We start from the raw sequence: 72,089 nt of genomic DNA on the forward strand, positions 1-72,089 counted from the left end.
CAAAAGCGTTCGATAGATAGAAGAGGTCAAGAGTAGAATATGAAGAGCGAAAGGAAAGAAAGAACATGACTATGCTAGATGGGCTAAAGAAACGTATTGACATGGTGTTAGTAGAAGCAGTATCTCACAGGTCACTGTAATAGGTTGGTTACAGATAAAATACAGCATTTATACGTTTCATTTAGTTGCCCTCCTTGTACATGCAGTAATGAATATTTAAGAAACAAGTCAAAATGTCAGAGTAACGGATACAGCTATTATTTTACCCACATAGAATTGTCTGGCTTGTTGCATCTTGTTTGTCAAATACAAAGTGACATTGGTAATTTTTGTGTCACAAATTAGTCATACTTTGCCAGAAGCTGGTGGCTGGGCAAGACAATGTTACAATGTTCAAACATTAGTAAACTGAAACGTACAATTTTTGAGGCATATACCAGGTGTGGTACGCATATAACCCTTTGCAATAGTGGGCAAAAGGCCACTGGTGGGGCCTTGGGTGGGGCCTGGCGAGGAGCCAGTGGTGAGGCCAGAGGAAGGGCCAGAAGAAGGGCCAGTGGTAGGGCCAGTAGTGGGGCCAGAGGAAGAGCCAGTGGGAGTGGCAGGGGAAGAACCACAGATGGGATCTAGGATGGGGCTAGGATGGCGGGTAGAAGTGGGGTCAAGGGTGGCATCAGGGGTGGTGTTCCGAATAAGGCGTGGACTTGGCTCATCGAGGAAGCCTGGTGAAAGGCTGGGTGAGAGGTTTTGAACCAGCACGCTGCTGGATGCAGCCGTTTGCCCTGTTGTACTCACCGAAGTGCTGGCGGGTAGTTGTGGAACTGATGCCAGCACCTCAGAGTCATCACAGGTAGCTGAAGCTTGTGTCTCCCCCAGGTCATAGACGTTTGTGGACCCTGCGAAAGAGCAAATGTTGTAGCGCATAGTTTATTTAGCTTATCAGAGACATCAAGGTATTCTGGTGATATCAGCAATTTCAGGAAACGTACGATTCCTCTTGGTTTTACTAGTGCTTGGTAGAGAATTAAACAACTCAGGGGTATTGAAGGACTGTGAAGGTCCTATGAAATATTTTGGAAGAAGCAGTCAGTGTATCTACCATTTTGATTTTTTCAAGTTGTCTGACTTTTCCCAGGGTTTCCAAGATAATTAAAAGCAAATTTCTTGACGGCCACGTTTGTTTGGAAAACTCTGTGCACAGAAAACAAACACTCGAGCGAAAAAAAGTGAAATCAGGTGCTCATGTAGAATGAGTTAACATACTGCACGCCCTCAGAATATTCTGAATGTGTGCGGTAAGAGATAGGAAAACGTACATCTGGCCAAATAAAACATCTGAGCTAGGCAGTGAGCAAGTTTGCTGTTTGATGTTCGGAAGAACCAGGACGCAAACCTTTTCTGTTCCGTTATAAGGTCAGTAATACTGAGCAATTATTGTTTTTTTGTTCTGCCTGCTACATTCCAATACTTGACTAAACTTAATGATGTCACAGTGGAAGTCATCACACTTAACAGTTTGAATAGGTTGATCACGTCCACTTTAGACACCTCGTAAATTTGCAGAGCGTATGTTGTCTTGATATTCATTGAATTGCTAAACTAAGAAAACATTTATTTGAACTACTGGTTTTTAAGTAAGGAGCAAGATACTTACACACGTTGCCTTCATCATGCAAAGACAGTACGTCCTCATCGACAGACATCCACTCCTTTCCAGTGACTTCGAATTCTGAGGCAGCCAGGTCTCGGATTGCTGCAGCTACTTATTTTTTCTGTAGCAGGGCGCTCCGATTTTGCTTGCCCCTGCTTCTGCTGCTGTTTTTCTGCTGCTGCAACTTTCCTTCCGGCACTGCTTTTTAAGCAGTACCCACTGTTCTGTGCTAAGTGGTGTACCTCTACCAGGAGCCTCTTTTTTTTCAATATATTCTTCTTCTGTTCGAGATCTAAGGTAACATGAGATGAATTAGCAATAATAATAATATTTCATAACAATTACAAACAGCACTCGTTAATGATAAGGACAGAAGAAACGCTGACTGCCGGCAATATTATTGAACATTTTGAAAGTTTAACACACCACATTTGTCTCAACTGTTTGACATCTCTGGGCAACCAGTTTAAAGTTGCCAATTGCTTAAATGCATGCGCACTACATGTTTAATCTAAAGCCGCTGTATGATGCCAATAGTAATTAGCCTCCTCGATTATGCATAATGTTGGGACGGTAGAGTGAAGCATATGAGCAACTCTCAAATACTTAGACATGCCGATATACTTTGTTCTGATCGACTTTTCGCGTAAAGTTGCTAGGAACAGGTCATTCCTTACTGAATGCGCTCAAGAGCAGACAAAATTTGGACCAGTAGCCTAAGAATCACGTTTCGCCATCGACTCGGCTTCTATTATTTTTCACTTGTTGCGCTGCCTATAGTAGGAAACGTTTTAGATTTACCAGGGCTATTCCTAGGCACTAGCTTTATTCCTGACCAGATTCTGCTTTTGCATATTGCATATCTTGGAGATCCACACGAGCACAGCTCAGCGCAGTTTGGCCTTCAGCAGCGCAACTGCTGCGGCAGCAGAAAAGATCGGAAATGACGTAGCAAGTACACATGAGTTATTAGAGAGAAGAAGCGATCAGAATACTTACGTTCTTAGATTTTCTCTGTCGCGCACGGCGAACTGCGCGAGCAACAGATCGAGGCGGTCCCGGAGGCTCCGCGCAAAAGCATTTGTCAGCAACACCACCGATAAGTTGCGAACGATAGCGGTCCATCTCGAACCATCTTCAAAAGGGTCCACGGCCAGCACCTCCCGTCAAAAAAAAAATTTTTACCTCGGACGTAAAGTAAAACCTTCCGCTGCGCTGCTTCGCCAGAGGCGGAATCTGTGAAGGCAGCTGACCCCTCCTGTGCGAGATTTGGCGCCTTTGTGCTTACAAGTCAAAGTGGTGGCTCTGGCGAGCCTCGGCTTGGCTCGCGGTGAAGGTGGGTGACTTCACGGGTAATATAATGTGCCAGGGCAGCTTATCTCCGCTAGGAGGCCAGTGGTGGCAGCATTGTTTATGGCCGCACGAACGCATCGCACCATCGCCCTAGCGATCTGGAGACGCATCTCTCTGGGGTTTCGCGCATGCGCAATACCGCCGCCCCAACGTCCTGTGTACGCAAGCCGCTTGAGTACCCAGCACTAAAACTTTTTAGTACCAGGTAAAATGTGTCGGCGCTTGTAGCTGAAGATTGTAACAAGAACCTCGCATTGGCCAGCCTGGAGGCCTACTATGCTTCGTGCTACGCAAACACCTTAGGAAAAGAGTAGGGATTGATCGCCCTCCGCCACCAATTCACCTTGTGCTGATTTGTTACACGTCACTTGAGCCATAACACTTGAAGGCGTTGGTATTGTCACAGCATCGCTAATTACACGCAGACATACTTGATCGTGGCTGCGATCATGCTCTGGTGTAGCGCTTTTTGTTGTAAACGGGACGAGACGTTGTCGAATGTCGTTCATAGCATCTTGCTGCCTCACAAAGTCCATGCTAATGATCAGGTCTCGAGAACACTGACGAAGAACACTCAAGCTGACAATAAAGGTAGAACCCCGAATCTGTATTCGTGCTGTGCAAACGCCGAGTGGCGTGACTACGTGCCCGCCAGCAGTACGAATTGGCTCAAGGTTCCAAGGCATCGTCAGTTTCTTCAGGAGAGCAGCCTGTTTTTCACCTATTATAAAAAAAATGCGCACTCGTGCCAACTAAACCACTGACTTTGCGACCGTCGAGCAGCACTGTAATGTCTAATGAAATCTTTTTGGAACCAGCTGCTGTCGTCGCCGTCGGGGAATCGTCAGTTTACGGAAGCGTCTTTAGGAGGTCTGGAGCTTCTCCAGTATAATCGGCCTCGCACCCGAAGGTCAGGGCGGTTAGTTTTCCCGACTTGGACTACATTACCGACCCTGCGCCACGCTTTAGTAGGTACGGTGATTAGGACAAAATCACCGTGGTGACAGGGAGTGTGACTTGTGCAAGCATGACGAAGTTCCACGCTGCTAAGCATCAACATCTTGAATTTCAGAGGGCCGCTGTTCGGACCTGGGTGGCGGTGAGTTTGTCGGAAATCCGTGTAGTCTAAGTTGTTGGTAAGAACGCTGTTGGTACAGATGCCCAGCTTCACCACAGTGGAAGCAAGGAGTACGTCGATCTGGCGTGCGCCAGCCGTGTGATTTCCGCGAGATCAGATGAGGTGCGCTGTAATATGGTGCCGCTTGGACCATCTGCAGCACGGGTGGAGCCACGATCAGATGCGGAATTTCAGGTGTAACAGGTTTCCGCAAAGCTTGAGCATATGGCACGCGGGGAAATTTACTGGGTGGCGGATAATTCCCAATTAAAGGTGGTTTTCTCAAGGCATGCTAGACTTCCTCTCGGACAACGGTGGACAACGAGGATATAGTGGGCTGCGAGGGCACTGACATCTTCTGAAGTTTTTTAAGGATGACTGAACGTATGCGCTCTCGAAGGAAATACATATGGCCACCGAAAGCACCCAAGTACTCCTGACTTGAAGCGTTGACGTGCCGTTTGTATGAAGGGGCCTGGTGCCTAAGAGTGCTTTTGATGATGACGGCTTCTGTGAAAAATTCTGACACAATGAACTAGGCGCACAAGCCCACTGAAAAGCTTCTCTTTCATGCCGCGCATGATGTACCGGACCTTCTTTTCTTTTGGCATGCCGGAATCAGCTCTCTGGAAAAGACGCGTCATGTCCTCGACATACATTGCAACCCCTTCGTCGGGCATTCGTATGCGCGACTGCAGATTGCGTTCAGCTCTCTCCTGATGATCAGGGCTGGCATATGCCCCAAGAAGCCTGCGTTTGAAGTCTTCATATGATGTAAGAATACCTGCCCGGTTCTCATACAATACACATGCGCCATTCAAAAGACTGAAATAGACGTCATCTCACTGGTTGTTCACGGCAGCGAACTCGTAATGAACAAGCCAATCTTCGGCATCCTCAAGTGCTGTGCTATGAAAGGAATTTGGCGTTAGCGGTGAGAGTAAGGTGCAAGGAGGCGGCGTTGTGCCGTTCGTACCGATTGGTTTTGTGTCGGTAGGGTGGTCGGAGTTGCCATGTTGTTTGCGAGCAGTCCAAACTTAGGTGATTGCCCTCAGATTCTTCTGCTAGCGCGGTACACAGTAGTATTTAGCGGTACGACGCTTGAGCTCTTGCTATGCCGAGGGGTACGGTTCATAGTTTACCCAGCACGTTCACCAGTTTGTCACGCACCAAGAGCCGTAGAGACAAGACAGAAACAGCGTGGTAGGAAGACACGAGCGTGTATCTTAAACCAAGAACTGACAAACACCTCTTTGTTTTTTTGTCCTTTTTGGCCGGCTAGGGCTTGCCAGCTCACAACTCTAGGTGGCGGTGTGATGTACCGGTTTCTTTCCTGCGATGACTGTGGCTCTAACGACTCTCGCCACATGCCCAGGCAATTCTGCTGGCACAGGTCAGGCTACCTCTCGACCAACTCACGGAGATTGCTGATTGCGTCGTCGAAACCGCCTTACCGAAACTGTCGCCCGCCACCCAGGCTGTCGCCGCACCACTGAACACCACGGAGCTTGCGTGCCGTATCGAAGACATCAATCGATGGCTCAACTCTATTCAACAACACTTGGTTGAACGTCTTTCGATGCGACAGCGCTGTCATTCACGAATATGCGACCACAACACCACCTCATTGCCGCAACTGGACATCAACGGTCCGTGATGCCACCACCGAGGCTTCCGTGACAAAGCCCGTCAATGTCGATCACCTGGTTCCTTGGGACAAGCGGAAAACGACAAGCCCAGCTTGACGAAGACGGCCGCAAGCAGCCAAACCGGAGGCCGTCGCATCTTCATCACCGACCACATCACGAAGCAGCGTTACCTTGTCAACAGCGGTTCCGACTTTTGCTGCTACCCACCATCCCACCATCAAGGCGCAGAGCCGCTGACATCTTTCAACCTCAGCGCGGCAAACCGGTCCTCAATCAAGACGTACAACTCGTTGCGCTGCACTTCCACCTCAAGAACCTGCGCCGCGACCTTCACTGGAACTTCGTCATCGCCGACGTCGACGAGCATAGCATCGTCTCAGGTTTTCTGGCTGAATACAACGCCTTTCCGGACTGCCGCAATGACCAGCTCAGCGACGTGACAACAGGACACTCCACACCAAGCCAGTGCACGACCACCCAACAGCCAAGCGTCAAGGTCTTCAGTGTCGATGATCACTCGCCGTACCATGCCAAGCTCGCCGAGTTTCCCGGATTGACGCACCCCAGTGGGCTACCACGCGAAGTGCAGCGCACCACCGTGCACTACATCCGAACTTCTCCAGGCTACCCGGTTTTCTGCTGTGCCCGTCACCTTGTCCCAGACCACCTGCGCTTAGACAAGAGAGAGTTTGAAGCCATGCTCCGAGTAGGCGTTGTACGTCTCTCTGACGATCCATGGGCCTCACCACTTCACCTTGTCCCGAAGAAGACTGCTGGAAGGCGACCATGTGGGGACTATCGCGTCCTCAACGAACACACCATCCCGAACAGGTACCCAGTCCACCACATACAGTACTTCGCCAATCGCAATCATGGCTGCCACTTCTTCTCCGTGCTAGAATTGGCTAAGGCTTACACGCAGATACGCATCAATCCAGATAACATCACGAAAACTGCAATAACCACCCCGTCTGGTTTGTTCGAGTTTTACTTCATGAGTTTTGCCCTAAGAATGCTGGGCAAACCTTTCAGCGCGTCATAGACGAAGTCGTCTATGGTCTCGACTTCTGCTTCGTCTATCTTGACGACATATTGCTGTTTTCACATGACATGGGCACCTTCGTCTGTCGCTCCTACGCCTCAAGAGTGACTCAATGTTAGTCTGATTTTTCAGAAGACTCCAGCACGTCAGAACAGGGTAAAAGGGAACTGAGCAATCTTAACAACTCAGCCCCACCCTCAATCTCTGAACACGGCCCCCAACCCTAGGTCGCGAGCTAGAGCAACTCAGCCGTTGTTACTAACACAGTGGAACTGCAGAGGTCTCAAGATCCACAAGAAGTGGGCTTGTAGCGGCGAGAGAAGAGAGACGTGAGATGACGTCGAAGGTGGCCGATGGGCATCTCGCCACTTTATTCTAGGCCTGAAGCGGAGCCACGTCGGCTACCAGCGTCCGCCACGCCAGGCGTGTCAGCTCGTTCTAATTCTCGCGCAGCTCGAGCTAGCGCCAGCTGCGCGAGAGACGCGGCGCGGTGATGGAAAAAATGATGATGGTGATGATGGCACTACAGGGCTAGAGAAGAGAGACGTGAGATGACGTCGAAGGCGGCCGATGGGGCCGTGCCGATCTTGCCACTTTATTCTAGGCCCGAAGCGGAGCCACGTCGGCTACCAGCGTCCGCCACGCCAGGCGTGTCAGCTCGTTCTAATTCTCGCGCAGCTCGAGCTAGCGCCAGCTGCGCGAGAGACGCGGCGCGGTGATGGAAAAAATGATGATGGTGATGATGGCACTACAGGCTCATTCGCGCCTCGATCTTGAGACCTTTGAGTTCCTCGTTGCCGTGGTTGCTCTTCGAGAACCCGGCACAGACGTGAAACTCAAATATTACCCTACATTTCAACACAACCCGAAGACATGTATACTTGTTCACCAGCAATATACCGCCCAGGAAGTCACACTTCCCAGAACACCGCCTTTTCTATACACGATGATGTCGGTGCTGCCGATAAGGCGATCTGACCCACCTGTTCATATTTTAAACATTTACAGTCCCCCAAAGCTTAAGAACGTCACGTTCAGCGAAACGTTATCACAATCTATGCAGGTGGCAGGAAGGGACCCCCTCCTGATCGTCAGTGACTTCAATGCCCCAAGCAGGTTATGAGGTTACCCGCGAGAGGACACGCGTGGAGGAAGCTTGCGGAACTTGTTTCTACACTTGGACTCACCCTCCACACTGATCCCGCCAGGCCAACACGTGTAGGCAACTCTGTTCAACGAGATACTTGCCCGGACCTCACAATTACACGCAACATACGCCATGCCGACTGGCTGAACACACAGGACACTCTCGGTAGTGATAATTGTGTATTAAACACAACCGTCTACATGTGTCCCTTAAAACACCCACTTACACAAGCTTGTATCCCAGACTGGACAACTTTCCGCACCTCTCTACTTATCGTAGACCCTCTCTAATCGGGATACGACACCTGGTCTAAATCACTGACGTCTACACTGAAACAACACTAACGGGTGATACAGCTCACGGAAACTCAAGCGGATGTGGACAACCACCTCCTCCATCTTTGGCAGGCCCGCCGCAGCCTCACCAAATGATGAAAAAAAAACAGAAACATAACAGACGCCTCAAGAAACGCAACCTAGAACTCACGGAGCAAGCTGCGGAATATACTGCTCAGCTAGCCGACACAAACTGGGTGGACATGTGCAACACGGCTGCACGCCAGATGTCTGGTCGCAACACGTGGCACCTGCTTCGCGCTCTCATCGATCCAACACAAACACGCATGGAAACTCACCGTCATTTACATAAGGTCATGCACAACTTTACAGGAACGACGACACAGCTGGTACACACGCTCAGGGACCGATACCTGAGCACCACCAAGGACCCCCAGACGGCCGCATTCTCTTACGCAGGCAAAAAGAACACGCAGTTAGACAGCCCGTTCTAGATTCACGGCCTCCAGATCCACGTTCAAGATCCAGGCGGCCTTATGCAAGATGAAGCGTGGCACTGCACCCGGGCGTGACCAGGTTATGGTCAAACTGTTGGTCAATCTTCCCGACGCAGCCTACACCACGCTCCTCCAATGCATCAATAGCATTTGGGACGGAGAAACTCCTTTCCCTCTTGAATGGAAATCAGGTCTCGTGGCCTTCATCCCGGAGGCAGGTAAACCTATTGACGTAGAGAACCTTCGCCCCATCTCCCTCACGTCTTGTGTCGGCAAGCTGATAGAAACGATGGCACGCGACAGACTCCCCGAGTTTCTAGAAACACGGCAAACTTTTGTTGACACCATGTTTGGTTTTCGCCCTCAGATGTCAGCCCAGGATATACTTCTACAGCTCCACCATGACATATTAGATCCTGTCTAATGCCCCCACAATGACAAGGTAGTCCTGGCCTTGAACCTTAAAGGTGCATTCGACAACGTGAAGCATGAGGTAATCCTTTACCACCTCAGTCAGACCAATAGTGGTTATAAAACATTCAATTATGTTAGACAGTTTCTTGCAGACCGTCAAGCCTACAACGCATACATTATGAGGAACATGGGCCTTACGTCATCAGCTCGAGGGGAACTCCTCAAGGCGCGGTCCTCTCTCTCCTCCTATTTAATACAGCCATGCTTCTTCTTCCGCCCAAATTGGCTTCTCTACCAGGGATACATCACGCTCTTTGCGCGGATGATATCACGATCTGGGCCACACAAGGTAACCTGGGTCACATGGAGTCGTGCCTGCCAGCAGCAGTGACTGCAGTGAATGACTACGCAACCTACTGCGGACTCCAGTGTGCCACGGCTAAGTCAGAATTTGTGCACGTACGTCCCTCCCCTCAGGACACAACTCAGCCCCATATCAGTCTTCCCTCGGCACCGATCCGTGAGGCCAAGGAGATCCGCGTCCTTGGCTTCTTCATACACAACCAACGCAAGGCCTAAACCACAATAGCCAAACTTCGCATGGTGGGAGACCAAATGAGCCGTATGGTGCGCCGGGTCTCCAACAAGTGGGACAGATTGCGAAGCAGGGATGCAATGCGGCTTGCCCATGCTTTCGTAACGAGTAGAATACTCTACTCGACTCCCTACTTGCACCTATGCAAACACGAAGATAATCAACTCGAGGTCATCCACCGTAAAGTTATGAAGCGGGCCCTCGACCTTATCACCAGGTCAAACCAGAGACTTCTGGCCCTATCGTGGTGAATACCTACCGGGAACTTCGAAAAGCCCACCTCGTCAACCAATACACGCACATTGCACTGACCCATTCCGGTCGCCGCCTTTTGGACTGAATACACATCAAACACGATTACTACATTGAGGAAAGGGTGATAGTGCCAGAACGTTAGAAACGCGCCCTCCGGGTCCGACCTCTCCCCTGCAACATGTCCAACGAAAACCACAGTGGTCACCGCCAGGCGCGCGCGGAAGCGTTGCAGCAACACTTTCATCAAGAGGAACACGTGTGCTACGTGGACGTTGCCGGCCCGCACCATGGGGCTGGTATACGGCCGCAGTCATACACAACACAAACACCGTAAACGGGCTCACTTTCAAAGCCTACAGCGCAACACATGCGGAGAAAATTGCCATCGCTCTGGCTCTCACCTATCCTTCTTCTAAACATATCATCACCGACTCACGAGGGGCCTGTCGGAACTATCAGCTAGGGTGGGCTTCACCGCTTGCTCAGCGCATACTGGAACGTAGCTGCCGATACGTTAATCCAACTCCGCGAAATCTGGTTTGGGCACCCAGTCACCAAGCACTGAGGGGTAACGAACAGGTCGATCAGGCCACCCGCACACTCTCTTCCCGGGCTATCTCCCTATCTTTGGAAGCCTACTCCCAATCAGACAACTCGACCCTTTCATTCAAAGATATTACCAATTACTACAAGGAGAAGCACGGCGCTATCCAGATACTTGTAAGGGACTGAATCACGCTGACGAGCGCCTCCTTTTAAAACTGTTTACGAATACCATACTGTGCCCGGCTGTGCTAAAACATTTCAATTCATCCTTTGATGGCACGTGCCAGTTCTGTGGTGATGTGGCTGACACCTTCCACATCGCCTGAGCGTGCCAGTCTAATCCATCTATCCCCCCAAACTCCAACTTCACGAGAGAGGACTTGGAGGCGGCCCTGCTCGGCTGTCAAGACCTGAAGGCCCAAAAGGCCCTGGTTCAACGGGTGCGGGCGGCGTTGCTTGCCAATGGAGCTCCGGAATAGAGGTTCCACCTAGAGCTGTGAGGGTAGGAGGCGAATAATGCCTCAACCAAATCACCTCTCTGTAACCATTTAATGGTTATTAAATATTTCACCACATGCCCTGCCGCGGTGGTCTAGTGGCTAAGATACTCGGCTACTGACCCGCAGGTCGCGGGTTCAAATCCCGGCTGCGGCGGCTGCATTTCAGATGGAGGCGGAAATGTTGTAGACCCGTGTGCTCAGATTTGGGTGCACGTTAAAGAACCCCAGGTGGTCGAAATTTCCCTCCACTACGGCGTCTCTCATATTCATATGGTATTTTTGGGACGTTAAACCCCACATATCAATCAAATGTTTCACCACAACCACCTCCACCTATGCCTCGACGACTACGGCCTGCTCATCAACGTCCAGAAGAGGACGCTCGGCACTTCGACCGTATATTTTCTCGGCCACGAAGTTTCGTCAGAGGAAACTCTACTCCTGCCTGTACGTGTCTCTGACTTACGAAATCACCTCAACCCCCACCCCTAAAGACATTTGCCGTTTTCGCGGCATGCTGAACTTTTATAGACGCGTTTTACAGCACGACGCCGACAACCAGGCGCCCCTTAATGATGTCCTGGCTGGTTTACGTGAAAACCAACTTGTCACGTGGACACCGACTTCGGTACAAGTTTTTGAAGAATGCAAGAGTGCTTTCTGCACCGCCATGCTTCTCTCCCATCCCGTCCCATATGCTCCCTTGGGACTCTTCAGAGACGCTTCTGGTTTCGCCGTTGATGCAGCCCGGATGCAACGCGTGGAGAACACCTGGCACCCCCTGGCATTATTCTCTAGGAAACACTCACCTCGGAAGATGAGCCCTTCAATGGCCAGTTTCACCGACAAAACCACTACCGATGCCCCTACAAGTTCGCCAGCTTACTACAGAGAACTCCTGGCGACACAAGAAGTAACGCAGCACTTTCGACAATTTCTCGAAGCGCAGTACTGCGCCATATATACCGACCACAAACCTCTAACGTACGCCTTCTCTCAACGTCCCCATAAACTCCAGCCTGTTCAGCAGAACCAACTCTCGTTCATTGCAAAATTCACCACCGACATCTCTACTTCGTGCTTCCATCCATTTTTTTGCGCATTAACTTATGGATCATTGCAAATTTGCCCGACTAGCCACTCTTCTGACTGAACAGTTTTAACCATTGGACACGCTGTGCAAAAACTTGTGTAAACCTCTCGTATTTGCTAATTGACTTGTCTAGGAGCAAGAAAATAATGTCTGTGACTGTACGTCCCAAAACCGTGCTATCGTTATGAGAGATGCCGTGGTAAAGGACTCTGGAAGCTTTGACCATCTGGTGTCTGACGTGCACTAACATCGCACAATACACCGGCATCTCCAATGAGTACTAAGATATATAAAGATACATTGAGGTTTGTAACCTCCTGCATAATAATATTTGTTTTCACTGAAATTCATTTTGCAGTATACACTTGCATATAAAGCCACATTCGACGAGTCGTGCGATGTGCCACTTGCCTTGACTTTTATGAAAAGTATAACATATCTTTTCAGATTGTCCGCATAACCAAAAATGAATTTCAAGTAGACTTCTATTCGAAGATTTCGTTGGACTGATGCATTAACAGAGAATGAAAGGATTCAGAATAAATTGACCTTTATTTCAAAAGTTTACTATAACACATAAACTACCATATTACACTAATTTTGTTGCAATATCGATTACATTGAAAAAAAACCTATATGTGAAGCGCCAAGAGAGTTCTTCATGGATGGCATCTGAAAGGTTGAAAATAGCTGAAGACATGAATACCAAATTAGTAATGGTGATCCATTAGGAAGCCTGCACACTGCTACGCTTGATATTTCAGACTCTTGTGCCATTATTATCGGCTAAAAGTGTAAATAATTTAGCTGAATGTTGAGCAACTAAAGGTGGTCAAAACGTTTACAATCTCCCCCTCCCAGCTGAGGCATCTTTCATAATATTAATTTGGTTGCGCGAAATCAAACCCCAACAGCTATAATTGCTATAACTCAAATGAGGTTATTCGTAACGCAAACGTGGTGTCCTAATTAACACTTTGGCGCAGAGTGCGCATTCCTATGCTTTTGGAGCCCCACTTGTCCAATTGCTGAAGCTGTATCAAAAGTTCAGCATTTTTTTCTTAAATAGAAACCTCAGCCTGCAAAAAAAAAAAGTCGGCTGAAGCCCCCAAACTTTTCCTCAGCAGCCTTCTTTAACCTCTCCAATGAGGAGCTTCGATCGAGTAGACAAGATTCTTTCACTCGAAAACGTTGCTCACACTTATGAAGCGATTCTACAAGTTATTCAGACGGAAATATTCGTGGATCTCGTCCTTCCTTTATGTAGCATTTTAAGGTGACAAGCTCAGGAATGGCCTCGTTGCTGTCCGAAGTGCTCCCCTAGCATGTACAGCAAATCTCGTACTTGTGAATAACAGCATATGCGATGTATCCAGAAAAATAAAAAATGGCTATCTTCTTCTTCCTCAGACAGCTCTGTAATGCTTTTATAGCTGGTATCCACCTGTTCACCTCATTGCTTTTCGTGTTTGTCTTTATCGTTTATAAATGGTAGAAGATCCTGTGCGTCAAAAACTGAATAGGAGCCATGGCGGCTTGGTCGTGAGAATTGCGCAAGCTCGGTTACCCTAAAGTTGCCTTGAATTTTCTTGCACGTGAAATTGGTGTTTTTAAAGAAATCGTGCTTAATGAATTCTCCAGGGCATCTTGGCTCAGCCTGCTCATCATCTAAAACCTATAATGGTTTTCTGCAATATAGAGCTGGCGCAACTCCAAAGAGCAAAGTGTGGAGAGACGCGCTGAAAAGGCTTCCAGGAACTTCTATTTATTCTAAGACAATCACCATGTCTGTCAGCATACCTATAAAGTTAACGAGAAAGCCCGTCACTTCATCTCTTTTCTGAGAGAAGAGTTCACTCAGAGCAGTCTTCATGGTCCGTGACGTCATGATGGTGAACCAACGAAAATACTTAATAAAGAAAAAGTGCTGTAGTGAGAGATTATTCTTGGAGATGTTTTTTCGAACAAGGTACCGAAGGCCAGCAGTTGTGGCATGGTGAAAAAGGGCGAGCGCTCTAACAACGTGGATCTTTTCGAAGTGAGGATGGCCCAAGTCCCGCAGCTTCAAGCGTGGTATGAGCTTCAGCTGATGCTTTGCGACAAATTTACAGGCCTTCCTTGTGTGCTCTAGTGACACCTGAAACATATAGCACATAACTATGCACTTTGACTTAAACAATTATTAAGTTGTCGCTGCATAGAATGTGTGTTGCTGGTTAAAGGACCCCTGGAAGTTAAATATTTTTTTTACCTACATGCTTTATTTGAAGGCTTTCTGTCTAATAACCGCATAACTGCATCCTAAATGGCATGTAGTATATAGTGACAAAGCGTTCATAAGTGGATTTTCTGCGGGATCAACGTTTGGAAAAGTGAACATGCTGAAAACTTGTTTCGACAAGCAGACATGCGCACTTGTGGAAACGTCAGCGCAGTACAGCCCCTTCTTACAATTTTTTTCTCAAAATCTTCCGCCATCCCTTGAATTTATACTTTATTGAATTTCTAATGTATCGCGTCATTCATTCTGGTGGCGCACAGGAAACCAGACATGTCAATTTTCATTATGGTGGATGCCTCTGGCATAGCTATGGCACTGTTTTGCAGCAGCTAGTTGACAATGCATAGCAGCGTAAATCTTTATTTTCACGGATGCTCGTATTACAAGAAACTCGCACTGAACACACTCGTAAACGTAGTTTTAAACAAATGGGAGGCTATCGGTTGGCAATATTTACTAGCCATGGCAACTTCATGGACGCTTATTGTCAAATGACGACAAAACTGAATTTTGTAATGGTATCTAGAACGCGTGATTGTGTTCGTTATTTGTGACATAGCGCACGGCTCACTTTCTCCGTGGACTGTCTTGAAGGCTTTGCATTCAACATGCTTATGTGGGTTTCTCCATGAAGACGCGCAACGAACGCGCAAGGGCACATTTGAACAGCAGTGCCAGAAGCACGCTTGTGACAATTTAGACTTAGGTTTCTGACAGCTATACAGAAGACTGTTGCACAGCTCAAATGAGAGGCATTTATTTCTTTCGCGAAATATTGAACAAACTTTATCATGGTTAAGAATGGCGCAAAACACGTGACCCAAAATGGCGAAAGCACAAAGACGAGCACAGGACTCTAAACTAATATTTATTAGTCACTCATATATATATAAAGACACGTGGTAAAAAACAGAAAGGGCGCCCATTCTTGCGTTTTCTTTCGTTTGTGTCTCGTATTCTCTCGCCGTTCTTAACCATGAGCCCACACGAACTGTCAGTGCCACTAAACTTTCTTATGGCGGAATCTTCGTTTGCGTGAATATGCCGTTTACAGCGCAGTGACAATAGCTATTGCCACTTGGCCGTTGTGGCTGCAATATTGTATGCGCAGTGGCTTGTGAATAAAAAAAAACATTTTTCAACGTGGTCTCATGATGATTATGATGATGATATATGGTGTTTTTTGGCGCAAGGACCATTTTATGGCCCAAGAGCGCAAGTTCATGGGACAAGGAATGTGGACAATGATTGTGATTCGCGGCTGTATTAGGGCCATAAAATTCCTCGCAGTAAGGCGGGTAAAAACATACAAGTAATAAAATCATGACCATGCCGTGAAAGGTGTGTGTGGTGTGAATAGGTGACAAAAGTTGGTGATAATGAAAAACGATGGCGGACATGTGTGGCATTAGCACAAGTACCTCACTCGTTCATACCCTTGCATGCAAGGGCCGTGAGGCAAGTGCTTTCCTGTGTAGCCACCGCAGCAAAACCTCCCTGGAGAGGTCGCGCTACGGGATGCCGGGGTATATGATATGAAAATTATGAATTTCTTTTAAAAACACCAACAATGATTTATGACTAAAAAACGGTTCCCTACCAACGAACATTGCAGGGTGTAAAGGTATATGTTGTCGGTAGGGTAATGGAAAATGCTGTTTTCTTATAGTTTTTAATTGTTTACATTGGATTAAAACGTGAAGGACTGTTGATGCTTCACCACATTTTTCACACAATGGTGGATCACCACCGGACAAAAGATGTGTGTGTGTCGTGTATGTGTGTCCTATCCTGAGTCTCGTTAGTATTACCTCTGTATGACGCGATTTTGATACTGGCAGCCAATGACCAAGGTGTGGCTTAATAATGTGTAGTTTGTTTTGTGTGTGTGTATCCCACTTGCTCTGCCAGTAGTCCCTGAGGTTTCGTTTGAGAGACGGCTTAAGATCAAGGGCCGGGATTAATATGGGTGTAGGGCCAGTGCTTTTGTGGACAGATGCAGCGAGCTGATCCGCCCTCACATTGCCTTGGATCTCACGGAGCCCTGGCACCCAGCACACTACAACATGTTGTTTCAGTGGGTAGAGTGTGCACAAAATGGAGTAAAGTGAGACAAGAACCAGGTTTTTTTGTTTTTTAAGACTGTGCAGAGCCGTTACCACACTGAGAAGTCTGTATAAATTACTGCTTTTTGTATTTGTAATTGTTTGATGTGTTTAGCTGCCGCCAGTATCACGTAAGCTTCTGCTGTGAAGATACTTGTGCCTGGATGTAGAGGGCCAGCATCCGAAAAGGATGGGCCGACAGCAGCGTAGGACACAGAGGAGTTGGACTTGGAAGCATCTTTAAAGAACTCAGGATGTGTGTATTTGTGTTGAAGTTCCAGGAAGTATGTTCGAATATGGGCAATAGGCGCATGCTTTGTATCTTCTAGAAAGGACACATCGCAGTCTATAGTCTGCCATTGCCACGGTAGCGGATATGCTACAGGAGCCATTAAACTGTGTTCTAGTGAGACTCCAGTTTCCTCAGCTAGACTTTTCAGGCGAATTGAGAAGGGCTGCCTCATCGAAGGCCTGTTTTGAAATAGAAATGAGCTCGACAAATCAATAATAGTAGAGTATGAGGGGTGTACGCAGTATGAAAGTCGGATGTACGCACTAAGGGACAAAGAAGGCAAAATAACTACCAATATGGATAGGATAGTTAAAATAGCGGAGGAGTTTTACAGAGATCTGTACAGTAGCCGAGACAACCACGACCTTAATACTATAAGAACTAGCAGTAACCCAGATTACACCCTACCAGTAATGATAGAAGAAGTCAGAAAAGCTTTGGAGAGCATGCAAAGGGGCAAAGCTGCTGGTGAGGATCAGGTAACATCAGATCTGCTGAAAGATGGAGGACAGATTGTGTTAGAAAAACTAGCCACCCTGTTTACGAGGTGTCTCCTGACGGGAAGAGTACCAGAGTCTTGGAAGAACGCTAACATCACCTTAATACATGAGAAAGGAGATGACAAGGACTTGAAGAATTACAGGCCGATCAGCTTGCTCTCTGTAGTATACAAGCTATTTACAAAGGTAATTGCTAACAGAGTAAAGAAAACATTAGAATTCAATCAACCAAAGGAACAAGCAGGATTTCGAACAGGCTACTCAACAATTGACCACATTCATACTATCAATCAGGTAATAGAGAAATGCTCAGAGTATAACAAACCACTATACATAGCCTTCATAGATTACGAGAAGGCGTTTGATTCAGTAGAAATATCAGCCGTCATGCAAACATTGCGGAATCAGGGCGTAGATGAAGTATATATAAACATTCTGGAAGAAATCTTCAGGGGATCAACTGCTACCTTAGTGTTTCATAAAGAAAGCAACAGAATACCAATCAAGAAGGGTGTAAGGCAGGGGGACACAATTTCCCCAATGCTATTTACCGCGTGCTTACAGGAGGTTTTCAGAAGCCTAGAATGGGAACAGTTAGGGATAAGAGTCAATGGAGAATACCTTAGTAACCTGCGCTTCGCCGATGACATTGCATTGCTGAGTAACTCGGGGGACGAATTGCAACTCATGATTACGGAGTTAGACAAGGAGAGCAGAAAGGTGGGTCTTAAAATTAATCTGCTGAAAACGAAAGTAATGTACAACAACCTCGGCACGGAGCAGCGCTTCGAGATAGGTAATAGTGCACTTGAAGTTGTAAAAGACTATGTCTACTTAGGGCAGGTAATAACCGCAGAGCCGAACCACGAGATTGAAGTAACTAGAAGAATAAGAATGGGGTGGAGCACATTCGGCAAGCACTCTCAAATTATGACAGGTAGATTGCCACTATCCCTCAAGAGGAAGGTATATAACAGTTGTATCTTGCCGGTACTTAGCTACGGAGCAGAAACCTGCAGACTTACAAAGAGGGTTCAGCTTAAATTGAGGACGACGCAGCGAGCGATGGAAAGAAAAATGGTAGGTGTAACCTTAAGAGACAAGAAGAGAGCAGAGTGGATTAGGGAACAAACGGGGGTTAAGGATATCATAGCTGAAATCAAGAAGAAGAAATGGACATGGGCAGGGCATGTAGCGCGTAGACAGGATAACCGCTGGTCATTAAGGGTAACTGACTGGATTCCCAGAGAAGGGAGCGGGTTAGGGGGAGACAGAAGAATAGGTGGGCAGATGAGGTTAAGATGTTTGCGGGTATAAATTGGCAGCAGCAAGCACAGGACCGGGTTAACTGGCGGAACATGGGAGAGGCCTTTGTCCTCCAGTGGACGTAGTCAGGCTGATGATGATGATGATGAAGATGATGAGGGGTGCTTCTTATCTGCTTTCACCTTAAGGAAATAAACAAAGGACATATAAGTTCTCTGCAGATGAAGCGACCACTCATTTGACTCAACATAAAGGCTTTCTACGGGGCTGGTGCGAAAAGCACCCGTAGAAAAGCGGATGCCCAAATGGTGCACGGGGTCCAGCATCTTCAAAGCACTTTGAGTAGCAGACTGATCAACAACGGCCCCATAATCTAAGCGGGTGCGAATGAGGCTTCGATACAGATTTATGAGGCATTGCCTATCACTACCCCAAGTAGTACGTGACAACACTTTTATAACATTCATGGCTTTTAAACATTTTGTTTTTTAAATTCTTGATGTGCGGTACGAAGGTCAGCTTGTTGTCCAAGATTAAGCCTAAGAATTTATGTTCGGCTTTGACGGACAGACGTTGCCCGTTCAGTCGAATGTCAGGTTCCGAGTGCATGCCTCTCTTTCGAGAGAACAAAACACACGTGCTTTTTTGTGGGTTAAGTCGAAATCCGTTTTCATCTGCCCATTTGGAGACCTTGTTTAAGCCGAGCTGAACCTGCCGCTCACACATTGCCAAGTTGCATGACTTGAAGCCAAGCTGAACGTCGTCGACATATGTACAATAGAACATATTGCGGGGGATGGACAATTGCAGAGAATTCATTTTGATAATAAAAAGTGTGCAACTAAGCACGCCACCTTGTGGCACGCCTGTTTCCTGGACAAATGTTTGGGAGAGAACACTGCCCACACGGACACGGAATGTCCGGTTTGACAGGTAACTTTCGATTATATGAAACATTCTTCCACGCACACCAAGGTGGGACAGGTCTCTTAGAATTCCGAAACGCCATGATGTAGCATAAGCCTTTTCGATATCGAGGAACACAGAGAGAAAATATTGTTTATGGACAAAGGCGTCTCTGATCTGTGCCTCGATACGAACACGGTGGTCTTAGGTGGATCTACTTTCTCGAAACCCGTACTTAAATGGGTCGAGCAAATTGTTTGTTTCAAGGGTATGTACAAGTCGGCAGTTTATCATTTTTTCGAAGACTCTTCACAAGCAGCTTGTAAGTGCAATAGGCCTATAACTTCAAGCTAAAAAAGGGTCCTTGCCCTCTTTCAAAATGGGAATAATAATAGCCTCTTTCCAGGAGGTAGGTATAGTGCCAGAAAACCAGATAGCATTGTACGAACAAAGTAAGGTTTTTCGTTTTTCGGCTGGTAGGTTTTTTAACATTTCATACACCACACGGTCAAAACCTGGGGCAGATGTACTGCAGGAGTTTAGAGATGTTCGGAGCTGAGCTAGACTGAAAGCTTGGTTATATGCCTCGTTTCTAGTGCATTTGTGCTCGAGTTTCTGCTTTTCTATTCTTGTTCTGTATTTTTGGAAAGTGTCAGTATAGTGGAACGAGCTGGATACCCGTTCAAAGTGTGCACCCAGGAAGTTTGCCTGATCTTCCAAGGTATCACCCTGAGTGTTTACGAGTGGGAGTGAGTGTACATTTCTTCCTGCTACCCTACGAACCATGTTCCAGACTTTGGCCTCTTGTGTATATGAATTTATCCCTGATAAAATCTTGTGCCAACTTTCTCTTCTGGCCTGCCGACGCGTTCTCCTGCCTCGAGATTTTATTTTCTTGAAGCTCTCAAGGTTTTCCGCCGTCGGCGAGTTCCGCAGCAACCTCCATTCCCTGTTCTGTTCCTTTCGCGCATTCTGACACTCAGTGTTCCACCACGGGACATGTCGTTTTCCGGGCAGTCCAGACGTTTGTGGAATGCACTTGGCTGCTGCGTCAGTAAGCAAGGCCGTGAAGTACTGCACAGCTTCATCTTTGCCTAATCCGCATATTTCAGTCAAATTTAAGTGAGTAAGCTTTTGAATATATTCCCAGTTGGCTTTGTTTACCAGCCATTTGGTAACATGTGGAGGACGTTCATATGTTATTGGTGTACTCAAAACTAAAGGAAAATGGTCCCTTCCGTATGGATTTTTTATGACTTTTCACTGAAGCAATGGTACAAGGGAAGGAGATGCGATACTGAGGTCTATAGAAGAGTAAGTTTTGTGGGCAAGGTTATAGTATGTTGCCTGTTTACTATTCAACAGACAAGCACCCGATGAAATGAGGAATTGTTCAATGAGACGACCTCATGTATCACAGTGAGAGTAACCCCACAGACCATTATGTGCGTTCAGGTCCCCAAGGACTTGATAAGGTTCAGGTAGTTCGTCTGTTAAAGACTGGAATTGAAGTTTTTCGAGACGGTGGTGCGGAGGTATGTACAAAGAGCAGACAGTGACAAGTTTGTTTAGAATAACTGCTCGGACAGCCACCACCTCGAGGGAAGTTTGAAGGGGTAATTGTGTGCATGCTATACCTTGACTAACTATAACCGCTACACAACCGGATGGTGGCATGGCATCATCTCTATCCTTTCGGAAGATTACGTACTTACGTAAAAAGTTTGTGTTTGTTCGTTTTAAGTGTGTCTCTTGTACACACAGCACTCTTGGATTGTGTTCATGGAGGAGTTCTTGTAAGTCATCAAGGTTTCGAAGAAGGCTCGGATGTTCCACTGTAATATTTCTGTCTGCATATTAAAAGAAGAGATGCTGCTGTGTGTACAGAGAGTATCCTGTGTTAGAGTGAGCTTGTTATTTTAGGTGGCAGGACGGTCGTCCGGCCCCGTTATTGGTTTTTTATTTTTCTTGGCGCGCTCCAAGGAGGCGCGCCGCTCTTTCGGTACCAAGAGTACCGTTGTATCCATTGCCTCCTCAGAGGCACTGGATGCCCGCACATGCGAGCTGGTGGTTCGGATTTTAGGCCTCGCCTGGTGAGGTAAGGCCTTGAGACCGGAGGACCCTGGAGTCTCCGGCCTCAATTTGCTTGAAGGCGGAGTAGACTGAACTACTGCCGCCTTGGGGGCAGGCCACAGCCGATGGCTCGCTCTGCGCTGGCCGAAGGGGTGGCAAGGGCTGGTGCGGCGTTGCCCCCTGACGCGCCGCATCAGAATATGTTGCGCCGTAAAATGGCGACACTCTTCGTCTTGCTTCTTTGTATGTGATGTTTTCTTTGACTTTAAGAGTGATTATTTCTTTTTCTTTCTTCCAGTTAGGACATAAACGCGAATACGTGGCGTGTTCCCCGTCACAATTCACGCAGTGAGGCGTAGTAACACAGTTATCACATGGGTGGCCGTGGCTACCACATCTTGCACAAGTTTCTTGACCCCGGCAGTTCTGCGAGCCATGACCAAATCGTTGACATTTATAACACCGTCTTGGATTGGGAATGTAGGGACGGACAGAGAGTTTGATGTAGACTGTGTCTATAGATGAATGCAGTGTGCTAGATGCAAAAGTGAGTGTTATATGTTTGGTAGGTATTGCTTTGTTGTCGCGTCTGATGACGATTCGTTTCACATCCGTGACATTTTGCTCTTTCCACCCTTCAAGCAGTTCCTGTTCAGACATTTCAAGAAGGTCTGCTTCTGAAACAACTCCGCGTGAGGTGTTCATTGATCTATGAGGTGAAACAGATACTGGGATATTACCAAATGCTTTGAGACTGCCAAGTTTTTTATAGTGGTGTTTTTCTGGCAGCTCAAGGAGACGATCTCCGCTAGCCATCTTTGTAACCTTGTATCTGGGCCAAAGAGCTCAGTCAGAGATTTAGCAACAAGCAATGGAGATATGACTCTGGCTTGTTTTGTTGGCTTTTCGCTGTGCACTACATGGAATTTCGGAAAGCATTGTCTGGGTTGGTTGAAAATTAATATTTCATCGGTGCGTCCCCTCTTAAGCGGAAGACGATCTAGGAGATGGGGAAATGCAGGTGTTCCCATAGTAGTGTACTTTTTTTCGGCAGCAATGGCGACCACCCACCAAGGAGTCCAACCAGGGGACGCTGAAGCACTTAATAGCATAAGGCTGCAGACGCCAGCCGTACATTGCCACTATAACCAAATATACTCAAGGTTGAGTAATTACACAAGGTTAACCCTTGCCACCAGGAAAATTGGAAGTAAACAGAAGAGAGAAGTAGACAGGACAGATTAAAAAAGAGAGACATAAAGACGAGGTTGTAGGGGAGAGAGATAGGAAAAGGTGATTGCCGATTTCCCCTGGGTGGGTCAGCCCAGGGGTGCCGTCTACGTGAAACTGGGGCCAAAGGGGTGTGTTGCCTCTGCCGGGGGGCCTTAAAGGTCCAATCACCTAGCGTCGGCTCAACCCCCAGGATCCCCTTTTCCCCGGACACGGCAAAGCCGCGCACGGCTCGGCGTGGGAGGGAGTAGAAACTCCCCCGTTAGCTCGGGTCCGTGGTGTCACTACACCCCAAACGCCTACTTGCGCAGGCACCCCTGCGGGGTCAACGTGGTCTCGCCCCTTCTATAACAAACAAAATAAAACACTGTTGACAGCATCTGTAAGACAGTGAACAGCTTCTGTTCACAAACCAAACCAATGTAGTGAAACTAGAAGCTCACTTTGTTGCTTGGAAGGTTCTCCTTTTTAACAGTGGTGTCTTGTAGAATAATCTCCTGGCCTCGAATAAGATGACATCTGAGATTCCTCAAGAGATGACGGGCATCAGCAAGCAAGTACAGCTGTCTTTTCTGGCTGCAAGGGTGGGAGTACGAGATTTTTGGTTTATCATACTTTGAAGGTTGTATACCACACAGTCGCCAGAAGGCCATGTTGCCAGGTCCCATGTCCGTCACAACTGCGCTGACTGTTATGCCTACAGCTTAAAAATGCTTAATTACAGCATAAAGGCAATTTTTTTTATTGCATAAAAATTAAGCTACAAATGAAGAAATTGAGAAACGTACAACTGATAACTGTGTAAAAAAGCTTGCAGCATAAGTGTGGCCTCTACGCACAACTTCCTAGAAAAAAAGGTGCTAGGGCAACATTCTAAATTGCATTCTTTATTATGGGAAGGTCCTACACATATAACTTCTAGGAAAAACAGCAACCAGCCTCAAAGCAGAATCGACATTTAAAAAATGTGTGGGACCAGGAAATATAAATGTTCTAAAGTGGCACCTAGGTGATTATTCATGAAAAAAAACTTAACAACTAACACGTCAGCTGATAAGCAACGGCCTTTTTCCACCTGCTCGTCAACCCAGCCAGCATAAAAACATGTGCGTGGTGTGCAAAATGGTCGGTTTTGGATGGTTTTGAAGGGCGCACGGTTGGCTTCCCTAAAAAAACAAAAAAGACAATCAATCAAGTTAAAGGCCACTGAAATGTATGAAAATAACCGCCTAAAGCATAGTCAGTCAATTGATAAACCCCGTTACTCTATCTATAATGCTCCGTGTGGATGCGTAGTAATCAACCCTAGGTAAAATCTGGATTTAGTCTATTAAAAGGCACGCGTGTGTCTCCTCTAGGACCATGGTAGCCACCCTTTCTTTCAGGGCTGCAAGAACTTCATGCAGGATACCTGCATATAAATGGTTGGTTAGTCTTACTTTAATTTATTTTTCATGAACTCTACAAAATCATGTGCTCGATGTTTGGTGGTGGACGCTTCTCAGGGGACGTCTTACATTCTTCAGAATCGATCGTGTAGCGGTATTTTGGTATTTACCTGGTTTGAACCTAATGTGCTCAATGTGTCTCTCTAGGGTTCTTGTTGCTGGTAAAGGAGCCATGTTTTCCCTAAAGAACTCGTGTACTTTGCTGCCATACGCAACTTTTACGTAGAGCGCCTATTGAAGCGATGTTGGTGACCAAGACTTGCCTCGCATGATTCTCTTTTCTAGTACATTGATTTGGTCACTAGAAAACACACGGCCAAATGACTCGTGAAGTCTCTCTGTCTCACTTTCTGCTTTCCGTCTCCGCTTCTATTCCAGGTCAAAGCTACACTCCCAATCAAGGACTCTGTCGGACTTGGCAGGTTTCGAAGTTGCTCACAGGATGCTTGTAACGCAGAATTAGTCTGAACAGTTCTACCACCGGACAAAACTTTCATTCTCCATGTTTTGAAGTATGTGGAAAGAGACGAGTATACACATTGGTCTGCGTAGATCTGGCAGTATTTATGAAGTTGAGTGGATAGCACCTAAGCATAGTGACACACAATAAATATATTATCACTTAGATCTCACTTTCACTTATTAAGATTTTCGTCAAGCAGACTCAAGCATACGAAAACATTACACACCCACACTTCAACTCAGACTCCCAGCTTGGCCTGAGACTGAGCTCGTAAGCTCTTGCATGAGTTAGCCACCCCATAGTCACTACTGAATTAGAGCAACAAAATCATAAGTCATACGAAGTTGCATGTCAGAACACATATTTATTATCCTGCATATAAGCAGCCTTACTTCCCTGTGTTCAGTTAAGGTAACAGCTAAAGTCAAGCTAACAGCAAGCAATACGAACATACCGTCTACACGTCCGAGAATACTATTTGGTGAGATAAAAAGTTAAATTACAATATTATCAAGCTTTCTTTGTTTAAACATTTTTTGCTTTAAGCATGCTTAGAGTAAACGAGGTAATCACCTCATGAAGAAGGCAGAGCTCCAGTCTGTGATATTATTACGCTGTGACAACGTTGCAAATGTTAGCTCGAACGTTCTAGAACGTTTCTTAGAGCAAATGAATAGAACAATTGTTCTGCTTAACTAAAACTAGCTTCAGTTTGTGCATTAAAAGGCTGTAGTAATCAGAGGATCTTGCGAGGCAGGTTGCGGGTGCCGAGAAAAATCTACGAACTGCTGTGCTCTGGTTACTCCTGCAAGGCCAAACACAAAATAAAATTATCAAGAATATCTTTGTCAACGCTGTCTCTGAAAAAAACTCTCGATCTAGAAAATTGCTGCTTCGACAGCGCCAAATAGATAGATTGAGCATATGCAATCGGGCTAACAACGACCTGGCAGACAGGCAAAGTCTCGGTCCTAAGAGACGGAGAGTGAGGCCAACGCGACCGCTGGCTTCAAAAGTGTTTTAATGGCTGCTACCGAATTCTAGCGTGGACTAGTAGCACATCCGTTATGCAAGCGTTTCGGTAGTCAGAATGCAATGCTCATGCTATGGCCGTTATTGTATAAATATAGAAGCAGATATGCCTATGCAAGCAAGAAACCGAAAAATATTTGTAAAGCCATTTTTAAAAGTGTACCCTAGTTACTCGCCAGTCGACAGTAGAATCAATGAATGTTCTAGGGTATCGCAGCAGGGATTTCAGGTGTAGCTGAAACTTCTGGCATCAAATCTGCAACACTAAAATTGCATAAAACAGGCTATACATTGCATTTTATACACTATCAGCCTAACATTGTAGACATCTATCATGTCATTTGAAGATGAATGCTAACCTTTAGCACCAGTAGGTAATGCTGGTGTATTTTTTAGCTGCTGCATCTCCATGTCTGCGAGACGAAGAAATGTAAAGACAATATGACGGTCCAAGGCAGGTATTCATGCATATTATAAATCATGATAAATTGTGAAATTTCTTACATGCTTACGTAGCTTCAACAGAAAAAACACCGCTTCTTCATTGTTGTCAAGGACCAATGACGATCCGCCATTGTCCGATACTATCGCACACAGGTCAGCAAAAGAAATTAGAATGTCAGCAAAATGCGCTGAGAGTTGCTTCAGTTTACCCACGCCACAGAAAATGCTGAGAACTGCAGCTGGCTTTATTCGGTTTTTTTCTGGTATATTATCTTCAATCTAGTCCCGAGTGAAGTGGTCCTCCAGACAGGCAGAATAATAATGAACACTTAGGGCAAGAGACAATGCATCAAATACAGAAGTTCTGTTGGGTAATGCAGTAATAAAAAAGAAGTACTGTGCGCCTATGCATGCACTGTAAGTTAGCATTGTTGAGAACTTGATAGCTAGCTTGTCACTGTTATCCCTGCCATTCAAAATAGTTCTTATAAAGGGAACAAAATGGTTTTGATATGGACACGCGAAAAGCAGATTCACCAAAGTGAAGCCACAGTGATGTGCCAAGTCAGTTTCTGATAACTGTTATACACATGCTAAGATAACAGCTCATTAAGCGAATTTATATAGCCACCAATTTTCGTTAATGCTGCGCTGCTATAGTACACTACCGCCAAGCCAAACTACATGTATTTATTGAAATTTCTGATACGAAACACAGTTACGTCCACTAAAAGAAAACAAAAACAAAGCAGACGATGCGATTGAAATACACCAAAGCAAAAAGCTGACAAGCAAAGGAAGGACAATCATGCTCATTGCGAAGGCGGAAAAGTTCGACGCAACGGCTACACAATCGTATGCCGCTGCTAACTGTTAACATGGCCCTGGAACAACTTTCCAGGGTCATGTTGTAGTCTGCGACCATGCACAAAGAAAATTGAACGCAGTCGGTAAATAGTCAAAATACAACGCCTCTACCTTGGCACGCAAACAGAGTGAATGCTGATGTACACTGTTAAATTAATACAATAACGACTTTCTTAAAGAGCGAATGAATCTAACCTCACATAAACTAACTGTTTTCGGAGGCTGTTTTTCGCGGCCCATACGCAGAAACCAGTGGAGTTGGCGGCGTACTTGCGCAGCACATTTTACTTGTGGCACCACGGAAAGCGCCTTGCCATTTCCGCTGCGGTTGTGAGAGTTCGGCGCACAACACCCTGTCATCGCAAAATAACTCCCGATGTGTCAAATGTCGTGGGCCTTACGTAGTACAATTCAACATAAAATGCCCTGCCTACCACATTTATCGTGGCCAACAGGCAAAATCACTACAGTAGTGATTGGTGAAGAAGCGTGGTGAGAATCCCAGAATTACAACGCCCCCTGATATTAACCGGGCTTGAGCTGCCCGGAATGTGCTGAGCATCGGCGTTGTCAGCATCGTCTGCGTAGTGTTGGCTTCTCCACAGTGCATTTAAGCCACTTATGACCACGCGATGGTGCGCGACCAATAGCAATAAGGAAATCGCCAAAAGCCGGGTGAGCGGCTCCCGGAAAACACTGGTGCGACTCTGCTACATGAAGTAACTCTAACACAACCAGCTGCTTGCGTGCTCTACACAGACGTAGCCGTAGCTGCACCTCTACGGTCTAACCCCTGTACACTGCTGCGAAACAAACTTTACAAACTGTTACATGTGGTGTACTATGCACCTATTTGTTTACAGTCGTTTCCAGCTGAAGACTTCTACGGCTTATTGTGGACCTAAATAATCTCTCACAGTTCAGTTTTCACACGTGTGAAAGCATATTCGACCTTCTGCCTTTGTGTTTTTGCAGAAAAATGCATACTGTTGGGTGACGATTTCATGACCCCTTTATAATTGATGTATGTCCCAAAACTATATCTCTGATGAAGCGTGGTTTGAATTTGTCACAGAAACCATTAGTGCGAATAGGAGCAGCACCTGATAACCAGATTGGAAAGACACAACGCTATGGGATGCTTCATAGATGGTCTTTCGCTCGAGCTGTCTCACTCCAGTATTGATGCGAGCCTGTTGGGGAGACTTGGCTAGTCGGGAAATGTATTTGGTGCCAAAAGACCGGCATAAATTCACATGACTATTCAAGAAGGAGTTGGTCGCGTTGGTCGTAAACGGCTATCATGACCAACGTTTAGTAGCCTTCATGATGGCAGCAAGGGTTCAATGAAATCTTTCCGTGAGACCGTTAGTCTGAAGGTGATTTCTTGAAACTGTATTGTGAGTTGTTCCAGAAACACGCAGTACTTCATTTAATATTGGGGACAGGAACACTTTGCCACAATCGATAAGCAGTACACGAGGAGCCCTAAGGACGTGAGATTGTGGCGTGAAAAATAGTCAGCAGCTTCCGCGGCAGAGCCAGTAATGACAGAAGATGTCCCAGCGTAGCATATCAGGTGGTCCACGGCGGTCATTATCAATCGTTTGCCAGCAGATGTGTTGGGGCGAGGCCCGTAAGCTCAATTCCAACAACTTTGAATGGAGTTGAAGAGCACGGAAGTGGCTGTAGAGGTCCGGCAGGTGCAGATGTCGTGCCTTTACGACGCTGGCATGGGGAGCAAGAACCGACGTACCATGCTATTTTAAAAAAAGAGGCCAGGCCAGTAATAACGACATCGAAAGCGATCAAGAGTTTTTTGGGAAGCAAGATGGCTTGCAGTCAAGCCATCGTTAGAGGCTTCAAGTGCCCGAATCCGGATAGAGCGTCACAGCACAGGAACCCAGCGCTGGCCGCCAGGGTGGTAAATGTGGCGATAGAGAACTTCATTGTCGATCTTAAAGTGCAGGAGTTAACGAACTCACACGTTAGGAGGATGAAAAGCTCGCGAAAGGTACTGCTTAATGAGCCTGCAGTATGGATCGAAGTGATGGCGGGAGCTAAATGTTGACTCGTCGTGCGGAAAGAGATGCCCTATTGAGGCGAGCGTATCAACTGCGGTAGATGTGGCGGGCGAGTTCCCACCAACGCTGAGATCCGTGGTAAGAAGCGAGCAACGAGAAAGAGTGTTAGCGTCTTGATGTTTTCTACCCGACTCGGGTATTATGTCGAAGTCTTACTCCTGCAAGCGTACAGTCTACAGACCCAAGTGTCCGGAGAAGTTCGCCAGAATAGAAAACCAGCATAAGGCGTGGTGGTCCCGGACGATTGTGAAGTGATGGCCGTAGAGATAGGGATGGAACTTCTGCACCGACCAAACGACAGCGCACCACTCTTGCTCAGTTCTTATAGTTCTTTTCGGCAGTGGTCAGCACGTGACTGGCATATGCAAGAACTCTCTTTGGGGAACGGTTGTCGCGTTGTAGAAGAACGGCTCCTATAAAACGGCCACTGGCGTCGGTAAGGAGAATACTCGGTGTGGCTTCGTCAAAATGGCAGACGCCAAGGCACCCTTTGACAGGTCGAATGCCGTTTGATATATTTGTGACCACAAAAAGAGGAAGTAGGAAGCAAGTAGCTGACGTAATGGAGCTGCGATGGAGACGACGTTCTGGATCAACAGGCAAAAACAGGAGGCAAGGCCAAGAAAACTACGCAACTCCTTCGGTCTTTCGGGCCGCGGACAGCGAAAAACCGCAGCAATTTTGTCCGGATGGGGCCTAATTCAATTTTTGCTAACGACGTGTCTCAACAACTTGATAGATTTGTTCGCAAAACATCGTTTTAGTGTTCATTTTAAGACCAGCTCTGGCAAGGCATGTAGAACATGATCCAATTGTTCTAGGTGCTCAAGAAACATTGGCGAAAAGATAACAATAGGCTCCAGGTAGCAAAAGCAATTTTTCCATTTCTGGCAGCGCAGAACGGTGTCTGTCGTTCGCTCAAAAGTCGCTGGTGTGCTGCAGAGCCAGAAAGGCATCACGTTAAATTCGTAGAGCCCGTCGGGCCTTGCGAACACTGTTTTTTTTTATCGTATTCATGCATTGAAATTTGCCATTATCCAGAATCTAAGTCGAGGCTTGAAAAAAAATTCCGCATCTTGTAGGAAATCAAGAGCGTCAAAAATGAATGGCATGAGGTACACGTCCCTGCATGTGATTTCTTTGAGGGCTCGGTAGTCCACGCAAAAACGCAGAGCCAACCAAAGCATAGAACCCGTCTAGCATGTCGATAACGTTTACTTTTATAATTTTTCTTTCAGTTAAAGACACGCGGTAGGGTCGGCGGTGCTCGATAGATGTCCGAACTATTTGAACTCGATGTTCCATAGTCGAACTGCGGCCCAGCGTAGATGAGCAAATGACGGAAGAATTTGGGTGGTTCTGTAACAATGCAAGCAGCTGCTGCTTCTGTGAAGTTGCACTCTAAGGCAAAAGGTTGTTAAAAGAGTGCGTGGTTCGTCTTTTTTGGGGAATAATGGGGCTGCCACAACCATTAACTTTTAAGGACTATCGGCACCGGGTCTAACAGTCAGTCCCCTCGAGGGACTAACATTTAGTCATCACATTTACATCTTAGTAACCGTTAGTTTCACAGTTCACCCCAAAGGACTAACATTTAGTCTTCACATTTGCAGCTTATAGAGCAACTGTTAATCCCCACAGTTACACCTTACCGGGCAACCGTTAGTCCTTACAGTTGCACCTTGCTGGACGAACGGTTGATGCAATCAAATACTCCAATCGAATAAACTTTTCTCCCCAGTTCAAACATTGTTTTTTGTTTATTTTCCGCCAGGCCTAATACTTTTTCGCCTGTTTTTCTGCGCAGTGAGCAACAAATTCCGCAAAAACACGCGAGAAAGTAGTTAGCCACCTATGTGTAACTGCTTTCACAATCACAGCAACAACGGAAGACAAAAGTTAGACATCGAAATCTTTTCTTTTTCTACATACACAAGAAGTTTCCCCATTCTTTTAGATGAATTCAAGGTGAAGTGTACAAGTCCAGTCTCGTTTTCAAATCTTGTTCCCTTCTTGGGGAGCTCCTCCGACGGAGGCGATAGATGACAGGCATTGCAGACGCCAGCGCACAGTCTTCAGCCCGGTGTGTGCCCACGGCTGCACAATAAGTATGTAAAATGGTGAGTTACACGTGACGGGGGATGAATACAAATGCATATGAGAAATACGTGCAAGGTGAAATGAAAACATGTGAGATATGACATGCTAATAATTTCACAGTGATGTCACACATCGTCAAAGACTCATTTCGATCCTCGTAGCGAAACAGCTTAGGCGCAGCGGCCGCAGTCACAACTCCGCTAACCACCATGCCGCTAACAAGTCGGCGAGTCCTAAGCGAGCGACTTCGTTCATCTCGAGCAAGTGAACGCGAGACCCAACACGGCGCTACAGGCGGAGTGTTTGCCGCCAGCGAACTTCGAACGGGAGAGCGAGCGTATACGCTTGCCCGCCGCCGAGAACAGCACCGAGCTAGTTTACAGCTAGCGTCGAAAACTCGACTGTACTGCGGCCCTTTTCCACAAACTCGAGCGAGTACAGCGCGCAAACGTGAGTCCGCCGCCGTGGCCAGCGGACGGTGCCGAGCTTCTTGCGACCGACTGGCCGGAAAGCCAACTGTAATGGCGACCAATTTTCAGTGAGTTCCAACGCTAGCGAAAGTCCCACCAGCCCGTGCACGTGCACTTACGGCGCGCAACATACAACCAAGCTCTTTGCGAGAACCCGTAACGTGTTTTCAACGACTCCCAACACAGCGACGAGGTCTCAGCTTAATATCGTCAGCCCGAAGCTCATCGCGGAGGCGAAGACAGGCGAGCACTCGTTGAGTGAGCGTACGGGAGGCCGACGGCAATAGCGGCCAATTTCTAGGTGGTCGAAAAACACAGGCGAACTGCAGACGCTGAAGCTGACCTTCGCAATGCATTTCGTGCGTGCGATATACAACACGACCGAGCCCGTTGCCGGCAAGCGCGATCCGTATCTCACACGCGACAATTAGAGTAAAATAAAGAATCATAACCTACTTGCCTTTGAATGCAGCGCTGTTTTCTGCCCTGAGTAGGACTGAAGTATATATCCGATAGGCCTGTTCTTCTCGGCCCCCATATTGGCATTCCCAACAATTGCTGTCGTGTGCTGGTCGTGACTGAAAGCAGAGATATACAGTGCGGCGTAGTGACGTGTCTAGAGTTGTTCCAGACTTCATGGGTGCAGTGAAACACAAAAGCAGCAGCCCATGCTCATCCAAGCGTACACATAAGCACCACGTCATTATTCTTAGATCGTCGAATCCAGGCGGCCGTGGTCGAGCACTCCGAGCGCGACGCAGCGTGGACTGTCGCAGGAAAAATACGGGGAAAGACTGAGCCAGCAGAGGAGGAGAGGCAGGCGTGGTCACCTTGGCAACGCTTTTCGCGCTGCCTGCAATGCCCGTTCGGTTCATCCCTTGGTTCCGCGCTCCACGCTTCCCTCTGTGGTTGCTCCTCAACGGTATATCCGTTAGTCGCGCGCGCCTACTGGGCTCCGTCGCTTCATTTTCGGATAATTTTGCCTTAGAGCGTGTGGCTGCTGATGGTGGTTGTAAAGACGGAGGAAGAAGCTTGATCACTGAGGGAAGGGTCTTTAGACGCGATGGTCTGAAGTAACATGAAGAAACAACAGCCTTGTAGTCGGCAACACGGGCCACTGTAGTGCTCTGTGGCAGTTGGATCTTCTCCGGGGTAGAATTTAGGGCCATTACGAGTGCATATTCATTGTGAAAACGAACGACACCGGACGGTAGAACTTTGCCTTTACGAACGAAAAGTGGTGATGGGAGACCAATACATCGCCATAGTAGATGTCGTTGGACGTAATGCTGACAGTTCGCTCTTGTAGTGACAGCAGTTCGATGTCTTTCACAGCGACCAGACAAAGTGGCTTCTGATTGTCGTCTTTAAGCATGTTGTTTATGTCAGTAAGGCGAACGAAGCGTTGTCCACAACAAATAGCCGATGAAGCACATGATAGGAAATCCCACCCTAAAATAATTTGTGAAGGCAGCGGGACAGGACCACAAACTGGACATGATGGTGGGTGCCGTCGATGAAAACACGAGCAGTACTAAAAGCGGAAGGGCCAATGATGATGGACTACGGAGCAACTAACGTGGGAACGTCATCGTAAGGGGTCGTTAGTTTTTTTAGATGTTCACACAAATCAGGACGCATAACAGAAAATAGCTCACCCGTGTCCACCAAAGCATCAACACGCACTCCTTTCACTTCCACAGAAACCATGTTACACGGGTCTGATAGAGGAATTTCACCTCTAATTTACAATGCACTTTTTCTTCCACAAACTGCATCATTTATATTTCAGAATTACTCTAGGGAAGAATGATACTGAAGTGGTGAAGAGGAACGGCGGAAGAGCGAAGGCGAGTGGCGTCTCGTGTTGTGGCAGGTCCGCGGTGCAGTCGATGTGGGTGGAGGTGGAGGCCGGTGCAGAGTTGATGAATAACGCTGACCTTGTTAGGAGACCTTAGTGAGCGATTCTTGTTCACGCATGTCTTAACTTCGACGCTCGTCATGCTGACGCTTTCAGCATATTCGAGATGCATGGCCACAATAGCCACACTATTAGCAGACAGGGTGGAACAAGCTCGAGGGTGGGAAGCATAAAACTTTCAAAGCACCTGAAAATAGCGCGGTCAGGTGAGCTTAAGAAGTGTCAGCTGGCATCGAACGGTAGTTAGCTGGGGGGGGGGGGAGCGGCAACAACCGCCACGTAGAATGGCAGCGGCAATTTTGCGTTTACTTCGCTTTGAGGCGCGGCAGCAACTTGACCGTAGGTTGATATAGGGCGAGAAGCATGCGGCTCTACAAGTGCAGGGACGGTCGAGAATGTAAAATCATCTCTGATGATACAACGCAAGGCCACTTCCGAAGACTGTGTAATACGTGGTGAAGGAGGTGTTAAGCCCATGAACCGCAATGCTTCGCGTATAATGTCCCGGATGTGGTGACGCAGATGGCCAGGAGACGTGGAGTGGTGGTCGTTCGTATCAGGTTAGATACGAATGGAACCCATCGCATCAAGGCACTGGCATGTCGACACGACGCCAGTTAAGGTAGCTGGAGTTTGCGCAGCGAGGGCACTAAAGGCAACAGCCACTATGCCTTTCAAAATGTGGCGTACTTTGTCTGATTCCGGCATGGATGAAATACGACGGGGGCAAAGTGCAAGAGCATTATTGATGTAGTCGGCGAGTATCGAGAGTCCTCTTCGCGACTACGTACTGAATGGCTGGTGTTCCACACAGGTGTCCTAGCTGCTGCTGGAAGGTCACCCAGTCGGGTAAGTCAATGACGTGGTTTAACTACCATGTCTTCACAACTCCGGTGACATAAAAAGTGATAATATATATATATATATATATATATATATATATATATATATATATATATATATATATATATATATATATATATATATATATATATATTGTTATGGCGTTTATTAGCAGGCACACTGCGAGTATACACAATGGCAACAGTAACGGCCAAGCACGGACTCTCAGCGCGAGTGGCGTCCTTTTTGGTTAGACCCACTAGAGAACATTTAAGAGTTTGACCCACTTCAGTATTTGGCGGCTTCTCTACAATTACCTCGGGGTCGAAGATTGAGCCGCCTGGTGACCTAACAGCTTGTCACTACGAGCGGGTCATAGTAAGCCTTCAGGCGCTCCACGTTGACTATGTCGCGCCCGCGACGGCGCATGTCCGAAGATTGTTCAATTGGCTCGACAAGATAGTTGACTGGAGATTTGCGCTCGACCACACGGTAGGGACCTTCATATTTCGGGAGTAGTTTGGAAGAAAGGCCAGCTACAGAGTGTCACAGGTCCCGCTAATTAGGGGGGCGATCGCCGGGTTAATTCCAAGGGCCGAAGTATCGGCCGCCCAAACCGCACAACGAAAGCGTGGACAATTTAGAAGTGGTCCTTTTTGGCGCGCCAGCGGACGCTGGCTGTGGCCCAAAGAACAAGTCAGAGCCGAAAGTTGATAAACAAACAAAATTATATTCTCAATAATGGCAGATCGAAAACAATACACAAGTATGCACACTCCACAATACTTGAGTACAATATGTCACCAATCAAACAACGTACTACACAGTACAATCAGCCACACTCGAAACAACGGACACAGACAACGATACGCACTACAATGCAGTCGCATGCATTGAACAACCAAGACATCTAACTACTAAAGAGATAGAAAACCTATTCAGTCCAAAGTTCTTAGAACAAAAGTCCGGAAGATACTCTTCCGAGAATCACTCACTCAAAGTCCAGCGTTGTTGTCGTTCCGCTGCCCCCGAACTTTCTCTTCCAGGAAACCTTTGTCGTTCTGCTGCTCCCGAAGTTTCTCTTCCTGAAAACCTCGCGTCTTCAAGTGCTCCCGAAGTTTCTCTTCCAGGAAACCTTGCCTCTTCAATTGGCCAATCTTCAAGCTTCAAACTTCTTTGCCGGAAACACGTCGGCTTCACACACACAGCTGCTGCCACGCGTCTTCGCTCAATAGCGGTAAACACACACTCTTGCCTGTAGCTCGAGTCGCCACCCCTCAGGTGGAAGTCATCTTCTTCTCCTGCTTTGTCTCTACGGACAAAACCTTCGCCGACTACACGGCGGAAACCATACGCGCTCTGGCGCTAGCTTCCGTCTTCTCCTGATGTCTCGTTTCGGCTACTCGATTAAATACCTTTCGCGCGAGATTTCAGAAAGATCTTATCAGTTCGTCGGCGCGATGCACAGCGAAAGCTGGGGGAAAGGTCGAGACGATACGAGGGCCGTCCGCGACGGTCTACTCAACCCGGCATCACCACGCCCCTTTCAATCTAGAAATTTCGAGTGCTTGCTCGGCCGCGGATGTGGGGTGAGGAGGTTCATCGGCGAACCTACGCTTCCGAGAGGAGAGGCGCGCGCCCAGGGAGTCGTTGGATGTTTGTTTTCTTTTTTTATGGTTGACCTTGCGGCGTTACTCTGGCGCTTCGTCGCGAGAATTTTGCGGCGCACCCTTTTTGAGCGCTCGTTTTGTGACACTGCCCCCCACTTAAAGAATATTGTCTCATAATATTCAAAACCACACAAACGAGCACGAACAGTCCCCACACTCTCAAAGACTATAATATAGTCCGTCGCTCATGACACGTCAGATTCGCAATAGATCACTCAATACAATTGTTCATTGTAATTCAATCTCACACACATGAAATATAACCACAGGTACATGAGTACAACACTCCATCACATATTCCAGACAATACAAATGTACAAAGTTCTCTCGTTACAACAATTGTACAATCACATCACCATAACAAACATTTTGACATACTCAACTTACAGTTGTGACACAGGATAACAACCACATTAACTTGACATAAAGCACTGTCAAACACATTCCGAATCGACTTCGACACCTATCCGGTGCATTTCGAGCGGCGCTTGCGCCCTTTCTTGCGGTGCTCTCTCGATCTCTTCCTATTGTTTTCCCTTGTTTTGTTTCGGCGAGCCCCTTCCAACCGCGGTATCTGAGGCGGCGTCTGAGCCATCCTTGTCACTTCCGACACTGCTATCGGGTCATGACGCTCAACCAATCCTGTCCGGTTATTCACCCACTTGTTCATGTCCCGACATTTGGCCTGGCTGCCGACTCCGTTATCTTTACATTGTCGGTCAGTTGAGGTCGAGCCGACGTAAGCCCAGCTGCCCCCCACGTGAACTCATTCGATACGATGATGTTCTCATTCACTGTCTGTTGCGCCCAGGCTTCACCTTGGGCTCGAGTGAAATCCTTCGCGGCGTTGTTCTCCGCTGTATTTCGCGGTCCCTGTGTCGGCGGGGGCTCCATCTTCGGGTCTTCCCCCAAACATTCTGGATCATTCGGCCCTTGGGCCCCGTCGATGTTTCCGATGATGAGGTCGTACAGGGGGGTCGTCATGCTTAGAGCCGTAACCTTCCCGCAGAAGTACGGGGTTTCCACCTCAATCTCTGTTTCGGGAAGCATCCGAACCGTACGGTCAATTAGGCAAACCGGTTTCGTTCTGCCTGTCAACTCACATTCCCGTACCAAATTTCTCCGCACGATAACCGTGGAGCTACCGGTGTCTCTTAACACCGTAATCTTCGTGCCCGCAACGTTTCCAGACCGCGTTGGCATTTCTTTGGTAACACCGGTTTGCTGTTTTGTCATTACAGAACCCACAATAGGAATGTTCTCCCCATTTTTCAATTCTACGAATCCGTCGGTGACGGCATCACCATCGGATTTCGGTGCTGCTAGCACACAGGATACCTGGTGAGTTTGACTCACTCCGTACCGACAAGTGTCTGCTTTGCGCCCAGTCTGACCACACTTGAAACATTTCACTACCGTAGGGCTCGTAAAGTTAGCACGACAGCTGTTCGCACGATGACCCACTCGGTTACACAGAAAACATCGCGGAACACTCTCCGGTGCACGCTTCTTTTGTTGGGGTGCCGAATTTTTCGAGTCTTCGGGATACTCCTTCTTGACCTTGGCCAAATTAGTTCCACCTCGCGCTTCCAGGAATTGATCAGCCAATTCGAGCATGCCTTCAAGTGACTCAGCCTTCCTCTCTTTCAAGTACAGCGACAGGCTTGGGTGGCAACTAGTAAGAAATTGTTCTCTAATTAGGAGCTCTCTAAGATCATCGTACTCCTGCGCTGTCCCTGAAAGTTCAATCAATCTGTCAAAATAATGGCAAAGTCTGGCGGCATACTGCGTAGCCGTCTCACCATCAGCTTTCTTTCCTGTCCGAAATCTGTCCCGGAATCCTTCCACAGTAAATCTAAATCGCTTTAGCAAAGCAGCTTTTACCTTTGCATAGTTGGCTGCATCGGTCGGCGTCAGCCTACCGTACACACTGAGCGCTTCACCACTCAAGCAAGTACTCAAAGCAGTTGCCCATTGATGTTCCGGCCAATTCTGGCTCCTTGCAATTGTCTCAAATCTGTGAAAGTACGCGTCAAGGTCGCCCTTCCTCTCATCAAACGCTACGAGCAGCTTGCTTGGGTTCAAGTGGAAGCCATGATCTTCCCGTTCGCTGCTTTCAACTCTAGCTTGGACGGGAGTTTCACTTCGCTGTTGCAAACGGAGCCGCTCGAGTTCCATCTCGTGCTGCCGCTGCCGTTCTCTGTCAGCCATCTCCGCTTCTCTTTCTTCGTTCAGCTGTCGCTCCCTCGCTTCTCTTTCTTCCTTCAGCTGTCGCTCCCTCGCTTCTCTTTCTTCTTTCGCCCTTACGGCTGCCAACTTCTCTCTCTCCAGCTCAGCTGCTTTTTCTTCCTTGGCCCCCTCAGCTGCCAACCTCTCTCTCTCCAACTCAGCTTCTTTTTCCGCTTTGGCTCTTTCGACCGCCAACCTCTCTCGTTGCAACTCAGCTGCTTTTTCTTCCTTGGCTCTCTCAGCGGCCAACCTCTCTCTCTCCACCGCCTCTTTCTCCTTCTGGCTTACCCATTTCCGCAGTTCGGCGCCAGAAAGACCCATCTTCTCACCAAAAGCAACTAACTTTTCGAGATCCATGGTGTCTCGCAAATAAAACCTTGCCGCATGCAAAAAATATCTGCCTAAATCAGTATATCGGAACACTCTCCTGCACTCGTTAACGAGAACACTGAGCAACACACAAAATTGTTCGGATAGCACTATACACAACTGGAGGCTCTTTCTCACTACTTTGGACACACTGTGCACCAAAATGTCCTTGTCGCGGACGCCAGAATAATTGTCACAGGTCCCGTTAATTAGGGAGGCGATCGCCGTTCTAATTCCAAGGGCCGAAGTATCGGCCCCCCGAACCGCACCATGAAAGCGTGGACAATTCAAAAGTGGTCCTTTTTGCGCGCCAGCGGACGCCGGCTGTGGCCCAAAGAACAAGTCGGAGCCGAGAGTTGATAAACAAACAAAATTATGTTCCCAATAATGACAGATCGAAAACAATACACAATAACGCACACTCTGCAACTGTTGCATACAATATGTCACCAATCAAACAACGTACTACACAGTACAATCAGCCACACCCGAAACAACGGACACAGACAACAATACGCACTACAATGCAGTCGCATGCATTGAACAACCAAGACACTTAAAGACTAAAGAGTTAGTAAACTTATTCAGTCCAAAGTTCTTGGAACAAAAGTCAGAATGATACTCTTCCGAGAATCACTCACTCAAAGTCCAGCGTTGTTGTCGTTCCGCTGCCCCCGAAGTTTCTCTTCCAGGAAACCTCTGTCGTTCTGCTGCTCCCGAAGTTTCTCTTCCAGGAAAACTCGCGTGTTCAAGTGGCCACTCTCCAAGCTTCAAACTTCTTCACCGGAAACACGTCGGCTTCACACACACAGCTGTTGCCACGCGTCTTTGCTAAATAGCGGTAAACACACACTCTTGCCTGTAGCTCGAGTCGTCACCCCTCAGGTGGAAATCATCTTCTTCTCCTGCTTTGTCTCTACGGACAAAACCTTTGCCGACTACACGGCGGAATCCCTACGCGCTCTGGCGCTAACTTTCGTCTTCTCCTGATCTCTCGTCTCGGCTGCTCGATTAAATACCTTTCGCGCGAGATTCCAGAAAGCTCTTATCAGTTCGTCGGCGCGATGCACAGCGAAGGCTGGGGGAAAGGTCTAGACGATACGAGGGCCGTCCGCGACGGATGACTCAACTTGGCATCACCACGCCCCTTTCCATCTAGAAATTTCGAGTGCTTGCTCGGCCGCCGATGTGGGGTGAGGAGGTTCGTCGGCGAACCTACTCTTCCGAGAGGAAAGGCGCGCGCCCGGGGAGTCGTTGGATGTTTGTTTTCTTTTGTTATGGTTGACCTCGCGGCGTCACTCCAGCGCTTCATCGCGAGAATTTGGTGGTGCGCCCTTTTTGAGCGCTTGTTTTGTGACACATGCGTAGTAATTCTTCAACGGCATCAGCAGTGAACTTGCGGCCATGGTCGCTGATAAAAACATGTGGTGGGCCATGGCGAAGGACCGCGGAGTGAAGCAAGAAGTGTGCCACGGATGCAGCGGTAGAAGAGGGAATAGCTGCGGTTTCGGCATACCGCGTAAAATAATCTACGCAGACAATTATCCAACGCTTCTTACAGTTAGGTAACAGCAATGGACTCGTAATATCAATTCCTACTTGTTCAAAAAGTGTGCTGGGTGGTGTTGACGGCTGAAGGGTACCTGGTGTAGCGGTGGCCGAGCGCTTGTGACGTCGGCACGTCTCGCAGCTAGCGACGTAACGCTTCGTCGTTTCGTACATCCTGGGCCAGTAAGAACGTTCCTGCGTGCCATTAAGCGTTTGTATGAAGCCGAAGTGACCGGATGTCGCATCGTCATGCATGGCACGTAGAACATTGGAGCGAAGGCTCTCGGGGACAACTAGAAGAAAACGTTCTCCAGGCCTAGAGTAGTTAGTTTTATAGAGCAACTTGTCTCAGACCATAAAGCGACCGCTGTTTTGGGAGGCACGTGTGGCGGCAAAAAGAGGATTCAAGTTGAGATTGTTGCGTTGTTCTCTCTGGAAATCAGCCACGTTGGGGAACGTGCTTGTAACAGCAGCAAGGTAGTCGTCAAAATTCTCAGCATCGCAGTCGGTAGTCTCTAGAGGAATCCGGGAGAGGCAGTCTGCGTCAGCGTGACGACGGCCACTCTTGTACGACACCGTAAAGTCGTATTCCTGAAGTCGCAGCACCCAACGTGCGAGGCGGCCAGAGGGGTCACGCAAACCGACCAGCCAGCATAGCGAATGGTGATCGGTGATTATCTTAAATGGCCTCCCGTAAAAATAACAACGAAACTTCTGTACGGCGAAAACAGCTGCCAGACATTCCTGTTCCGTAACTGTGTAATCACGTTCAGACTTGCTTAGTTAACGGCTGGCATATGCCACGACATGCTCTGCGCCATTGTGACGTTGTACAAGCACCACGCCTACACCGATACCACTAGCGTCTGTGTGGGCCTCAGTCGGGCAAGATGGATCGAAGTGACGCAACAGTGGTGCTGACGTTAGTACAAACTTAAGTTGTAAGAATGCGGCGTCACACTCTGGTGTCCAGTTGAAGGTTGCATCCTGTCACAAGATGTTTGTCAGCGGGTACACAATCTCCGCAAATTGTGGAGCAAAACGACGAAAATATGAGCATATGCCGACAAATGAGCGAACTTCTCGTGCGGTTTTCGGTGATTTAAAAGAGCTCACTGCTTCTATCTTGCGAGGATCGGGTACGACGCCATCCTTGTCGACCAAGTGCCCCAGAACGAGAGTTTGACGTTCGCCAATAGAATTCAAAACCAGCTCAGCTTTTTCGATGCAGTCGAGAACAAGACTGAGACGGTTGTTATGTTCCTTAAACGTACGGCCAAAGATCACAACATGGTCAAGGTAGCACATGCATATCTCCCATTTTAGACCACGTAATACTGTGTCCATAAATCTTTCAGAGGTGGCTGAGCATTACAAAGGCCAAAAGGCATGACATTAAATTCAAATAAGCCATCCGGAGATATGAAAGCAGTCTTTTCTTTGTCGCCAGGTTCCGCAGGTATTTGAAAATAACCTGACCGCAAATCAAGCGTTGAAAAATAGGAAGCGGCATGCAAGCAATTTATGACGTCATCAATCCGCGGAAAGGGATATACATCTTTCTTTATCACAGTAATTAGACGCCTGGAATCTACGCGGAAATTCCAGGAACCATCCTTTTTCCTCTCAAGAATTACCGGGGTGCCCACGGGCTGGATGACTTTACTAGTCCTTTACTAGTTCGGCGATGACTTTGCGCTCAGAGGATGACACTCGGTAGGGCTTTTGGCGGATGGGGTGTGCAGAGCCGGTGTCTATTCTGTGACGCGCGCGGGACGAGGGTAACTGAAAGGTTGCATCTCTATGTTTGAAGTCAAAAGCAGCAACATGCCGGGAAAGGACCTGTACCAGCACTTGCCGTTCCGTCGTACTGAGAGTCTTGCTGATCATAGCGAGCTTCAGATCCTAATTATGGTGAATATCTTATGAAGAGGAACAGGTGGGGAGGTCCGTAGCTAGTGCTGGTATTGAGTTGCATGATGCTTCATCAAAGAGAGCTATCTTAATCCCGCGAGGAAACACAACCGGCGTGGCAGAACAGTGCAGCGCCCACAATGTTGCTACTCCTTTTGTCATGCACACAACAGAACAAGGCACAAGTATGTCTTTCTTAAAACAGTTCTTGCGTTGAGGCCCCACTACGAGGTCAACACAAGCATTATCAACCGCTCTGGAAGAGACTCGACCGGGTGTGAGGCACCAAGATGGTGCTGTGGGCTTGACAGCAACGCTTCGATGGCCAACGCTTACACGCCCCGCCTGTCTCTTGTGCAGATGCTCAACATGGCCTATCTCCTCGCCTGTTTTGCTTGTCAACCGTGTGCTGCTGGTCAAAGTGTGGTGCTGCCATCTTTGCAAATTCCACGAAGCGTCTACAGTCCCACCACGGACCAGGCCATTTTACAGTTCCCGGATTCCACACCCTTTAACAGTCGTCACGACAACGAGATGAGCGTAACCGAGCCACCTTATCCACTTTTTGCGCACGGTCCACCAGCTCGTGGCACCCAGCTGATCCTGACGTCACCGACCAGCGCTAAATAGTCCTGCATCGACCGCGCGCGCACCAGTGGGCTTGGCGGCAACACTTCGATGGCCAACGCTTACACGCCCCGCCTGTTTCTTGTGCAGGTAAACAATTGCCATTCCTTGTATGCATCGCGTACTCGCTGTATGGCATTGATTGTGCTGCCAAGCCCCACTTGTTGTGCGAGAACCAAATATATTTGTTCGTCTGTTGTCTTAGAACTGTTGCTTCTAGCTGGCAACATTGAGGAAAACCCTGGTCCCTCTACCCGTTTGTCTCCCTCGGAAGTAACCTCCGATATTTTACAAGCCTTGCGAGATCTCCAAACAGGTCAAGCTGCGCTTTTAAGCGAGATGAAGTTTCTCCGTACCAAACTGGCACAAAATGACGAACGCTCGGTACTATCACGGAAAGACTTGGAAAAATTGAGATAGACTGCGCATTCCTCCTTTCACTTAAGAATGACATCAAGGAAGTACAGGCGATCGCGACGCAGAACTCGCGGTAAATTGCTAGTCTTACAGCTAGAGTAGATGATTTTGAGAATCACGCCCACAGTCCCATTCTTGTATTCTTTGGTCTGAAGGACCGCGCTATGAAACATGGCTCAGTCAGAAGAATTAGCAATTAACGTATGCAGTGAAAACCTTCGCGTTCCATTAGCACCAAAAGACATTGAAAGGACTCACAGAATAGGCCGTTTCAACCCTGCCAATACCACACTCATAATCGTACGCTTTGCAAGTTGGAAAGACAAAGATCGTGTACTCTCACGCTCCGAAAACCTCCGAGGGTGTCCACACAGCATCAGCGAAGATTTTTTACCGGGCACCCGCCTCGCGCGAAAAAAATTTGGCAAAGCAAAAAATAAACTGATAAAACTTCGTTACAACAAGCTAGTCATCGATGGCGTCACGTACGTGTATGATGAAATCTCGGAAAGCGTCATCCCGCGACTATCGTAGCTAACACCGAATTCACTTCGCGATCTGCAGTGTTCTGATCACGTTTCGGAATCACGGGGGCCTTGCACTCCCTTACGTTCTGCTGCTAACGCTTTCGCCGTTCAACTCATTTACACCAATGTAAGAAGTCTCATACCTGAACGAGACCAATTACTACACATAATAGAAACTACAGAATGTGATTTCGTCATACCAACCGAAACTGGGTTGATTGAGTCATTTTCGATGCTGAGTTGGCACTCCATTTCGCTGGTTTTGATGTTTTTTGTTGCGACCGCATCGGTAGGCGGGGATGTGGTGTGCTGGTAGCGGCTCACAAAAGGTTGTTGTGCAATGTCATAGAAATTTCCAGTAACTTAGAAGTATTGTTTGTATCATGCAAAGCACTCTATCCCCCCGCCATTATCGGTGTGTGCTATCACCCACCTGACGCAGACCGGCCGTTTGTTGCTGATTATTATGATGTTTTGAATTCACTTTGTGGCTCTTATCTCAATGTCTCAATTATACTATTTGGAGACTTCAACTTTCCCGGAAGAACGTGGTCTGATTTGTCGTTAACTCTGTCCAAATTTAGCGCGGAATGTGATTTCGTTATTTCCTGCCTAACATTGGGACTTTCACAACTCATTTACACCCCTACGAGAGAAACTGCTCAGCCATCAAGTATCCTCGACCTTTTACTAACATCGCAATCAGAAACTGTTTTATCTGTCTCGTACCTGGCTGGGCTAAGTGACCACGCTATAATTAATGCTACACTACCGTGTCACTCCCCAAGATCGAAAAGCGTGAAAAAAAACTAACACTTTACGATAAAGGCAACTACGTGGCCATTAACGAGGAACTCGCAGCATTCTACAGCTGGTTTTGTGAAAACTTTACACAACACCCGGTCGAAACAAACTGGTGTCTCTTCAAAAACAAATTGCACGATCTCATTCGTTCTTACATCCCCACCGTAATGGTAACAGAGTGACCACAGACACCATAGTTTAGTGTGGCACTAAAGCGCCTAAAAACAAAAAGAAGCGGCCTTAACGGTCTCCTAAGTTATCAAACACAGCGCAAGCGTAGTAAAAGTACCGCGCCACTAAAAAGTGTTTGATGCACTTGCCACAAAATCCAAACGCAACTTCTTTGCTTCAACGTTGGCGAACATGCTAAACACTTAACCCAAGCAGTTCTGGAAATTTATTAACCCAAGTGCATCTAAAGTGTTATCAATTTGTGACGAAAATGATCAACCCATTTCACAACATGATAACACACGCGTGTTGAACAACGTTTTTTTTTTGCTCGGTATTCACCGAAGAGCCTGATGGCAAATTGCCCTACTTGTCCCCGTTTGAATATTCGGTAATGCAGGAAATCACCTTTGAGGCTGCTCATATCGCTGCCTTAATCGACAGCCTAAGGATGACATCATCAGCTGGCATAGACGGCATCAACACCAAAATACCAAAAAGTATGAAGCAAATCACCAATGTCATTCCCTCTCGCACATTTCAGCAATCGCTTTCCACTAGTACCCTACCATATGACTGGATGGTGGGAAAGGTCATCCCAATGCCCAAAAAAGGTAACGCAGCGTCACCGAGAAACTATCGTCCCATCTAACTAACGAGTGTATGCTCCAAAATAATGGAACACATTCTTCATTCACCTATCGCGAAGTTTCTTAGCTCGGTTAATTTCTTTAATCCCGGTCAGCATGATTTCCAGATGGGCCTTTCTTTCTAAACTCAACTGGCTATCTTCATTAATGACATCAGTTCTAGCCTTGATACTAATACTCCCGTTGACGCGCTATTTTTGGACTTTGAAAAAGCTTTTGATAAAGTACACCATAACCGCCTATTCCTAAAGCTGTCTCGCCTAAACCTTCATCATCTTGTTTTTCACTGGACACGTGATTTTCTGTGCAACCGTCAGCAATTTGTCTACGTTAACGAACGCTCCTCTTCTTTCACACCTGTTATATCCGGGGTTCCTCAGATAATGGTCCTCGGATCCCTGCTTTTCCTCATATACATTACCGATCTTCCAACTAACATTTCTTGCAGGATACGATTGTTTGCAGACGACTGCGTGCTATATCGCCCTATTACCAATAATAACGATGTTTTATCCGTACAATCTGACCTCAGTCAAATTGAAGAATGGTGCCGCTAGTGGCTTATGTCATTAAACGCAACAAAAACCTCCCTTCTCACTTTCAATCGAAAGAAGTCATACCCGGCTCGCGATTACATAATAAGTGGCTCTTTATTATCTCCTGTTAACACCCACAAGTACTTAAGAATTAACCTCACTTCTGATCTATCATGGCACACCCACATAAACAGCATAACAAATTCTGCAAGTCGCGTTCTTGGTTTCCTGCGGCGTAATATTCGATTAGCCCCTCCTTCAGTCAAACTTTTAACATACTGCTGCTTAGTAAGGCCGAAGCTTGATTATGCGTGCGCCCTGTGTGACGCATACCTACATAATCACATAACCATGCTTGAATCAGTACAGAATTGTGCCATGTGTTTCATTTTTTTTACTATACCTAAAACTCTAGCTCATCGAAACTCAAATCCCAAGCCAACCTTCCCAGCCTTGTACCACGCCGTCGAGTCGCCCGCCTTTCTCTCTTCCATACGTTCTTTCACAATTCACCCAAAGCCGATCTCATTGCTCCCGCACACCGCCACTCAAGCCGGACCAACCACGAAAAGACCGTATACCCCCCTCATGCCCACACTCTCTCTCATGCCTCCTATTTCTTCAACCAGACATCAAAGGACTGGAATGACTTTCCCACCAAGGCAGTGCTTTATTCTGACCAAGCCATCTTCAAACGCATCATAGAAGAGCTGTTTTTGAAGATATGCCCACCCCTCATGTAAAACCCTTCCCTTTAGGAGCCTTTGAGGTATCAAAAATGAAAAAATAAATCACAATAACTTTGTTCCTGTCTTCGCCACGGTAGTTTCCTTCGGAAAGCGACGGTAGAAGCAAATTGTTTAGTGATATTTCTCCACTACCACAGTCACCGGAAGCTCCGCATTGCTCCAGGAAATTGATACCAAGAATGACATTGTGAGAACAGCGAGATAGAACCAGAAATTCTGATACAAATACTTTTCCAGCTAATGAAACGCTGACAACACATGCACCAAGAGGATTAAGCCACTCACCGCCTACACCACGAAAGGTGATTGTATCGTCCTATGAAAACATAACTTTGCGACCTAAGCGATTTCTGAAGGCGAGGCTCATCACAGACACAGTCGCCCCAGTGTCAACTAACGCCATCGTTGGTATTCTATCAATCAACACATTCACTTTGTTTTAGAGCATAACAATAGGCAGAGGTATATCTTGAAAAAATTGTCCGGCGACCTTACCTCCATAAGCCGCTGATGCTAGTTTCCCGCGGCGGAGAAGAAGAACGACGCGGAGGAGACGGCGAGTGACGAGAACGGTTGGATGGTGGTGTCAAACTCCGCTCGGATGCTGGCGAATTACTGCGTCCCGTGTCGCGCGGAAAACGGTCCCTTGGAAACAAGTCGGTTGTCCGCAGGTCATATGAAGCCCCGGGTCTTGGTGTCGAAGAGATGGCTAGTGTTCTTCGTGATTGGCGGCGTTGGCGGCAATACCGAGCGATATGCCCAGTGAAACCACATTTGGAGCACACGGGAGGGTCATGGTTTATACTATATTCATTGGAACGAATCCTGGGCCACGGCTGTCGGCGAGGAAGTTCGTTATCACGCGAAGAACAGGTTTCTGCCACTCTCTGGAATTAATTGTATTCGTCGTAAGTTACATCTTTGTAGTAGGGTTGGTACTGTCCCTACCGCAGCGGGACGTAGTCCGGTTGAGAGTCCAGAATATAAGGATGCGGCTGTGCTCGTCGTGATCGTGCGTCATAGGCAGGGCCTCTTTCGTATAGACATGACTGATACTCAGGTGTGGCATCAGAATCCTCAAACCCCTCCGCCACTAGGTGCGAGGGTTTGATTGATTTATATGTGGTGTATAACGTCCCAAAACCACCATATGATTATGAGAGATGCCGTAGTGGAGGGCTCCGGAAATTTAGACCACCCGGGGTTCTTTCACTTGCGCCCAAATCTGAGCACATGGGCCTACAACATTTCCGCCTCCATCGGAAATGCAGCCACCGCAGCCGGGATTCGAACCCGCGACCTGCGGGTCAGCAGCCGAGTACCATGGCCACTAGACCACCACGGCGGGGCCTCGGTGCGAGGAGAACGAAGCAATGTTTCGCTCGAACTCTTGTGGCTAGTAGGGGAGGATGAGTGTTTGGGCAGTGTGCCGCTTGCGCGTACAGGCTGATTAGTTGCGCTCAGCTTACTGAGCGCAAGTAATGAGTACTTGCGCTCAGCTTCATACAATCTCAAATTGGAGGGAAAGAGGAAAAAGGACAGAAAAAAATGAATAGAAGAAAAGGAAAAAATAGTAAAAAGAAGAAAGAAAAAAAAAAGATAAAAAAGAATATAAGGTGGACTCCCCCTGGGCGCCCCCCTCCCCTTCACTCTTCCTTCCACTTCATCTTTTCCCTTTCACCTTTCTGATGTCAATGGTCTGTGTATGCTTCCTTTCAGTAACGCATTCTTCCCGACCAGAGGGCGCCTCCTGGCTTTGGCGGTTCGGTGTGGGGCAAAAAAGAGCTTTTTTAGGAAGTTGTAAGCTTTTAACTACTGGACGCCCCGTCAACATTTCGTCGTACAAAGAGGGGTGCCGCGTATTGCGGCAGAGGCTGGTAAGCGGGCTTTTTAGGAAGATTCAAGCCTTTAACTATTCGGCGCCCCGTCAACATTTTGTCGTAGAAAGAGCGGTGCCGCGTATTGCGGCAGAGGCTGGTAAGCGGGCGCAATGCGAATTTTTTGCCCGCTTCTGGATTACGCGTGCAGTAGGGGCCTCTCGGCTGTGCACAGGGTTGCTGTTGGGCATCATGCATGGCACAAATGATTGGGTAGTAAAATAAAACAATACAGACGACAGCTGTACTTAGGAAGAGTAGTTACACTTGAAATTGTTTTGAGTTTTCCAGTGCCCTTCGCAGCTGCAGTTCCGTGAACTCAGTTACTATTTTTTTTATTACCATTATTGTTTTCTGATGCTGTAATTGCTGCAAGTGTACCAGGATTCTCATTTATTCTTCTATCGAGGGTGTTAAATCGGTGGATAAGGTATGACTCTCGTTGTTCACGTTCTCGGTTTGATTCAAATCCCGTCTCTAAGAGCGTTACTGATAGTTTGTCGAATGCATGGTCGGGAAGGATAACATGTTTTGATAGGGGTAGATTTGGGGCTGATTTCGCATGGGCTCTGTGATTATTGAAGCGAATCCTCAATAGTGTTTCTGTTTGTCCGATGTACTGCATACTACACATGTTGCATTGGAGTAGGTATACCACATTAGAGTAATCGCCTGTTAGGTTTCCTCGTATGTTAATCGAAAATTTGGATTGTGTGCTGGTTGCTTGGTGTGTTTCTCGCATCGCCTTACCTACAAGACATCGTGGCTTTAAACAAGGTCGGCATGAATTATTGGGGGGTGATGTATTAAAATTAGAGTGGACAAGTGTGTCTGTGAGGTTACGTGGTCGTCGGTATACGATGCCTGGAGCCGATGGGAATGCGCGTTTCAGACGTTCACATTGTTCCAGAATGTTGTATAGTCGTTTAAGGATTTTGTTTACATTGGGGAAGTTTGTGCTGTAAGTCAAGCAGAGGTTTGTTCGTTGTGGGTCTTCTTGCGGTGGTCGCTTCATAAGTAAGTCATGACGCTTCAATTTTCTCGCTTTTTGAACAGCGTCTTCAATTACATGTGGAGGGTATTTTTGTTTTTCGAGCATAAGTTTCAGCCTCTGTGAGCTCGTGTCAAAATCAGCGTCTCTTGAGCAGATTCGCTTAAATCGGTGAGCCTGGCTGTTTGGGATACTGTTTTTACAGTGGCGCGGGTGATCGCTTTGGTAATGGCGGTATATATATATATATATTGTAGGCATCTATTATATGCTTGATCCTCCTCTGAACAGCAGTAAATCATCATGATACGTTCTGGCTGACAATCATCATCTTCTTTGAACGTGCGCTTCATTATCGGGTCCGTTGCGCTTGTTCGTTCCCGAGTTCACGGCCAATAAAGCTCGTTACAACCGAGTCGTCATAATATATATATATATATATATATATATATATATATATATATATATATATATATATATATATATATATATATATATATATATATATATATACATGCATACATACATATATATATATATATATATATATATATATATATATATATATAAATATATATATAAGAACCCTCTAACTTTTGCACTTTTGCTATAACATAAATTGTGCTGCTCTCACGAATGTACACAGACATAAATATCTAGGCTTAACAATGACATCAGATCTAAGGTGGGACGCTCACATTGACAATGTTACTTCTTCTGCTATGCAAAAACTATTTTTTATTCGCAGATCACTCCATCTGGCACCCTTCTCGACGAAACTACTAGCCTACAAAACATTCATTAGGCCAATCCTTGAATATAGAAATACTGTATGGTTTCCTCCTACCATGACTAAGATAAAAAAATAGAAAAGGTACAAAGGAAGGCCATAGGATTCATACATAACAAATTTAAACTGGCTGATTCACCCACTACCCTTCTAGCTGTTTCTGGGCTTCCCCCGCTCGAAACACGGGCGAATCAGGCACGTTTGAAACTTCTTTATCAACTCCTACATAATTATTTCAAAATAGATGTCTCAAACTACGTTGAATATTCGCAAACACGAGCTACCCAGCACCAACATACAAATGCTCTATTAGAATATAAATGTAACAATGATGCGTTTAAATACTGTTTTTTTCCAGTTGCCATGCACGAATAAAATTTGTTAACACCTATCACCACTAATGCCCACTCATTGTGCGAATTCTTATCAAGAATTGAAAATAACTTCTTTTAGCGTCCTTAATATGTCTACTTTTCTGTGACATGCAAACCAGCATTCATTTGTAATTATTGTGTATGGTGTGCATAAGTGCTGATTGTATGCTTCAAGGTTGCTGATTTGTATTTTTACACATTATTTACCAATTTACGATCCTGAAAGTGTTAAGTGCTCTTTGTAACTGTATACTGTAGTGCCCACCTGCTATGGTCTCTTTGGAGACTGGCAGTATTGTGAATAAATAAATAAATAAATAAATTAGCTTGAGCGGACACGTAACAAAACTTTTATTATACCAAGTTTCGGCCGGGGTCCCGTCTTCGTCAGGGAATACATTGCAAACGTCCACGTGCTGCTTGTATAAATTGGCACCCCCAACACGTGTCTATTTATATCTAAAGTCACATATATGACAGTGGCACACAAATCAACGTGCGAAACAGCACGATGTGATAATGACAGGACTATATCATGAAATGATAATATACGGCGAAGTCTGTGCAGCAATAATGGGCGTTTTTCACAGTCACAGAAAGGATCAACATGATAACATATGTGATTAGGTACAGCGAATGCATTTAACATCATTGCGTTAAAACAACTCGATGAACTAACAAGAAACACAGGTAAACAACCAGCAACAATGCGCTAACAGAACTAACAAAAAAGAGGTTTAAAGCAACGAGAACAGCATTATAAAAAAAACGAAGGTGAATTATGTGGCAATGGTGATTTAAATAAAAGAAAAACACTTAGGTAAAAGTAAGATACGTGGCATTCATGAGAATGAAATATAACAAAACTGTAGGTAACAGGATGAAAACTTATGAAAGCGCCAGACATGTGATATGAAATTTAGCCTTGTCTGTGGCATAGTGATCCCGTTGCTGAACGTGCGCCCAGGAACGTCAGCTTTCCTGCGCTTTTGTTAATGCCGAATGACACTGCTTTAAATTTGTAGATGAGAATTCATTCACGTGCTTTCCGTTCATGGTGAAATTTAAAACCAGTTTCTAATATGGTTGCTGTTAGGTTATCGAGTGAATGTCCTGCCGCATTCCGGTGCTTAGATAGGGGTAGGTTAGGAAAAATTCTGACATGCGCCTTGTGGTTATTAAACCGCAGTCTGAATGGTCTCGCTGTCTGGCCTAAGTACTGAAGCTTACAGACTGAGCACTCAAGTAGGTACACACAGTTACTCGTATTGCAATCGTGAACACCTTTATTTTCATTCGTAAATTTGATGCCAAACTGTGGGCTGAAATAGAGGTGGTCATGTGTACGCGAACTTTGCAACGTCGTTTGCCACAAGGGTGGCAACCTGAATAGGCAGGATGCGTTAGTACAGATGAAGTCAGCATATTGTGCAAGTTTCTCAACCAGCGACACGTGGCGATTCCGAAAATATGTTTTGCAGACGGTCGCTGTGCATAAGAATGCTGTGGTGCCTTCGTAGGATGCATGTGGTTAACGTTTCGTGCTGATACGGAATGCGTTAGTTTGAGGTTTGCAGATGGTCGCTGTTTAGCAGGCTTGTTGGAGTGGAGGAGCTCGCTCCTGCCCATTCATCCGCACGTTTAATGGCATCGTCAACTATCTGAGGCGGGCACTTTTGTCTTCTTAGCGCATCACTGAGCTTGTCACAATTATCCCTGAAGTCAGATTGTGCGGAGCACAACTTTTCAAAACGGAGCGCCTGGCTGTACGGTATGGTTGTCTTACGTGGCTACATTCAAAGTGAAGGTAGCGGTGTCTATTAGTCGACGTCCTGTAAAGCTTCGTCGTTAGTTTATCACCTGATATGCATACCGTGATGTGCAGAAAGTTTATGTTTGATGCTGAGTAGAAGAGCGAGAAGTAGAGTGATGGATGAAAATTGTTGAAGCTTGCCACAAAAAACTAAATTTCAGTTTCCCCGTGATGCCATATCAAAAAGATATCGTCAAGAAAGCGCTTATAGTAAAACGGTTTTAAGGTGCACGGGGCAAAAAACCTGTTCTCCAATTTGCCCATGAATATATTGGCGTAATTCGGTCCTATCTTCCTGCCCATCGAGGAGCCACTCGTCTGTACCTAGTGAGTTTGATTGAATTAGAAGCTATTTAGTTGCATAATTAGTTTTAAAAAGGGGGCTAGAGTTTAGCTGTCAATAGGTTTGTCTAGTGAAGATTCGTCATATGCACCTATAACGGACTGAATGCCGTCGTCATGCGGGATATTCGTTTATAGAGAGGCTACTTCTAGAGTAACTAGTAGCGCTTTGTCGGGGACGTCAAGATCAGCAATGTCACTCAAAAAATGGTTAGTGTCTCGAAGATACGAGGAAAAGGAGGCAGGAATTTCTCTGATAAGAACTTCAATGTAGCCGGAAAGAGGTTCAGTAACCGTACCAATAGCCGAAACTATTGGACGACCAGAATATTTGGTTTGTGCACCTTCGGTAATAAATAAAACCTTCCTGCAACAGGACTAAGCGGTATTAGTGATTCCATCGTCTTTTGACTGATGCACCCTTTTTGTAAAAGTTCCCCAAGGGTCTCGGCAATAATGCGTTTAAAGTTCTCAGTTGGGTCGTAACCGAGCTGCCTATAGTATGCAGTGTCGCCTAACTGTCTCAATGCTTCGGTGATATAGTCAAAGGTATTCATTACCAGTACTGCACCGCCTTTGTCAATAGGCTCAATAACAATGTGTGAACGGTTCAGCAATGTCCTAATGACTTTCCTTTCATTTGAGGTCAAGGTGTGTTTGAAAGAATTTTTCTGGTTATATGCTTCAAGAATATCGTGTTGGACAGCTGAAATGTACTTATCAAGGCACTTGTCACGTTGTACCGGTGGTGTCCAATGTTTACTGGATGACACACTTTTGGATGAGGATCGTTCATGAAAAAGTCACGTAGCCTTATGTTCCGCGCGAAGTCGTCAAGGTCCTTTACGAGCTGACATTCATTGTACTTGCCAATTGCCGGACAGAATTTGAGACCAGGAGAAAGAACAGACATTTCAGGGTTTTAAGTGTGATGTTCAAGATGTTGATATTGTTAGTAAACTGGTTTTTATTATCAATATCCTGACCGGATATATTTGAAGCGCTGGTGGACTGGAGTGCTGGTAGCGGTGGAGGTATAACGTTATCGCAAACCATCTTTGCAGATTTCCTTGCTTGGATTTCTAATCGCTTACTTTGTTCGTAATCTTAAAGCAAAATACGTTCGTCGGAACTAATTGAATGGGCGCTTCGTAGCTGTCACTCTTGGTTGCTTAAGTTTCTTGCCAATGAGCTGTAGTGTTTGATTACATTGTGGGTAAGGTCCAAAAACGCTTTTCCCAGCTTGTCATTTCAACGTTTTAAATTATGGCTAGAAATTTCTGATGTAGCTGGTTTGAAGGAAAGCTGAAGGCATTTTGGTACTTCTTGTGAAGCTACATATGACGCCAATTTAAACTCATGCATTTCACATCGCACACGTTTTCAACAAGTTTCCTAATCTTTAGGAAATTACTGGAGTGTACAGTTACACTGGTGGGGGCAATTGCGAGTCAATCACAGGAAGTAGTCACAGATGTGGAGCAATTAGCACTTCTCAAAGAATATGAATGGCAACATGAAGAATCAATTTTCGACCTTTTAGTTGCGTTGCGGGGTCGCCTTTGTGGTTTAGGTGGCAAACTGGCGTTGGTAGAAGGTCTTTGTGGACTCGGTGTGCTGGCGAAAGCCTGGATAGTGCATTGATGTGACGGAGGTAGCAAGCGAGTCGAATCCCGCTTGGACGGCTGGGTGGTTGCGTGGTCGCCCACGGAAGACGGCGACAAATTAAAAAGAGGTCGAAAAGACAAGCACTGCAACTCCTTCAAAACTATATGGTGAAGGCCATCGGCTGCAATGACGCGATTTAACGGGAACCATTCCAAGGCATAGTCGAGGATATATATATATATATATATATATATATATATATATATATATATATATATATATATATATATATATATATATATATATATATATATATATATGTGTGTGTGTGTGTGTGTGTGTGTGTGTGTTCTCGCCCAGGCATGTGTTTCGGTGCTACACCCTTCGGTCTGAAAACCCAGATTGAACTACAAATTATTCCATACAAAACAAGTTAAAAATATCTTTGCACTCTCGTGTTTAAGCTCTACTCTGAATATCTTGCACTCATCCAGTTGAAAACAGTTTTTCTGGGCAATTGCGGTAACTGAGACAAGCAGGCCTTCCATGGGATTCATTTGTAAAAGTCTGCAAAAAGTTTATTAGGAAAATTATAATAAAAAGTCCTTGCGATAGTTGGGGCCGGGATGAGAAGTCTTAAGATAAGAAATTTGCTGTTCTTCCGTATATTTACTATATTTACCCACCGCCTAAAAAAGGTTTCTAGAAAAGATGACGTCTAAGTGGTTATTTCTACCAGGAACAATTTATCCACTTTATGTGCCAAGGCAGCCAGACGACTCACGAATCAGCAAAACGTCCCGCAACATACATGCATATTTAGTCATATCCATAATTACGTGTGCTGTATCACCGGTGTTGTTTACTGCGTTATACCCTTGTCATGCAACTGTGTGTACGTGGCACAAACAGGTAGCTGTCTGAATGTTAGACTTCGACAACGTTTTAATTATCTGATCTAGCAGCGCACTGTAAGAAATGCGGCTGCGTTCCGTTCTTTGGTGACACTTTCCTGGTGTTCTGGCACAAGAACCAAAGAGTGCGCGATCTTATGGAGGCTGCGCATGTTCACTAGAAATATGTCTTTTGGCAGTTTTTACTGTTTCGCCATACATGATAAAGAGTCAAGCTGTCTTGGTTTTGTAGTACGGGTGTGCTATGCTTCATGCGGCCTAGGTTTCTGGTGATCTGGTCCTTGGTGTCTTCCCCCCCCCCCCATTGTTTCCTCTTGCCCTTTATTGTGTCCAATAAAAAGAGCCTCAATTATGCCATGAAGCTTTAGTTGATAGTCTGCGCTTGTCTGTCATTTTTTCTACTTTCTGGTTTCCGTTTGTTTGTTTTTTTGCTCAGTTACATTATGAATCAGTACTAACTCACACAACTTACTATTCATCTGTTTCTGTAATATTTTAGCTACTGTGGGATTACGCGTGCTTGATTCGCGGCTTTATATTTGTAAAGTCTTCACACATTGCAATTAGGGCGGTCATGACATGCGGTGCCAATCTGCGGTAACCAGCGAGTCCAGGTAGGCTGTTAGATTGAGAAATTCCATGCAAACTACGACGTTTCTGCTCGCGGTTCTGAAACAAAATTTTCGTTTCTGATTTTTTTTTGCTGTTTGGTGTATTCCGCAGACTCTTAGAATAAATCTGCTTTCTCAACAAAGCAGAGTTTTATTTGAATTTTAATTGAATTCTTTTTCTACACAAAATGTCACATTTTAACAGGCTGCTAAATAAAAATGTTATTTATATGTTGTGCAAAAGCGGCGCAGATGTTCATAGCTTGTGGAGCGAGTAGACTGCATGTGCGTTTTCCCGACGGGCAGATAGTGACTGCGCTGCTGCAAAAGAAAAAGCAAGAGCACAAAGCAAGGGGACGCGTCGTTAGAAACACCTGTCACGTCATAATTACACAGGTGCAACTTTGCCTGCAGACATCGTCCAAAAAAAGACAACTGTCATCTTTGCCTGTGTTAGCTTTTTCAGTGTCATTTTGATCAGCCTTGAGTAGGAGCGCATAAGCCTGTCTCCTTCTTTTTGTGCCTCCAATCCTGACAAAATGTATCAAATATTTAGTGGCTATGCAAATGGCGTCCGAAGCTGAGTGACGAGAACTTGGGTCACCTTGTGAGTTTGACAACAACGTGAGTGCCGGTGTTGCGAATTTCTTCATGACGAAATCTTTGATGTAATGTCATCTGCCCGTGTAAATAGGCTGTATGTTTCATTATGCCGAATGGTACTTCTCTTCCTCCGCTGCACCGTATTAGGTCTGTGTAGATACTCACACCACGTATGAAATGTAGGCTTACCGTCGTGCGAATATGTATTGCTTGCCGAGATCTGTTAGAGGCGTTGCCTTGAACTGAAGGTAATGAATTAAACGCATTTAGATGGAGTAGTGCATTCATGAACTTTCCACGGTGTAACCTACCGAAACAGGGAACAAACGGAAAGGCCCCGAATTGCGCTCGCGTCACACGAACACCTAGAGAGGCTTTGTTTAGGCCTGTTACGAGCCTGGCGCTTTCGCTTCTCTTTGGAAACGACTGTCATCACCTACGAAAGTGATATGCACGGTAGAAATACTATCGTATGGCAGAAATATTAGCGTCATGGCAAGTGTTCAGCGATACAGTGGAGGTATAACATTAAAGAAGAGTGACATAGGTTGCAAGCTCAATAGATGGCCTTCGTTCGATTTCATATCAGTTTGCCATGATGTAACTATACCAATTCTAAGCATCTTTTAACGAGGTGCAACCTATTGAATAAATGTCCACCATATAAACGGTGAATGACACGAACCAGCATTGTTGTTGATTATGGTGCTGGAAATAGTGGTGGCACATGAGGTATGGTAGTAGCGTACGGTGGATGCTTGAGTGCCGGCGATGCTCCAGCGCAAAGCGGCTCTATTGCGTCGGAGCAACCGCAACGAGCTTCCACACACAAAAAATGTAAATGTGAAGGAAGCGATGCAAAAAGCATACATAAAAACAAAACACTGCCACCACAAAGGTCCGAACGTGCAACCGTCGGATCGCCAACCGAGCACTTTGTCACCCCGGCTTTCTTTTCTTCTTTATCGCCTATGTAGATGCAACATTCAGAAACAATTAAAAGCCAAACAAATAATTAACGTGTACAAAAGAGAAATGGTAAACAAGCGTCAGTGTTCACAGGCTTTTTTAAAATTCCGTTATCTTGCAAAGGCTTTCTACTCGATGAAGCCATTCGGGCACATCTTGTTGAACATTTCGCGTTTCCACGACACCATACACTGTCTTCACTCTAGAATGACTTGTCAACTTACAACCTTACGGTTCAACTTCAGGTTAGTATGACGCGCACTCCAGACGTACGGGATCTGCTCTGCTACTTACCTTTGCACATTTATAAACACAATAAACTGCAGAGAGTCACTATTGCCACTGCATTGAGGCAACTGTTGTTCAAATTTACATTTGCGAATATATATATATATATATATATATATATATATATATATATATATATATATATATATATATATATATATATATATATATATATATATATATATATATATATATATATATATATGTATATATATATTCTGCGAGGTGCTCGGCTGCTGACCCGCAGTCGAATCCTGGCTGCGGCGGCTGCATTTCCGATGGAGGTGGAAATGTTGTAGGCCCGTGTGCTCAGAATTGGGTTCACGTTAAAGAACGCTAGGAGGTTGATATTTCCGGAGCGGAGCCCTCCACCACCGCAATATAGTGGTTTTGGGAAGTTAAATCGCACATATCAATCATATATATATATATATATTTATATATATATATACATATATATATATATATATACAATTTACAGATACCAAAGGCTCTTTACGGGCCCATGCAAAAGTGATTAAAAGATATAAACAAAAAATAACTACAAATGCTCAGCATATCTTGGCAAAGCTGAAATGATAATACATAGCTAATTAAAAAGTCGAAAGACATAACACTCAGCAGTATATACAAACCTACACATTTATGCTTATATATACACATATATACACATACGTACAGGTCACATACATCAAGAAAAAGTGTTATTTAAAATATATTCTGTGAATGAAGCCAACAGTCTGGAGGTACAACATTGTCGGACAAGTTACTCTAACAAGTAATCGCGTCAGGAAATAGAGCAAATTTGGGGACATTAATATGGCTAACTGGTTGCCTAAATGTTTTGCTGTGATTTGTTCTGGCTAAAAGTTTTGAAGGATATTGAAGTTAATGCTCCATGATAATTTAAGTCGCCATAATGAAGTTGGGAAATGAATATTATTCTTGATACTATCCTGCGCTGCTCAAGCTTTTGTAGGCTTGCCTTATTACGTAAATGAGTGACACTAGAATGCCGTGAGTACACAGAATATATAAAACACAAAGCTAAATTCTGAACTCGTTTTTTTTTTTAAATCAAGTAATCTTGCCAAGGGCTCTAAATGACGTTGACATACTCCAACTTTGGTCGCACTAGTGCTTTGACTGCATTAATTGTAACCGTAGGAGGAGCCTTTTGCAGTTTTCTCTTTAAAAAGGACAATTTCTTTAAGGCTCCCCTACAGACATTCTAGACATGCGATTCCCAGGTGAGATTACTCTTGAGTGTTACGTCCAAATATTTAAGCTGATCTGTTCTTGTGATCAAAGTATTTTTCAATGAGTATGTAAATTGTAGAGGCTTCTTTTTTTGCTAAACGCAAGAAAATTAGTTCTTGAAAAATTTAGTTTCAATCCTGACGTTACGCACCATGCACCAATCGATTGTAAAGCATATTGTTTAGTTTAATTTGGTCTTCACTATTTATGATGGCGTATACTCCACAGTCATCGGCAAATAGACTAATCAGGATTGGTGGCTCCACAGAGAGATGAATGTCATTTATATAACCTACAAAAAGAAGAGGCCCAATGACTGAGCCTTGCGGAACACCGGAGTACACCTCCAACTCATTTGAGAGACACCCAATTACGGTGACACACTGCCTTCTAAGTTCCAAATAGCATTCGATCTATGTTACAACCTTACGTTCAATTCCTATAGCGAGTATTTTGTTACTATATGCTGCTGAAGAACAACATCAAATGCCTTGGAGAAGTCCAAAAGTATGGCATCGGTCTGGCCTTTCAGATTGAGCGTGCTGATTAATTCATGAGGTGTTTCAGCCAGTTGTGTGACCGTAGATAAACCGAATCTCAATCCATGTTTTCGGACTTATTAATCTATTATTTCCTAAGTAGGTAATGCTAACCTTCAATATCAATCAATCAATTAATCAATCAATCATTTTATTTCCTTGAGATAACGTGGAGTACAGGACTAAAAGCTCAAGAGCTTGACGAGGTTGACCCCGTTCACAAGTTGACAAAGCAGCAGGAATGGCAGTCAATCATGTACAACAAATATGAAATAAACATACAGGTATAACATCACAAAAAAGTAATACAAAAAGTTCATGAAAACAGTGCTAAGATAAAAAGAGAGTAGTTCAAATGTATGGTCATGATGTAGCATGAACATAAAAAGCAATAATAAAAAGGAAAGAATGGGCATAAATTCTGAGAGATGTATCATTGAGGATAATGTATCAGTTGGGCGAAGTGTTTAATCTAGCAGTTTTGTTTAGAGGAAAGATCAAAATCTTCGCGGTTTAAAAAAAATTAACAAAGAAGGTAGTCTGTAGGACAATGATTGTTTGTCATAAAAGGTTCTTGGGGTGGGTACAGTCCAAACTTCTTTGTGCCTGGTGAGTCGAACACTTGTGTTTACGCTAAGTTTAGCAAGATGTATTGTGGTATTGGTACAACGTTTGACAAACTCTTTATAGCATAACATCAGCCTGTAGTTGTACAAAAAGAAAACTGGAAGAATATCATATTTTAGAAAAAGAAGTTTTGTAGAAGACAGATAGTGTTGCGCCGCAATATGTCGTACGCCCCTTTTCTGTAGTAAGTGCAACTTGAGCAAGTTCGTCACACCGGTTGTGCACCACACTAAGCTACAGTACTGTAACAAAGATGATACCAGTGCATTGTATATCATAATTTTGACCTTAGTGGGAAGAAGAGATCGCATACGTGCAAGGACATCAATGGCCGATGACATCTTAGAGTATAGAATATCAACATGTACATTCCACGTAAGGTGTCGTGAAAAATATACACCAAGAATACTAACAGAATGAACCATGTCTAACTGCTGAGAGCCCAGAAATAAGCTCATCTTATTTATCAAGGTTTTGCCTTCAGGCGTATATAAAATGACTTGTGTTTTTGAAGGGTTTAGTTTTAGTAAATTCACTGAAGCCCAGGTATCTATAGAAGATAGTGTTTCATTAGCCATTTCTTCTATCTCTGTTTCCATGCTCCCTGTAACAAAAACTGTTGTGTCATCGGCGTAATAGACAAATGTTGCGTTGTTTGTGCAGTGTACAATGTCATTGATGTAAATCAAAAATAAAAGTGGCCCTAAAATACTTCCTTGTGGCACACCTACAACGACGGGCTTTCTTGCAGATATTTCATTGTTGGCGTCTACGAATTGTGTCTTGTCTGAAAGGTAGGATTTTAAAAGAGCATGTGCTTTCCCAGGCACACCATAGTTTTCTAATTTGCTGAGAAGGATGGAATGATTGATTAGGTCAAACGCCTTAGAAAAATCGACGTATATGCCTAATGCCATTTTTTACGACTAAATGCATCTATGATTATTTCTTTATGAGTTAAGAGGGCTGTTTCAGTAGAGCGATGCTTCCTGAACCCATGTTGAAAAATTTGAAGCAAATTGTGGTGATTAAAAAATGATAATCTGATATGCATTAATTTTTCTATTGCTTTTGAAAATACTGGGATTATTGAAATAGGTCGATAATTGTTAATGTTCTCTGTAGTACCATGCTTGTAAACAGGAATAACGCGTGAAATCTGCAGTTGTTTTGGAAATACACCTGTAGATAATATTAAATTATAAATATGGGTAAGAACAAGGCATATGATGTCAAGCACATGCTTTATGGGGCGAATCTAGATACCATCGGCGTCCAAGGAGCGGTTGTTACTAATAGTACTGAAGCAAGAAAAAATTTCCACTGGTGTAGTTGGGGCATGAAATAGAGTGTTACTAAACGCGTTCACAGGCAGGAACTGAGCATAGTTATCGAGGCCATCAATATTTTTTAACTGAGGTTTTAATGAAAACAACTCATTAAACGCATCCGGTATCGCCTTTCCCGAAAGTTTTTGGCCATTGTGACTCAAAACGTCCGGAAGTACAGAAAGTGAAGTAGGCTTTAACAAAGCATTCAGTTTGCGCCAGACCACATCACTTTTTTGATTGACTGGGTCACTAAACATTGCTACGAAATAGGCATTCTTTGCAGACCTAAGCAGACTTGTTAGACTATTTCGATATTTTTTTAAATTCGCTTAAGAGGGCTGGATCTCTAGACTTCGCAAATTGAGCATACCGGGCATGTTCGCCTTTATTACTACTAAAAAGCTCAGGCGTTAGCCAAGTTTTGCGTGCCCTGGATGCCCGTGCCACTTTTTTCTTGGGGAAATGATCATGGTAGAGTGTTTTGAAAGTACGAATAAAAGCATTGTATGCATAGTCACTATCTTTCAATCTGTAAACGCTATGTCATGCCTCTTGGGCAATAACTTTGCGAAATTCTTCAAGATTGAATGAGGTATTAGACTGAATAAGAACTGGCTTTGTAGTTTTACTATCAATGGAGTGCATTCGATTTACCAGTAATATAATACCTAGGTGATCACTAATGTCAGTGTACACAACATCAGCCTCTAACAAGTCAATGTTAATGTTTGAGATGAATACATTTAACAGGGATGCGCCGTCGATAATCACACGTGTTGCAGAAGATATCGTGTTTGAAAAACCGTAAGTTGTGATGAATGAATGGAAATCTTTTTGTAACGGGGATGATGAAAGAATATTTATATTGACGTCACCACCTAAGACCAGGTTGATTTTCTCTTCTAATGAATATCTGAAAAGCCTTTCAAGGAATGCAAAAAATCTTGTATCACCAGATGGAGGTCTGTACATAACGGAGAACTTGTTACTTCTCTGCACTGTTAACACCTCATAATCAGGGGTTATATCAGTAAATTCGACCATGAGCTCAGCCAAGATATTTTCCTTGAGAAAGAGTGCGATACCACCCCCTCGCTTATCACGACAATTTCGGAGGAACGATTGATAGCCAGGAAGCTGAAACATGTCCGATGTGCGCGTTAACCAAGTTCAGTTAACATTATTACTGAAAACGATGTTCCAAAAGTGTCGAGTAGCAAGCTGAAATCGTCTATTTTGTTTGGCAGTGAACGAATATTTTGATGAAAAAACGTCAATTTTGGTTTTTTAGCTGAGACTAAATGTTTTATTCCTGAAAGCACGTAACCCATTATCAAGCCAAGTCAAACTTGGTTAGGTCCCATCAGCAAATTTTGGACAGGTCCCCTGTGCTTCCAATGACACACACCCGGCTGTCCTCAGTTTTCCTCGCCTTGATACGACAACCATCAGTCCAAAGAAACTTCCACTTTTTTTCTTTTTTCAGAGCTAATGCCCGTGCAAGAAGGCGCTTGTTTTCAGGCGTCAAGTGTTCATTGATATAGATTGGAACGGCCGGGGTATGTGGGAGGTCAAGGTCTGCCGTAGTTAACCTAGATTTCCTAGCTTTGCTGATAAAGTCAGCTTTCTTTGTTCTCACGCAAAATCGGGCTATTATGTTTTTGTCCTTCTTAGCGGGTACACGGTGAATGACGTCAATGTCTGTAGAGGTCACTGGACAGCCTATCTTGTCCCCAAGTTTTTGCAAGATGGTTTTGCAGTCCTCCCCTTGCACGCAAGGTATACCCTTGATTTCTATGTTGTTTATACGAGAGTATTGCTCTGAATTAGCAAGTCTTCTCGCTAGGTCCTCGTTTTCTTTTGTCAAAGTTTTGTTCTCGAAAGCTAATGCTTCCTGATCTTGTTTCATTTTTTCGTACAGTGAGTTGAACATCTCAAGGCTTTTGCGCATTTCTGTCACCTCTTTTCGAAGTGCTTCAACCTTACGCGACAATTCAGTATTCATGACCATGGTTCAAAAGGAAAAAAATACACCGGGTTGGCAGCAGCAGGTGTGGCAAATATGAACAATGGCAAGTTTCAATGGAACCTGCGTAGTGAAATTCGTTGGTTTAGCGACAGAAAGCCTGTTGTCAAAGCCGCTGCTGCCAACCGTTGTGAGGAAAGCTGGGCACGGTTCCGCTTAAGTAGCGTCGATGGCAGCGCCGCACCAGGGACCACTTCCACGTCAGAGCACGTGTTACTCCGTCGTAGCTGCACGTGTCAGTCCGTCGTCTTCAAGGGATGATTCCACAGGCTTGAAGTGGTCACCACCGACATGCACTGTCTTGGCGCCTGCGTAGTGAAAATCGTTGTTTTAGAGACAGAAAGCCTGTTGCCAAAGCCGCTGCTGCCAACCGTTGTGAGGAACGCTGGGCACGGTTCCGCTTAAGTACCGTCGATGGCAGCGCCGCACCAGGGACCACTTCCATGTCAGAGCACGTGTTACTCCGTCGTAGCTGCACGTGTAAGTCCGTCGTCTTCAAGGGATGATTCCACAGGCTTGAAGTGGTCACCACCGACATGCACTGTCTCGGCCCCTGCGTAGTGAAATTCGTTGATTTAGCGACAAAAAGCCTGTTGCCAAAGCCGCTGCTGCCAATCGTTGTCGCTATAGTGTGCTCGAATGTGCTCGAATATAATGTGCTCGAATATAATGTGTTCGAATAGCTCAAAAGAAGTGCTTGTTAAAGACAGGCCTGTAGTTGTTAATTTCAAAGGTGGAGCCGTTTTTATGCACCGAGACTATTTCTGCGGAGCTACAATCATCGGGAATAACTGCAGTATTTACCGATATAATATAAATGTGACATAAATATTTTGCCACCCAATAAGCATATCTCTTCAAGAAAGTATTCGATAGCTCATCAGCGCCAGTTGATGTCTTTACATCCAAGTTGCACAAAAGGCCAAGGACGCCGTTCTCAGTAATTTCTACTTTTGGCATAAGGCAATCGCAATCGTATGACCGCAACTGAGCATGGAGAGCTGTCCGCGTAGAACGAACCGGAAGAATGTGTTAAAACTGTTGGCAATGTCAGCCGCATCAGTAATACTTTCTCCGGCGACCCTGAGTCTTGAATTGCCTTGGTTATCTTTTGAGAAATAGCGCCAAAATTTCTGGGGTATTTTCGTCAAGAATGGCGGGAGAGTAACTAAAAAAATCGCCTCTTTTCTGATCGGTTGATTGATTGATATGTGGGGTTCAACGTGCCAAAACCAACATAAGAATATGAGAGACGCCATAATGGAGGGTTCCAGAAACTTCGACCACCTGGGTTTCTTTACGTGCACCCAAATCTGAGCACACGGGCCTACACCATTTCTGCCTCCATTGGAAATGCAGCCGCCGCAGCTGGGATTCAAACCCACGACCTGCGGATGAGCATCCGAGTACTTTAGCCACTAGACTACCGCGGCGGGGCTCTTTCGCGATCGAATTAGCTGTGGTAGGTTAGACGTAACGCTTCAACGGTCACTCGTGTTTTCAAGCTTGTGCTGCCGCTTAATTTTGCGCTTTAAGTGAATTATTTTGTCGTGAACCATTGATATTCTCTTTTAGTGCATATCTTCTTCAACGTAACATAATTAATTCGGAACATAAGTAATTGACTGCAGCACTCATTGTCGAATAGTTTCATGAATTCAAAGTGTTCTAAGCAACTTCAAATAATTAGGAAGTGTGTCGAGAAACGTGTCCGTTACGAGGTACATGTGTTTACTCTAGAAGCATATTCAACGCCTTTCATTCCGCCTAGAGGTTTAAGTCTCTGTCTACAGCCAGCAACATCAAAGCTATCGAAGTGCAACGCGAGGAAGTGGTTTGACACCTTAATGAATGCCTCACTTGAGCTAGTACACATTATATTTAACCATTATCGATCGTCCCTGAAATCCCTGCAAAAACAGATAGCACCAACTACTCGATCAGTTTAGCCTTTCTCCTGAAGAATCATCATCCCTAAGTGCACATGAGCAAAAGAAACGTTCCAAGCTTAACGCGCAGAAACGCACAAAGTTGCTCAGAGGTGGTGTAAAACTTTGAAACTCAACGCCTCTATCTTCGGCCAAGGAAAGAACATGTAAACCTGCACCCGACAACAATAATAATAATTCAACTGCTATCTTATCTAAAGAAGTCAGCCTTTTATCCCGCGGTTTAAGCTTCTGTCCAGCAAGTGCTAACTATAATGTATTTCAGTTCTACAAGGATTTAGACAACTTCGCACGAAATATGAGACTACGCGAATATTCCTTCGATCACCCAACTCCCGCCGAAAATCCAACCGCTTTACCATCGGCTAAACGTTTGACACCAGGTTCACAACGTGACAAACAATTGGACATGTTTATTAAAGCAGTACAGCGAGATATCAATCAAGCTTATAATGAACCCCTGTCTTTTCATCGAAACCTTTCGTCCCTAGAAATAAAAGCCAAATCGAACCTTGGCAAACGCACCGACATCACAATAAAACCTGCGGACAAAGGAGGTGCCATTGTTGTCATGGCCACGACCAAATACATCGCTAAAACGAACAGTCAGCTTGATGATAAGTCGTTTTACAAGTGACTCGAGGCCGATCTGACTGAGCATTACAAAGCGACGTTATAGGCGGCACAATAAGAAAACTAATAAAGGAGAAAAAACTAAATGATAGGGCAGCTTCTCTGATCCCTCTTAGTCCGTCAGCTGGTAGGTTCTAGTTGTTGGCGAAAATTCATAAACACAATAATCCTGGTCGCCCAATTGTTTCCGGCATAGCTACCATGACAGAAAACTTGTCGCGTTACGTTGATAGCCTGATGAACCAGGTACCCCCTACGTTTCCGTCTTTTCTGCGAGATACTAATGACTTCCTTTTCGATATTACCAACCTTATTATATCTAACAACGCTCTCTTTGTCACTCTCGATGTTGCGTCTCTCTGCACAAGCATACCGCACTTGGAAGGTATAATGTTCATAATTGAGGCTTACGATCACTCTGCTCTCGACAAATTCATTTATAGCTCGACTATAACTATACTGCTTGAAATTATTCTTCAGTAGAACAACATTGAATTCAATGGAGTGCATTATGTTCAAGTAAGTAGTACGTCAATGGGTACTAAGATCGGGCCAAGTTACGCGAATATATTCATGGGATCCCTTGAGAACAAATTATTGTCGGGTCGTTCCCTAAAACCTTTTAATTATGAAAAATTTATTGACGACATATTCATGATTTGGCCACATGGAGAGGAGAAACTTTTGTCTTTTATTTCGGACTTTAATAATGCTCACCCTTCCATATCCTTTTCGCACACATATTCAACAGAGACCATTAACTTTCTCGATGTCACAGCATGTCTTGATCATTACGAAATTAAGCACCAAACTGTACTGCAAGCCGACTGACAGACAGAGGTATTTACACATTCAAAGCAGCCACAAAAGGCACTGCAAATCCAGCATACCTTACAGCCAGGCCTTACGCTTTAAGCGAATTTGCTCTGAGCAATCTGACTTTAATACAAACTGTAACCAGCTACCCACTGCACTTCTTAAACAGAAATATCCAGCCAAGTTAGTCGATGACGCAGTAAGGCGTGCCGACGCACCAGACCGTACAGCACTCTGCATCCCTAAGGAAAATCCTAAAAGTCATTCACAGGTTAACTTGGTTATAACCGATAACGCATCGGCACCTAACGTCACATCTATTTTCCGTAAACACCACAACATACTTATGCAGAGCGAACGCCTTGCAAAAGCGTTTTCAGAACCACTACGTGTTGTGTACAGACAAGACAAAAATTTGCGAGTTTTATTAACTTCCGCTAAAACCAGACAGAGCAATAACGTCCATACGCTTGGTTGTCATGCTTGTAAAAAGCCCCGGTGTAAATTGTGTGCACACGTGACCACAACAACACTAGCAGGCAGTACTGCGACAAAGTTCAAGTTCAAAATTAAGGGCAATTTCACTTGTGATACTGCAAATGTCGTATATTTGCTAGAATGCTCAATCTGTCATGTACAATACATAGGTCATACTGAAACTGCTTTTCGATATCATTTCAATAATCATAAAGTTCATGTGCATGCCCTTCCTAACTTACCAATTTCGAGGCATGTCACCGAGGCAGGTCATTCATTCAGTAACATGATAGCTAAAATACTGAAATCGGGTTTTAAATCGCACCTTGTACGCGAAGTAAAAGAGTCATTTCTAATTAACAAATTTAAAACACTATCTGCCGGCACGAACGAGAGCCCGGTTACGCTTACTTGCATATCGCCTTAGTAAATCGCCTTTTTGTTTTGCTGGCTAGTGTATATTCTTTGCACGATATTGGCCTATTGTCGAATGTCACCTACATAATGCAGGTGGCGTTTGTCGCTTCACCATTTTACTCGCATTCATTGTGCTCTGCCGACTTTTTGAATTTGTTTATCTCTCTAAACTTCTTTTTCTTTTTTTAAAGGCTTACTGATTGTCCTTAGGCTGTGATTATCCCACAGAACGTATGACCAAGTGAGCGACTGCATGCGCAGTTTGTTAATTTGCAGACCTGTTTCATTCCACACAAGTTGTAGGGTATCTAATACGTGCCAATTGACTATTGTACAATGATAGGCGTTTTTATTTGTATATGCACTATAGCCACGTACCTTTGGTGATATATAATCTTGTATATAATCTACTGATAATGACTTAGCCGTGTGATACGCAAAGAAGCGGCTTATATATGAGCCCTGTGTGGCCCTGTGTGTCATCTGTAAACATTCACTCCGACGAAGGCAGACCCACCTGCCGAAACGTTAGTAAAACTTGTGTTTTCGCACGTTTGTCGACCTCTTATTCTACCGCATTTTCCACCGGATCCATTGAATTTCACCCTACCGTATATATATATATATATATATATATATATATATATATATATATTGTTAGAATACTGTTAGACGCCACGATGGGGTGAGGGAATCGTATAATGGGCCGAACAGCAGCGAGACAGCAACCAGCGGTTTCTGCAGCAGCACGAGCCTCCGCCACAACAAACGTTTCCTTCGTCCTTTCTATAACCGAGCCTGTATTTGTCACAACATTGACTTCCCAGTGCAAAAGGAGCCATCCTGGCGACCTATGGCACAGACAGAACTGGTGGATCGTAGTAAAGTTTAGTTTTAGACGGTCGACGTGCACAGTTTCGCGGCCACAGTGCCGTTGATCTTTAAGTGGCTGAATAGGCTCAACCATGTAGTTGAGTGGTGATGTTTGGCAAAGGATCCGGTACGGACCATCATACTCGGGTATGAACTTTGAGCAAAGGCCTGGGGCAGTTAAAGGAACGCGCAGCCACACAATTGTTCCAGGCGCTTGTGACGAAGGGGATGAGCGTCGGTTATGGGAGTGCTTATGGGGAGCCTGATCGAGCCTAGTAGCTAACGTGCGAGCTGCCAACATTCTTCGGCATAATGTGGTGGCTTCGGCCAAAGTCGTCAATTCTGAAGGGTCTGGGTGGTACAGAAGGATGGTGTCAAAAAACGAATGAGGTTCCGGATCATGAAGAAAAAAGAACGGGGATTATCCAGTTTCTGATTGAATTGCGCTATTTGAAGCGTGGGTAACGAATCGCCGTATGTGGAACCAGTTCATGTGGTCATCGGAAACATACAAGGAGAGCTTTTAAGCCAGTGTGCGAATAAATCGCTCGGTCATTCCATTGGTTCGGGAGTGATATGCGGGGGTTGTCCCATGCACGATTTTGCATTTGCGTAGGAGGGCTTCTACAGCTTCCGACAAGATGAAAAGCTCACTGAGAAGCTCGCGGGGTGCACCATGCTGAAGGACGAGGTTGCGCAAAATGAACAAGCCGCCCTATCGGAAAAACTGACATGATGGATACTAGAAAACACGGTGGGCGTAGTGGAAATAATAGTGGTTATGGTAGAAATTATGTTGGACATGGTGGGACGTAGTGCAAATAATGGTGGATATACCGAAACATACTGGGTGGTATGGTGTACAGAAGATAGGTGAAGTGGAAACGATGGTGGAAAGTAGTGGCTAGATAGTGGGGAATCATGGGGACGCTCTACCCACTATTGCGATCATGCTGGGAAGAACTAAGCAGATGGTGGGTGGTGCTTATTATGGTGGGCCACATGGTGTACAAAGCTGAGAAGCTCTTCCTGCCATTGCGATAATGCTGGGAAGCGCTAAGCAGATGATGGGTGCTGCTTGAAAGTCGGGCCGCATGGTGTACCAAGCTGAGAAGCCCTGCCCACCATTGCAATAATGTTGGTAAGCAGTAAGCAGATAATGGGTGGGCTTATAATGGCAGGCAATTTATATTGTGTACAAAGCTGGGATCTGTACATTACATGATCTGCCACCATGCTTTCCACCAAAGGTTAGGCCTATCAACTGAGCCCCTAAAATTGTGTTATCTGTGCTTCTCTGTTTGAGAATACACGATTTTGACGATTAAGAATGACAATAAAGCAAAGCCATGGCATCAATGAACCTAAATGAAGCATTTTTCATTGTGTACGGTGTCCACGCAGGAAGCAACAAACATCGATGCAACGCGATTCCGGCACTCTCAGAGAACGTACGTCTCCCCTCACCGACAGCCGCCGGTCGCACTTGCCGGCACTTCTCTAGCTTTTATGCGAGAACACAGACTTGGTAATTTGTACGCTTGGGGAACCAATATGATAGCGTAATGTTTCCGGCACACCGCATTCGTTTTGGCCAAGCCGCTATGCAGTTATTATTATAGCGAAAGAGCTACAGCAGTGCGCTGGCATGACTGCATGCCCTCTACGTTGCGCAAAAAGCATCCCAATAATCAATCAATTAAATTAAGTAGGCGTATCTGTAGAATGCGCCTATAGGTGTCATAAAGCTTGAGCAAATTTTGCTCTTTGGAACGAGCGATAAACGGATGATAAACTTGCCAGATCTCGCCGCTAAACTCTAGCTGCTCCCCAGTCCACTTGGTTTTTTTCATGCGGTTGTGAATTTAAAAAGAAACATGGCGCTGGTGCCATTATCGATGTGACAATCGTTGCAGGCAGCAGTTGCTTGTGTTTAATAAATGTGCAAATTTAAGTAGCAGGTGGAGATCTCGTCTATGTCGAGTACACGAGAAACAAAACTGCCCCACCGCGGTGGTCTAGTGGTTAAGGTACTCGGCTGCTGACCCGCAGGGCGCGGGTTCGAATCCCGGCTGCGGCGGCTGCATTTCTGATGGAGGCGGAAATGTTGTAGGCCCGTGTGCTCAGATTTGGGTGCACGTTAAAGAACCCCAGGTGGTCTAAATTTCCGGAGCCCTCCACTACGGCGTCTATCATATAGTGGTTTTGGGGCGTTAAACCCCACATATCAATCAATCAGAAACAAAACTGGAACTGAACCGTAAGTTTGTATGTCAACTAGCTATTTAACACGTGCCATTCGTCATGTTGGTATGGCGCAGTGCTTAGTGTCGCCGAATGGGAATCCACAGGTTGCACGTTCGATCCTCCGTGGTAGCTTTTTTTACGGGACGGGTGTTTTTTTACATCGTTTTATGCCATTCTTTTTTATTTTTGCGGCAGCTCGTCACGGTGATTCTGATGCCATTTCGCACTCAAGCGTTGCCGGCACTGCAGCACCCGCCATATCCCACCATGTGCCATAGTGGACGTTTTTCAGCAATTATCCACTACATTATACCACTATAATGGTGGGTGGTGTTACACCATGCCCACCATTAGTTTTTTTTTTCAACAGGGCGACTTCACGCGCAGTGGTCTCGGGAAGCGCCGAAGTTTCAGCGTAGCGCGCAAGGTGGTTCACGGCTACGATGACCCAGAGGCTTCTATTTGGTGTGATGGTACGGTACTGTACAAGTCGATTCCGATGTGGCCGAAACTCTAAAAAGGATAAGGCTGTGGCTGGAGTGGTCCTGTGGTTGTGCGAGGAAAGCTCTTCTGGCGTTGGCGCAAGGAACATGAACGGACATACTGCCTAACAAAGCAGTACAATCCGCGCCAGTAATATAAAACTCGTAGGTGAGCATACGTCTTCACTACACCTGCGTGGGCGCATTGTGGATCCACGCGGAAAAATGCACGGACGTCAGAAAGTAGGTGGCGAGGGATTACCAGCCACCATTTGCGGCCATCAGATAAGTAGTTTCGCCGGTACAGAAGACCGTCACAGATGTTAAAATGGCAAGCAGTTCGTCGAAGTAAACGCCTTTCGGTACGGGAAGACGTCTCAGCCAGGTACTCTAAGAGAGACGCTACCGACGCATCCTGGCGTTGCTTAGTGGACATGTAGGCATGTTCAAGTGAAGAACATTCGCAGCTGGAAACAGATGCTGTAACATAATTGTGGGGAAGTGGCGAACGATAAAGAGCGTCGGCGTCCGAATGCTTGCG

This window comes from Rhipicephalus microplus, chromosome 3 (assembly GCF_043290135.1).
Source record: "Rhipicephalus microplus isolate Deutch F79 chromosome 3, USDA_Rmic, whole genome shotgun sequence".
Lineage (NCBI taxonomy): Eukaryota > Metazoa > Arthropoda > Arachnida > Ixodida > Ixodidae > Rhipicephalus > Rhipicephalus microplus.